The sequence below is a fragment of the Natrix helvetica genome (genome assembly GCF_964273705.1).
Source record: "Natrix helvetica genome assembly, chromosome: 4".
NCBI classification, from domain to species: Eukaryota; Metazoa; Chordata; class Lepidosauria; order Squamata; family Natricidae; genus Natrix; species Natrix helvetica.
This window is the reverse complement of record NC_138550.1, coordinates 32,456,779-32,528,867: the sequence shown is the minus strand read 5'-3', so window position 1 is coordinate 32,528,867 and position 72,089 is coordinate 32,456,779. Positions and strand designations below refer to the sequence as shown.

Genomic DNA, 72,089 nt, shown 5'->3' with positions numbered 1-72,089 from the left:
TCCCCAGGAAATCCATATGGTGCTTCTCATGATCCCCTTCATGGGGGCTCTAAAAACCTGGGTTTCCTCCTAGAACTTGAACCTGCATGTTTTAGCCCCCTTCACCCTTTTAGTTGGAGGGGGTGATGTTGGGGTACATGATATCTTCATACATCTGTTGTGTTTTACAGGATGTAGTGTTGTATACTCCTTTTTAATATAGCATCGTTGGCTTTTAAAAGCTACTCATTTTAGAGGTGGCTGGCCTAGAAATTTAACAAATAAATAAATGAATCATGAACCCAACCTATGAACCCAATCTTGTTTTGGATTGGAAACCTCCCCCCCCCAAAGAATAAAGGGTTTTGCAGTCCTTCCTGTCACTTAGACAAAAAGGGAAACCTTTTACCCAGTTAAAAAGGAAGGAAAGGAAACAAAACAAAGAACCAGCCAGAATCTTCACCAAGTGTTTGCTATTGTGAGTCAACTCATTAATTTTTTGAAAGAATTTTCTGTTACTCAAATGAGTTCTGAAGTATAATCGATTACTGCCAACAGTTGCTCAAGTGTCTGGGGGGGGGGGGGAGATGAATTTCCTTATCTTAGTTCGGCCAAGGCATTTCTACTTTAGAATGATCAGAAAGCGAATAAGAAAAGTTATTTGTAATTCTTCTTCTTCTTCTTCTTCTTCTTCTTCTTCTTCTTCTTCTTCTTCTTCTTCTTCTTCTTCTTCCTCCTCCTCCTCCTCCTCCTCCTCCTCCTCCTCCTCCTCCACCACCACCACCACCACTACTACTACTACTACTATTACTACTACTACTACTACCACCTTTTATTCACCAAACATGAAACTCAGTCAACTGAACATTCAAAAATGCATCACATTGACTGGTATTTATGATGCATTTTTACTATTACTACTACTACTACTACTACTACTACTACTACTACTAATAATAATAATAATAATAATAATACTAGTAGTAGTAGTACGTTTTTCTGGGCTGACTTTTTATATATGCATGAAAAATTCTAAAACCAGCATTCATATATACCTTATTATGGTTGCAAGCTTGTATACTGTTACAAAACGTGTCTATTATAATTTCCATGCAATGATACATTATCATTGGGAAAATGGTCTTTAGAACGAGAGGCAGAGACTGAGAAAACTACTGCAGATATGAGTTGTAACTCCTACTCTCCCTCCTAACCACTTGATTGGACTTTCTATTGCAGAACTTCCAGTCCTTGCCTCAGATTTTCCACTCATTCATCTGCCTTCCGCCAGACTTTTTAGTCTTTATGAAGTGGGTTATAAATATTATTACCAATCAGAAACACTTCACTGGCACTATGGGCGCTGTTTTTAGTCACCCACTTTGCATAAGTAGGTGACTGTATTGTGTACAAGGCACCGCCAAGACTCTGCAAACACCACAAAAGATTCTGCTTGCTGCCTCTTGCTTTCTTCTGAGAGAGACAAATAAGCTGCTATATCGGGAGGGAAACAACTGAAAAGATAAGGGTATCATGCACTTTCCATGGATGTTCATCAAAAGAATAACAAAGGATAGTAGCTATGAAACTAACCACTCTGATCACAATATACCAAAACATTTTTACTTCACTCTTTGGTTAACAGTGATCACTAAAATATTTTAAAAAGCTGCAAGGAATTGGGGAAAAGATCAAAACATTTCTTTAAAAAAGCAAGATGACAACAAGAAAAAAATGAATATAATTGGACAGGGTAAAATGTAGGATTTACATAGAAAGTCATTTTGGAGGATATCAAATGATATGTCAGTCCACACAATGGGTGAATTGATGTTCAGGTCAATAAATCATAGCAAAAATCTAAACTGGATCTTAAGGGGGCAGTAAGATATAGGTGTTTGACAAGGGTGCAACATTTTGTCCACATTATGATAACTGTTCTAGGCCCTCCACCTATTAGTTGCCCTGACTGGATAGATCCCATTTAATGAGAAGTCGCTGAAAGGCAAAGCTCCCATTCCTAATGCCCACAGCTAACCACAAATATCCTTCCAATGTGCTCTATTCTCTCCATATCTCCTCTGGCTAATAAGATTGACAGGCCATTTGGAGCTTCGCCTGTGTGATAGTTAAGGTTTTCAAGTTGCTGCACACACAGCTTTCTTTTTAAGGCAGGGACCCATAGATCAAGAAAAGACAAAGTGCCCTGGGCAGAAATATCAACCAATTTGTGATGAAACCAGCTATTCTTGTCCCAGCAGATTTTCAACCCTGGGCCACTAACAGAATACCATCTGACGTATATTACATTTCTTTATTTGCGCAGAACAGTTTGACTGCAACAACTATTAGTAGCTGCTGTGGCAGGAAGAAGTGGGTGGAGGGAAAGAAGTCTCAGTTACCTCCCTCCTGTGGTTATTACACAAACTGCTTTCATCTGAACAGTTCACAATCTGAGTGTTGACATAGAGAGAAGCTCCTCACAGCACTGAGCAGCTTGTCTTTGAGTACTGGTCCTCAGACTGACCTTCTTCTACGCCCATCTTTCACCAGAAAGAGGAAAGAACAAGCCATGAGTCATCACGGGGGTGCTGGTGCTGACTTATATTTTCACTTAAGTGAAAGACTGCAGAGATGAAAGTGATTTCTTTTTCTACTTTTCCTCCTGGTATAAACACCGTTTCTTTCTCTCGTATTACTTTGCTCTCACCCTGTCCCTTCACACCCTTTGAAGCAGTCTTTTATTGATTCTGTTCATTATACCACCAGCCACCCAGTCCTTCCTCTTTGAACCACCATAACCCCAGCACAGTTATATGATATATAGATTTTGCAAAGATTTCTTTCCCCTTTAGGGAGTCTAGTAATGTGACCTTCACAGCCTTGGTTGTTGGTTGGTAAATATTTTCATCCAGGTAACACAGACACAAAGGGTCTGTAGTTTAGGAAGGAGGACAGAATAGGCATGCTGCCAGCTTTTTATCCACCTCAAAGTAGTCATCGGATCACCAGGCAGACAAGACCGTTGTTAGTCATAAAACTCCTTGCACAGAGACAAAAAAGAATTAGGACAATCTAGTGTTATGCCATCAGAACATTATGTCATCCTAGCAAGGACTGGGTTCTGCTAATATTCGCCCTAGCAGACAGAGACAGCTGCTATGCAAGATAAAAGCAAAGTGATTTTCCATTTTTATTGGCTGAATACAGAGTCTTTTAGTGCAAGCTCTGTGCCTTGCTGCTTAGGCCAAATTCATGTTTCAAATGAAGGCCATGAATGGCTTTTCAAGGCTAGTTTGAGACAATTGCCTTTCAGACAACTAAGAAAAAAAATCTCTAGTGTATTCCATATATAGAAGACAACCTGCTAATTTAACTGGGCCATGTAACTAGGATTGAACCTCAAGCTACAATCAAAGAGACTACTTCCTAGTTAGGGGTGCAAAGGCAAATGATCAGGAAATAGGAAATAATGAGTGGATTAGAAACATGCTCTATGTTCAACCAGCACCAGGAAAATAATAACCCAGTCCAGTTTCATGCTGGAAAAGCATGGACAGACCAAGGCAATGCTGGTCAGAGCAGCATTCTTTCTTTGTATGTTTGAACACATCTTACAGTTGGGAGTTGGCTTACTAGACTTTCCTGAGGGGAAAAAAAGTATTTCTGGGCCATAAACTTCTTTTCACTGAAAGAATGATGAAAAATGATGAAAATAGTGGTAGTTGAATCTGGATCAACCTGCATATATATCCCAAAATATAAAGTAAAGCAAAACCGTGGAATCTTTTACCCTCATAGTCAAAGGTATAAGCAGAATTGTGCCATCCCAAAATTAAAATCTCATGAGTGAAAAGTGGTAGAAATGGGAGCTGTGAAGGATTTTCCTAGCTTCAGGCCAAACAAAGTTCTTAAGAAAACCAAAATGCAAAGGACTAGCTCCAAGCAAAACAAGGAGGGCAATTACTCTGAACTTAATCAACTAGAAGTGGAAAATTGTTCAAGGTAGGAATGAGTGATCCTATCATCTTTGTGTTTTTTCTCAGGGCTCTTCCTTGCAAAACTTTCTGTAGTTTCTTGAGATGGCAAGAAAGTATTTCTGCCCCAATTAATGACTGCTTTCCTGCCAAAGGCACAATGCTGGCAAATGATGGTGTTCTTTTATGGTGTACAATGTTACGTTGAGACCAGTGACGTGCGGTGAGGTTTATGGCTGGTGAGGCTGGTGACATCATCAGGAAGGCGGGGAATGGGACCACATGTGCTGGAGGCTGAGGCTGCCTCAGCCTCCAGCACATGTGATCCCATTCCCCGCCTTCCTGAGCACGCTCCGCCGGCTCGCACTCCGCGGTCCCCAACAGCAGCTGCTTTTCAGTGCTTTTCTGTGTGTCTGGCGTTTAGGATCCGGCTATCTACCTAAACGCCAGACGCACAGAAAAGCACTGAAAAGCACTTCGCCTCCAAGTCACTTCGTCTTGATGATGTCGCCGCAGCTGCTGGGCGCGGCTGGACCTCCAGAGCAGCGCTGAGGCGGTCCGGGCAGACGAAAGAGCGAGCGAGTAATGGAGGATCAGACAGCCTGATCCTCGGTCGCTCGCCCGCCGGACTGCCTTGGCACCACTCTGGCTACCTCCGTCCGTCCGCACCTGGCAGCTGCGGCGACGTCATCAAGACGAAGTCCAGCAGAGGCAGAAATGTTGTCGGCGCTCCCGGACTGATGAAGCCACGAAAGGAAGAGAAGAGCCTTTGGGGAATGAAGAGGAAGAGGAGGGAGGAGGAGGAGGAGCAGGTGCGCGCATGGGGCGGTGCCAACTGAGCAACTGGCAGAGGCAGGAGGGTTCTGGGAAGCGCCAATAACCTTCCTGCCTTTGCTGGACTTCGTGCACTCCTCACGACTGCAATATATGTCCAGAAGCGGCTTTTGTGGCTAATTGGGTTTGGGCTTCCAGGCCAACAGCCCCTGCCACATCTGGACGTCTATTGCAGTCGCGAGGAGCACACAAAGTATAGCGGAGGCAGGAAGGTTATTGGCACTTCCCAGAACCCTCCTGTCTCCGCCGGTTGCCCAGCTGGCACCGCCCCACGCGCGCACCTCCTCCTCCTCCCTCCTCTTCATTCCCCAAAGGCTCTTCTCCTTACTGGAGCTTAGCGGGAGCCGTGTAAAAGAGATGGGAGGAAATATATATTATTATTATATATTATATATTATTTCATGATGAGAGGTGAGGCTCTGCCTCCCCTGCCTCCCCTGACCGCACGTCCCTGGTTGAGACCTGAGATTGCTGGATTTCTCTAGTTTTGCTTTTCCTTCTCTTCTACTAAATAGTGGGAGGGCATCTCCCAATCAGTCTTCATAAGATGTGATGCGGATTGAGAAATGCTCTGGTGTGTTCAAAGGGTTTATTGGCTGATAGTCTCTTTTGGGACAATAAACCTATTTTCAAAAGTAGCCCCATACTACAAACAATAAGTGCAAGGAGAGTTGTGCTTGAAGCAGATGAAAGATGGATGGCTCTTCTCTCCTGCTCCAGTATGCTGCTCCTACCACCACCACTACCACCACTGATGTTCAGCTGTGATTAGATTAGATTGATCTGGCCTTTGAACTGATAATTGGCTTGGAAATCTGGATACTACTGTGGAAGAGTCCTGCTGGAACGTATCCCATTGGCCAAAGCAGGATGGCCTGAAGGACAGTGCCCAGAGGTCCTTACCAGCCTTAAGTCTTCAATAAACACCCCCCCCCATTCTTAGAATCCCCTGACTGCAACACCAACAGAGTTATAGAAATTCTTAAGGAATAGAGTTGACATTTGGATATGCTTGCGCATGGAATCCTAAAACAAAATCCTTGGAAATGCTTGTTTGGTCTGTCTGTCTATCATCTATTTAACAACTAATTATTTATTTAATTTTTATGCCACCCATCTCTGCTACAAAGTGATTCTGGGTCAAGGTGATTCACGATACATTTTATTCGGCAGTTGATAAGAAGTTGATATTGGCAGTCTACCTGATGGGCAAGAATTATAGAAAGGTTGGAACTCTCTCTTGCAGCCTACCCCAAATCTATAAATAGATATTAAGAACATCAGATATGATTCACAGTATTTTTAATTCTGCCTAATCTAGTGACTGAACATGGAAATTCTTTACTTTACAGCTTTAATTGTTCTTCACATTTCTAGTGAAGAAATTAAAGAAATATAGGGAAGAAATAATAACAGTGAGGTTAAGCAAGTTTACATCAGTATTATTTTCCTCCTTCAGCTGTACAATTTAAACTTTTGTAATATGAGTGCAGCACATGGTGCCTAGTTTGAGCAGCTGTCATGCCAAGGAATAACTGTTCTCCAACACGTATTTTTAAAGTTGAAGGATCAGAAAGAAGGCCAGGTGGAAAAGGAGCCAAACAACCGATGTTGTAATGTAAGGCCAGAGTTACTATGTCAGGAAAGAAATAAATGTTTTGCTTCAGGGAAGACTGGATTTAACCCTTTTGTAGTGCAATCATATTGATGCAGCACTAGGTAAAAAGGATCTTTCAAATTCTGCAGTAAGGAAATGGCAAAGGTGTATAATGGAAGCTAAAATGGCTAGGTAAGTGCATAAAAGTAAAGGTAAAGGTTCCCCTCATACATATCTGTTAGTTGTTCCTGACTCTAGGGGGCGGTGCTCATCTCTGTTTCAAAGCCGAAGAGCCAGTGCTGTCCAAAGACGTCTCCATGGTCATATCACCAGCATGATTAAATTCCGAAGGTGCACAGAGCACTGTTACCTTCTCACCAAAGGTGGTTCCTATTTTTCTACCTGCATTTTTAATGTGCTTTTCAACTGCTAGGTTGGCAGAAGCTGGGACAGGTAACGGGAGCTCACTCCATTATGCTGCACTAGGGATTCGAACTGCCGAACTGCTGACCTTCTGATCGACTTGCTCAGCCTCTTAGCCACTGAGCCACCACGTTCCCATTGCATAAAAGTAGGAGGTCCTGAATTCAAACAGATTTGTGTTTCTCAGCAGCTTTAAGAGGCTGCCTTCTAGGAGCTGTAGTCTACAGATCTTAAAGTTGTGAACTTAAGAAATACCAGAGTGCATAATTCTGGGGAAAGCTATTCCTTAAGATAACTCAAAAGTATTAAATATTATTTGCCATAGTAATTAGAATAATGCTATGGACTATTATTTGCCTATTAACCCAGCTTTATAAAAAGCAGAAATTAGTGATCAGATAATGGTTTAGATTTTTCCATATAGATAAATATGGAGATATACTATGGCAAAAGCAAGCAAGCAAACTAACAAAAAACAAATAAGTCCCACCCACATTTAACAATTCTATCTAATAGCCAATTCAGATCAGGTTTTATTACATAGTACACGGGTGTCAAACTCACGACATTACATTGTCATCACATGATATATCATGACTTTTCCCCCCTTCACTCAACCAGGGGTGGGTGTGGCCAGCATGTGATGCATCCAGCCCGCAGGTCACGAGTTTGACACCCCTGATGTAATATAATAGCTTGCACTGTTATTATTATTCCTACTATTGTATCTTCATCGCTTGGTTTGTAATTTTCTCCTACTTACGTAAAAGCATGTTGTATAGATATACTGTAGGTTGGAATATTTCCATGTTGATGCAGTGCCTTAAGTTTGTTTACTAGATACTAATTCCTGGGGAAATGTATAATCTATAAAAGATGGTAGGAAGTGATTTCAGATATCCGCAGATCAATGAAGAAAAATAAACAGAAGTGTTTATTTATACAAAATGGAAATATTAGAATAGAATAGAATAGAATAGAATAATAGAGTTGGAAGGGACCTTGGAGGTCTTCTAGTCTAACCCCTGCTTAGGCAGGAAATCCTACACCACTTCAGATAAATGGTTATCCAACATCTTCTTAAAAACTTCCAGTGTTGGCGCATTTACAACTGGAGGGAAGTTGTGCCTCTATTGTGGCTGAGAAATCCATTAACTGGACAATAAGATTCATTTGATATTAGATAGAGGCTGTACAGGTCCCAAAGGGTCAACTTTGTAATTTTAGAGTACTTCTTTATTCAGCAGGAGAAAGTAGTTGTCACTGACTGCTCCCTTTTAGATCTTTGATTATCACATAATCAACTGAAACCTCTGTAGGAAAAGCTAACCTACATTCTGCAGAACCATGTTCTATTAAGGTTGAGAGTAATGGCTTCTCAAATATGGAATATTTTCATTTATTTGGAGATGAATTCCTTTCAACTTCAAATATTTAAATATGCATTCTCATTCTGCTAATTGTTATTAAAATCATGATTGTGCGATTTTCCTATATAGGCATAGAACTGTATTAAGGATACCTTGGAAAGATTGCGTTCATAAAAAGGCATTAAGAACTGTATCAAAGAAATAAATACATTGCGGAGATGTCAAGGTGATTGTTCGTTGCCAACATTATCAACACTAAAGGCCCTCCAGAAGATGCTTGTTCCCGAATGCTTAAGAGGCTGCCAAAAGCCTTGCATTTCCTGGCATATCTGCAATAGATCAAAATAGCACAGGACCTTTCTGTAACCAAAAGCATGCAAGACGAAGAGAGATCCGGTTTCTATATTTGGAGGGAATTTTGTAAACAATAGGCACACTGTCTACAAAAATGAAAGGGGGATACCATACTGTATGTGTCCCCTTTGATCCATATGGTGTAAGAAATCAGGACGTCACTGTTTTTGAATTAGCCTAAATGCCTCCAGTTGGGAATTTATATTATGATTAATTGAAATCACCTCCAAAGAAAGTTATTGCCATGTTGTCTACTATTTTAAAAAGAATCAAATGAAATAATGTAAATATGGTAATGTAGTAATTGGATTGCCTATTTTATTTTATTCTAGTCCATTTATAAATATGCTATTTAATTGTAATGATTATGTTTCTCCTTTTTCCATTTCCTGTGAACAAATGATATTCTTAAGTGAAAACAATTTTATGTTAAACCAATGTAGCACCAAATGTCTCTCAGCTTCTTTTATGCCTCCAGGACAACTCTCACCCTGGATTTCTATATATTAAATTTTTGAGTACACTACTGTCATCCTTCTCAGGCAGAGGTGGTATTCAGCAGTTTCTGACCAGTTCTGGAGAACCGGTAGTGGAAATTTTGAGTAGTTCAGAGAACTGGTAAATACCACCTCTGACTGACTCTGCCCCATCTATTCTCTGCCTCCCGAGTCCCAGCTGATCAGGAGGGAATGGGGATTTTGCAGTAACCTTCCTCTGGAGTGCAGAGGGAATGGAGATTTTACAGTATTCTTCCCCTGCCATGCCCACCAAGCCACGCTCACCAAGCCATACCAGACCCACCAAGCAACACCCACAGAACCGGTTGTAAAATATTTTGAATCCCACCACTGTTCTCAGGTATTCTAGATACAAAACTGGTGGAAGAAATATACACCATTGGTTCAGTTCCAAGCTGGGAGAAAGACACTGGAAACATGGAGGCTGATTGGAAAGATGGTTTAATGATGAAGCCGAAGCACATGGGTGGTTCTGGCAGCTGACCACATGTAGTTGAAAATGAAGGGTATTTATACCTTCTCCTGGGCTTTGCACTTGAGCTTCCTGTTCCTGTGCAAGAACATGTATTCTATTGGCTGTTGTCAAACTCCCATGAGGCCATGTACAAATCCTAGGAGTTTGTCTGAGCTAAGTTTGGTTGAAGTTTGCTGGGGGTGATGCAATGAGGGGGTGTTGGGCAATTCCTATTGTGGCTGAGGGCTAATCCTACCTTTGTTGGTTATTGGGTGAGGGTATTTGCTTATGAGTAATCTCTTAAGTGCTGACACCTGCTGAGGGCTACTAAGAAAGGTAGGGGCTGCTTTCCAAGAGCATGTTTCTCCATTTCTCATTCAGGGAAATATAATATTCTGCCTTTTTAATATTTCTCAAAATATTCTTTCTTCAAGGAGAAGGGTGGGTGCTAACTTTCTATAAAACGAATCAGATGAGCTCCTCCTACTTTATTATAAAGCGACATTAACAGAATCTTGGAAGACAGAAAGTACAAATCTCCCACCATTTTGTTTACAGCCTGAGAAGTTAGGGAGAATCTTTTCTGAGCTTCTCTTTTCACTCATATTGTAACTGCAGGCTGTACCTCTCTTATCTGATTGTTCCCTAGGCTGCATCTCTTCACCCTGTTGCTCAAGGACTTTCTCACTCACCCTTACAATTAGTCAAGTAATTGCACAATATACTTCTGGATTTTTCCTACCATCATGTAAGACGAAGTTTTTTTTTTCTAATTTTCTATTGTCAAAGATCTTTTAAAAAGAAATATTGTTTATTGTTGATCAGATTTATTGATATTGATTGACAGTTTAGGTTTATAGCGCTGTATATATTCCTTACTTGATTATTCAGACTGCCAAAGTATAGATAAATACTGACTATAGCCAGTGAAGGCTAAGTATAGTAGAACCTCTGGTCACGACTCTAATTCGTTCCATAACTTTGGTTGCAAACTGATTTGGTTGTGACCTAAACTAATTTTGGAAATTTGACACTTAAAAAAATGGCACGGAAGGGGAAATTGGCTGTGGGGGAAAAATGTGAATTTTTTGGTTGGAACCCGATTTGGTTATGGTCACAAGCGTTCATGACCAGAGAGTCTACTGCATCTGGTTGGCAAGACGGAGCTGTAGAGAGGCCTCCAAAGGCTGTGCTTTTGAGTAATACTGATGCTGCTTTAAAAATTATTACTGGTACTTACTTTCCCCTCTACTTAAATTGTGGATTTGAAAACAGATATCACAAAGCATAATGTAAATCTTCAGTTATTGTTTCTTTCAAAAGAATTGCTGAAAGTTGTCTTGAGATTTCTATTGTTCTTAGAAGTGAAGAACCTGAAATACTGTGATGAAAAACTAGAAAACAGGTTGCCTTTAAACCTCAATAAACCAGTTAAACCTTTGTGGGTTTTTTTTTCTCTTCTCCTCATTCCACTTTTGGTACATTATACCTCAATCTCACAGTAGATCAGCGATGGCGAACCTTTTAGACACCGAGTTCCTCAACTGTATGTGCATGACTAAACTGAAAGGTGCATGCGCATGCACAACAGAGACCCAAAGGCCAGCTGGCTGGTGGGAGGCAGGGCATCCCAACACTGGCAGCGTGGCAAGAGGTAAGATCTTTTTCTTTCGTGAGCTTCTGTTTCATTGTTTGCAGGGAAACAGAAGCTCATGAAAGAAACACCACAGAGATCTGATTCTGGGGCAACAGCGCATGTGCCAACAGAGAGGGCTCTGTGTGACACCTCTGGCAACGTGTGACATAGATTCACCATCACGGCAGTAGATAGTTTCTCAGAGCTTTATTTTTTTTAAAAAAAAGTTCCTTTAGACCAGTGGTTCTCAACCTTCCCAATGCCGCGACCCTTTAATACAGTTCCTCATGTTGTGGTGACCCCCAACCATAAAAATGGTGTCTCGGTTCCTAAGACCATCAAAACTTTGTGTTTTCCGATGGTCTTAGGCGACCCCTGTGAAAGGGTCGTTCGACCCCCAAAGGGGTCCCGACCCACAGGTTGAGAACCACTGCTTTAGAATATAAAAAGGCAGTAGTCCTGCAAAAAAACAAGATTTTTTAAAAATAAAATAAAATATCTCCCTTATGCTATACAATTCTTGAAACTGAATTTCTGAATTTCATAGCACGAACAGCTGAAATGGGAAGCATTTAAAGGGAAGAGGAAACCAAAAAATAAGTACACTTGTAGAATGTTTCTTTTTTCATCTTTTTTTAATCTAGTTCTATTTCATTTCAATAAATTATTCATGGCTGTGTCTTCTAAAACCCAGACAAACCTTCCAACTTTTTTCTGGCAGCATCAAAGGAGGTGGAGTACACTAGTCCAAAGGTCAATGCAGCTTACTTTTTCATGCTAAATTATGGTGCACAGTGGTATATGAGCGAGACTACAATCACAGTGAAAGTAGTCTATTTTTTAAAAAATTACAGAAAGTTCTTCAAAGGTATTTGTGCATGTAGAGCTGTAAGTATACATAAATTACAAATAAAAGAACATAATGTTCTTCAGCAATATCAGATGTGATTCTTGTACCAATTCAAGCTTAACAAACCTGTGCAGCATTTACGAATGCGCAATAGCTTTTAAAATAAGATAAAGTACTTTGGCTATTTTTTTTTTAACAGTAAAAGTGCTTATCAGCCGGGTAAAATCATGCAATGCTGGAGAAAGCTAATCACAACGGCCTCTGAATGTATTTTATATTTGTATGTGTGTGGTGGGGAGGGTGTTTCAAGTCAGTGTTGACTCACAGTGACAGCTTGGACAGCTTGCAATTTTCTTGGTAAGGTTTTTGGAAATAGTTTACTGTTACCTCCTTCCTAGGGCTGAAATAAAGTGATTGGCCCATAGCCACCTAATGGGCTTTAACAAATGACAAATTTATGATTTCTCAATTTCTAATCTAGTATCTTAATCCTTACACGAATCCAGCTTTCTGGGATAATTGTTTAGTTATATTTTCCACATTAAAAAGCAAGACTCAGCATTGTTCAAAGATAAGGTAGACCTGCTGCTAGCTCCTTCAAGTTGCATTCAACTCTTGATGTCTTCATGCCCATGACCACGCAGACTTTGTGACAGCGATATGGTTTGTCACTACCTTCTTCAAGGATATGTAGCCCACTACCTCTTCATTTTCTGGTGACCATCCAGCCAATGCTAACTAGATTCAGCCATGCTCAGTTTCTGAGATTAGATAGATGGCACCACCTGATGAAGTGAAGTACCAAACAATACATGTTCTTTCTTCCACATATATATCAACACAGCTGACAACTTGCAAGATAACTAATGCTTGCCTATGACTTCCCTGTACAGCTACTAAGTTAAGGTCTAATTAGAGATGGCTGTGAGCTTGGTTATAAATGACTGGCTGTCAGTGATCTCATTCATTCACTCACTCACTCACTCACTCATTCAATTTCTATAGCTGCCCAACTCAACCTTTGTGTCTTTCTTGCTACATCTCTCTGAATAGATATAGCAAAAGATGTTCAAAATGTGCAGTTTTGTATGATCTCAGCATTTCTACACTGCTTAGCAGCCATAACCACCCATAAACTATAATAGGATATGTAAATTCAATGGCAATGTATTGCCTGGACAGGTTTTTTTTTTAATGGATAGCTATATTAATCTTTTGCAGGAAAAACTGAAGGAATATTGCAACAGATTAACAAATTGCTTATCATTTTTAGGTAACATTAGCTGGTGTATGCACAGAGGAATAGTGATCAGTTGCATCCCTATTGGTGATCCAATTTTGCCTGCAGATCCAAGACCTTCCACGCAATCAATAAAACCTAGATCAAATTTGAATTAAGAAATTCCATTATAAGGGTTCTAAGATTGGTTAGTTGATTGTTTATGAAATATATAATCAGACTAATCTTAACATACTTGCAATTTATAGTATGTCATGATGTTCATTTCTTATGCTATATAATCACTTCATGTCATTTCCATTTCTAGCTAAAATATCACCAGCCATTGGCAAGATTATATCTATTTAATTAGATGACAATATTGATATCAAGCCTATCGCGTTCCAGGGTCTTATATCTATATTCATTATGTTACCTCCGAACTGAATCATGTTCTTTCTTGAACTGTATATTTATTAAAAGGTCCTAGCTTGTTCATGAATTTCCTTTTGGAACTTTAACTAAGAGATAATAGCATGATACATAACTCAATGTGTTCTACAATGAGTTGCATAAACTTCAGATTCAGAAAATTGGCTTATTTGCTATGTTTCAGCAGTGTTTCCCAGATCAGATCCGAAGGCCATCTTGGAAACTTTACATTAGCCAAGAATTTCATTTGCTCTTTCATACCCTGGTCACCTCCTAATAGATTACTGCAATGTAGTCTGCATGAAGTTGTCCTTGAACAACATCTGGAAGCTGTAATAAGTCCACACTATAGTGGTGAGTACAGTTATCCTCACCTCTGGTTTCCCTCTTTGCTCTATGTGCTTTGCTGGCTACCAGTAGGCTTGCAGGTACAATTCAAATAGTTGGTTATCACCTTTAAAACCTTCATGGCATGAAGTAAAGTTATATGGAGGGCCACCTTTGTCCAATTGTTTAATGGTATGTGAGAATTACTTGGGAAAAAAGAAATATTGCCTAGGGGATGGTGAGATAAGACGGAGCATAGTCCACAACTGCATAGTGGGCAGACCAAGAGGTTATCGAGTTGTAAAGGTGACAGTGAGAGAATTGTACTATCAGACCAGGGGTGGGTTCCTGAACCGGTTAGTACTGGTTTGCTGCACGCACAAATTTAACTTAATCCTAAATTAGGATTAATTTTATGTAAAATCTTAGTTTTGAATCATCCTCATTAATGCCGTAGTCCATTTTAAGACATTTTCACTGTGGGATGCTCTTGTGTACATCCACATGCATTGCATTTTAAGATTGATTTAAACTACATTGTAATTAATTGTTATTTTAGGGTTAGAGCAGTAAGATCAGTTAAAAAATTTGCAGCCCAACATTGCCTTCAAGTGCAGCTACACAAAAGATATAAACCAGACACCGTTCTGATAGATGGCCTAAACTTGCAAATCTGGCTATCTGTCAAAACTCACTTCCTTCCTACATTAAGGTGAAAGATTGGTGAATGTTTTTCTGCCAGCCAGTGGTATTTAATGGGAGGGGGAAAAGAGTAGGGAATCTACCAATGATCATCTTTACTTCCTCCTCCATCAAATCTACAAGGCCCAGCTGTCTTCCTTAGTGAGGCAGAATAGGGAACAACAACTGAAGTAGACAATTTTAGGTCAGGATACTTTTCTCAAGCTCAAGTTCTGGAGGAATGCATATTAACAAGTGGAATGGATGATGTAACAGGATCCTGTTCCATACTGTCTGAATATCCAATATGTTATTAGTTGATACCAAAGTAGCTTTTTCAGGACATATAATTCAGTTGTTTAGATGCCAGAGGAGAAGATTGATGAGCTCATCCTTTTTATAAAGTTGTTTTGCTTCAACGTGAACCTCTTGGATATTTTAAAAGAAACCCTATACCACCTCCATGCCCTTTCAAGTTTCCTGTGATTTTTATTCCACTTGGAAGCTGGTGCCTCTGGGACAGGAAATCTGAAAAGTCCTTCTGGATCAAGGACAACACATATATCCACTCCCATGTTTTGGATTTTGCAGCTGTTGTTTCTCATAATCACAAAGGTGCCAAAATCTTTATAGGTCACACTGAATAAAAACGAGACTCCCTCAACTTTTCTGATTTCTAGCAAGGTGAAAGAACAGGGAGACGATTGCCAAGGGTGGAAGGGAGCAAGAAGAATGTGAGCATGGAACGGAGCCCAAGATTTTCAGTGGAAACTGCTTGAAGGGAAGAGAGTTGAGGTCAGTATAGGAGGACTGAGGTTAAATGGGTTTAGGAAAATGCAGAGAAAAAGAAGCAGCATTAGCATGAGGAATTGGAAGAAAAAGTTCTGAGGTAAACCACTTCTAAAGGCAGGCAATATCACTGGAGTGATATTGGTAACAAAACTCATAATATTTATTTATGTATTTATTATTTTTAATTTGTTTATTTGCCAGCTTCATTATTTTTTAAATAACCCAAGGCAGCAAGCATAATCATTCCTTCTTCTATTTTCCTTACATCAAAAGCCCCATAAGATGTAGGCTGAGAGACAGTGTGAATGATCTAAAGCCACTTAGCCAGTTTTCATACCTAAGGTGGGTCTAGAATTCACACTCTCTTGGTTTCTAGTGTGGAGTCTTAACCACTGTACCAAACTCACTTCCTTTCCTTTCTTTTCTTTTCATTTCATTTCATTTCCTTCTTTCCAACCAACAGCTCTCACACAAAAGTTCCTTCCTTGAAAACAGAAGTACTATCAGTAAAAAGATTTTTTTCTCCATTATTATATATAATATCTATAAACTTTTTTTCTCAGACAAAAAAGATGCTATCTCATCTGCTTCCTATTGCTGGAGTTTCCTTTCCTATTCTTCTTGCACCATTTTCTTGCCAGCATCCCTCCCCCCCCTTTTTTTTTCTTTTTTAAATTTTGAGGCAGTGTCTTTTCCTTTTCTGGCACAACTGCTACCTGCTGGCAGACCTAAAAATCAGTCCTCTGTGTCTGCCAAACATAATTTTACTTGGAAGGACCTCACCAGAGCAGAAAAAGAAGAACATAACAAATCAGATGCTATTTTGAAGGATGTGTGGTCAGTGAGAGCACTAAAACAGTGAATATGTGTCAGAAAGAAAATATGACTAATTCAGTAATAATGCAATCAAAACCATGCCGCCTGCAATAATAAAGCAACTATTAGGCCCATTTCAAAAATTGGATGATACTTACATTTCCTTTACTGTCCGAAGGATTATTTATGTGTTAGCTTATTAGCTAAGCTTTGAGTCAATTATAACTGAAATTATCAGTTGATTTTCAAGTTTAGATGGGTTGATTTATAAAACCATTTCATCTTATTTAATTTTAAACTTTATATTTCAAAACTATTCAAAATTAAATAGGGAATTCAAACATAGTTTTCCTTAGTTTTGAATATATTTTCTCACTAAATATGCATTTGTAAATGTATTTATTGTAAAATAAACTGCATATATTGCAAAAGAACTTTACTTACCATTATCAAATAATTATCTTACCTTAAAGTATCCCACAACCTTATGCCTAATGCCAACAGGCAATAGCAGTTATGCAATAAATCAATGTAGGTATGCTTAGTGAGAAATTTGTCTGAGAATTTTTTCTTAGCAGTTGAATGAATAAAACAGGATACAAGATTAAACAAAAATTTCAATTCAGCCAATAAGTGATATCTGCATTGCTGTTCTAACTGTAATTCAAATACAGGGCATACCTGTCTTCCAAGATGAATGGAAATTTGCAGTCATGATTGACTCTCCTGGAACTGTTGTGATTCATGGGAAGCCAACCAACTGAAATAAAATTTGGATGTATATAGTAACTAATACCATTGGACAAAGTAGAAATATTGCCTGCTCTTTGAATGCTCCCTGATTGGATTTCATGTTTTGAAACCCTTGTTGGTGAGAGGTTTTATGAGATAGTTTTTGGCTGGCTAGCTGGAAGAAGAGACCTTAAACAAATGTTATTTCCACTATGCATAACAATAGCTATTTGAATAGCTGCTAAATAAGTTGGGGGAAGGAGGAAAAAAGAAAACACGAGAGAGAGGAATAAGAAAAGGAAAAAGAGAAAAGATATATGAAATCATTCATAAATAGAAAAGGTACTTTGGTCTTAATTTTATTTTTTTATTTTTATTTTTGAATAATTTTTTTAATTAGTTTTACAGAGTTTTTAGGAAAAGGGTGATGGATATGGTTACAAATTTTGACAGCTACATTATGCAGGAAATGGTACTCCCCCCGGTTCTCATAACTTTCACGTGTTAATACACCAGATAATTATTAATTAGAAATATTTTGACAGCTTATTTTTACCTTATATCTTCCAATAATTTCAATCTATTTTATATCAAACAGAAAAAATTCCCTGTATCAGAAATTGCATTATTTTTCTAACTCACTTTTGTGATCTAAGTTTTCTCAGTGTTGCCTCTTCCCCCCCCCCCCCCCACCAGCAAAGTCTCGGCACCTCCCGTGTCTTGTGTGTCTCGTGTGGTATCATCAGCTTTATCTAGGAGAGCTTTATTTTTTCCATGAAGGCCTCCGCCTCCGTAGTTGTATTAATTCTAACTCTACTGCCCTCCCAGAATATCAGCATACCTTCTGGCAAAAGCCACCGGAACCATACCCCTTTTTCGAATAGTTTTTTTGCTAAACCCATATTTTTTTTCTTTTATCTCTGACTTTCTTTGGGATTTGTTTCAGGATGACTATCTCTCTATCCTTGTATTTTAACATTTGCCCCCTTTGTGCACTCAGAATCTCATCTCTTGTAGTCTTTCTAAGAAATTTAATGTGAACCTCTCTTGGAACATTGTGTGTTCTAGCATAAGCTGAATTAACTCTATAGACCAGGTCAATATCCCAACCCAACCCAACTGCTGTCTGTCTTTTTTAATATATTCAGCCAGTAATTTTGTCATGATCTCCCTCAAATCTTCATCATCAGCCTCAATTACATTTTGAAATCTAAGGAAAAAAGACATCCTTTTAAATTCCATTTTTATCTGATGGTTCTCAAGTTCTTGGTTTCCTCTCTGGACCCCCCTCACCTCCCCCCTCATCTCAGCCGTCCCCTCCTCCAAAACTTCCAGTCTCTGTTTATTTTGAGCCATTTGGTTTTGGTTCTCTCTGAGCTGTTCGTTCATTTCTTTCAGTTGATTTTTCAAGTCCTCCTGCCCCTTTAAAAGCTTTTGAAGCAATTGGTGGGTTAGGTCCTCCTCAGGGGCTTTGGGTTGTAATAGAGATGTTAATGTCTGTTGTCCACTAGGGCTGGATGTGAAGATGTTGGAGCAGAACCAGCAAAGCCTGGTTTCCCAGGTGGTGGTCTCTTCAGTGTCATTTTAATAAAAGGAACTCAGAGGTGTCTGTGTCCATACGATGAAATGGCAGCTATAAAAGGGGATAGCCAAGAGAGATCACGAGGCAGGCAGTCCAGACAGTAATAGGGACCTTTTCTATAGTTCAAATCCAGACAATAAAATCCATTATTCCAAATTCAGGATACAGTGTATCAAGAGATATTTCTGAGTGTCACGGAGACAAAGACAAAATGCCAGCAATTTCCATGGGTGGAGTCAAATTTCAAAGTGCATAAAGACAACGGAAGTGTGCCATCTTGCCTTGCCAGCACCGGGATCAAATGGCAACAAACCAAAAGTTTTCAAAGTTTTTATAAAAGTCAGATCATCACTTCTCTTTCACAATTGCAGCAGGGTATTCATCTGCTTGCTTGCTATGAGTGTGATTTCTTTTTAGAGCTCTCCTCCTCCGAGAGCAGAGAGCAGTCCAAAGCCGCTTTTCCGAGGGGAGGGGAATCCCCCTCCCTCCAATCACACTTCCCAGGAACAGATTGAAGAACTTAAAAAAGCTGGCAATCCTTCCTTTAACAGTCAAAAAGGGAATCGGGGAGGGGTTCCATCTCACCACATTGTAGCTGTAGCCTTCAGATTGTCAGGTTCGTCCAGCAGCCTCGATGCGAAAGCGCGCGGAAGCATGGAAGCTCCTCGCGCACCCCCTTTCGCCTCCTGGCTCCTAGGGCAATACCAGGAGCCCCCCGCAGCACCGCCGATGCAGGGGACCCCCAGCTAGCCGCCCCTTCGGCAGGTCGCCCCTTCAAGGCTCCCTGTGCCCACCCGATCAAGGGGAGCCCACCAAGAGCGCGCAGGGCTAGCGAAACACGCCCATCGCTCTCAACAGCCGGAACCAATTGTTGATATAATTCTTTCTTTTCATTGTTGGGAAAACACTAAACTATTGTACTCATCACAATATTTAATGCTATACATCAATTAAAACATTGAGTAGCAGAAATAAATTCTCCCAATTGGGTTCTTCTTCTGTTTTACTAGTAGATTTTATGCCTGGTTTTAAAAAAAACATAACAATGATTGAACTTTCATGTTATCAATGACATTTTAAAATATGTTGCCAAGTATTCAGTTCCAGATTTCTAGGCTTCTTCTTAATAATGATTAGATAGAGTGCTTTCCATCACACAGACTTCCTGTCCCAAATAAGGCTTTATTCAAAATGCATATGAATAGATGCAAGATGGCAGCTGTGGTATTAAACCAGCTAAAAGTTCCTTTTCTACACATTTATTAAAGCTAACAGGGGCAATGTTCTATGTAGCATCTAGTTCTAATTTAGAACCACACAAATCATATAAAAATCTGATTAAAAGTATACTACATCAATTTACATACAGAGTAGATAAATCCAGAGAACAGCCAAACCGTCAGCTAATACGGAGGTTTATGCAGATCAGCTTATGCGATGCTCTATCTCATACTCCCCCCCCCAAAAAAAACTTCTGACAATATTTACAGATGAGAAACACTTGTGCTGAGATCAGGTTCATATTAGAAAATTCCAAATACACGCAGAGCAGATAACAGAGCTGTCAATTGCTTAAAGAATGAATCATATAATAAACAAAATTCCCCTTTAGTGTAGCTTTGTTTAGTCTGGTTTAAAATTGGGTGTTTATTCTTCTGGTTGGCTATCTACTTTTTTGAATGTGTTTTTCCGCCTTTTATTTGTAAACTGCCCAGAATCATCACAAAATTAGCTGTCTTCCAAAGGAAAACAAACAAACTAACTAAGAATACATTCAGGAGACTAGGTGCTAAGAAGGTTTGTGAGTCATTTGTGTTAGCATTAACCTGTCAGTAGATTCCACAATCATATTTTTTTATATATTAGAAAAGAAGAAATCTTTCAGAATTTCTGTACAGAGGAGATCAGTGCATATTTATTATTAAATTAATAAGGACACTCCACTGATACACTTTCAGTGAGGATTTTCTTTTTTTAAAAAACAAAATTTTATTGGTTTTTTAGAAAATAAAAAGGAAATGGGTATTGGAATGGGTTACAAATTTTGGCTGTTACAATATGTAGAAGGTGTCCCCGCCCCCCGTACTCATAGTATTCATTTAAACAAATAATTCAATACTAAATAATGATAATTTGTCAGCATGTAAATTCAGATAATAATTTCAATCAATTTATATCAAACCGATTTCCTTATTCATTTTTGTGATCTGAGTTTTCTTGGTATTGCCCCTTCTCCCCCCGGCAGCAGGGCTCCGGCCCCTCCCATGTCTTGTATGTCTGGTGTAGGATCATCAGGTTTATCTAGGAGTGCTTTATTTTTTTCCATAAAGGCCTGAGCCTCTATGGTTGTATTAATTCTAACTCTTGTGTCCTCCCAGAATATTAACATACCTTCAGGCATCAGGCATCTGAACCACACCCCCTTCTGGTATAACTTCTTCGCTAATTGCGAATAGTTTTTTCTTTTCTCAGTGAGGATTTTCTTAGGGTTAAAATACAATTTAAAAATATAAAGTTATGTTTATGCATGAGGGAGTATCAAATTTTGAATGATTATGTGCAATCATGTTGGTATCAAATTTTAAAACTCTCACAGATAAACAATCTCTCAGATGATTTCTCTCCTGGCCCTTCTTTCCAAGAGTGTACACATGGGCATTGTAATCCACTTACTCACCTTCCTTTCTTATCAATTTATATGGCCACCTTGTTGCTGGTCTTCTCTTTCCTTCCCAGCATGATGGGTTTCTCAAGAGAGTGGGTTCTTCACATGATGTAACTCAGGGGTGGGTTCCAACAGCCACTACTGCCGGTTCTCTCGTGGGCGCATCATGCGTGCATGTGCTTGATGCGTGCTGTGGGCGCATGCTCAGTACAATAAAAATTGTTCTGCGCAAACACAGAACCGAAAACAACATGGTGGTGCCTATGGTGCCTCCTGGAGAACCAATTCAGGAGCGTGGCAGGCTTGGGTCGCTGCTGGTTCCAGAGACCCAGGCCGCCAAACCACCACTGATCCGAACTGGTAGGAACCCACCACCGATGTAACTGAAATGTAACAATTTGAGGCTAGTCATTTCTGCCTTGAATGATAATTCTGGATTGGTTTGTTCTATGATCCATTCTGTGTAAACTAAACTTACATTCCACTGAAGTTAAGTACAAGGGGTACAAGTTGTTGGAATTTTGGATTAAAAAATAATATTGCTGAAGGAAATTTCAGCAACGTTGCTGAAATTTACTGTGGTTGCTTCCCCCCATCCCCCATATATGCACTATCATAAACTTAATAAAACATGTTGGAGAAAAAAAGACAGAAATCTTGGATTTCTTCTTCAGCCATCTGCTCTTTCCCTACTTTAAGAGTGTAAAAATGAGAAAGTGGCCAGCAAAACAGCTGCTGAGTGTCATATCACATTGTTGCAGCACAGATATCTTATAAACAGTCTGACATCTGCCGCTGCTCCCTCCCAGTTGTACAAGGGAAGCTGAAACACCCACTAGTTCAGTAAGACAGTCACCAAGAATCTTTCCAAATATTTGTTTATAGCCTGAAAAGAAAAGAAGGTGGAAAAAAACCTCTACATTTTTCTAATTTGTAGCACAGCATCCAGATTTCTTCTTCTAAGGCTCTGCTTTCCTGAAAGGGATTCTTGGTATTTTGTTTGACTGGAAAGAAAATGCATGTCCCAAATTATTTCAAGAATTGTGCTATCCTAACACAAAGTAGCATCCCGCAAATGAAGGCTGACCAGATAGATGAGTGAATTTTAATTCAAAACTAGAGACAGGAATGCATGCTCCATTGCTCCCAACAGCAACAGTCTGCCTGTAATAGCAAATACAGAGAACTCAGGCTTCCAACATGTGCCCACATTTTCCTGAGTCATAACATTTTCTCCCTTGATAGTCACTGCCTAACTTTGCCTAGTGTGTCTTGGGTGGAGGGATGTAGCGGAGTGGACAATCACAGTCATTACTGATTGGTAATATTTGTTTGGTAAATTGTCTTCATTTCTTCAGTTGAAGCTGAGAAGGTTGGTTGAAAGAGAAAACAGAATTTATGAAATTCAGCGTCTTTGCTTAGAGCTTGCTGTGGAACTGAATGTTGAGAGTACCAACAAGAATATTAACAGTGATGGATGTAATCGTAAAATTTAGATGTTGGTATGTTATAATCATGCAATATATTTGCATGATGTTAAAGTATGTCAATCTTATATAGACAACCAATGGATCACCACATGGACTTACTTGCTACAGGCTTCCAGCAAAACCTACCACAACAATTATCATTTACAGCCAAGACTTAAAGACACATGCATTTGTTCAAATTGCATATCAAAGAGACTGAATTTAAATCCAAAATTTCTCAAACTGTGATGTCCCGCTGAAATTGAACACAGAGCCATACTGGTTACCAGGAATAATCAACTGGAGATCAAGGTTGCACGCTTAATGTTTTCTCCTCCCAATTTCCTCACAAAAACTCTGTGAAATAGGGCAGGCCCAAAGTCACTCACTGAACTTCCACAATTGGGGATAGGCTTGAACTTGGGTCTCCCCACCATTACCCTGATGTTGAGTCATCCAGTTCTTTCTGACTATTAGCAATCTAGCAGACATTAGTTCATCAGGGGTTATCTGCTAGTAACTCCTTCAGTTTAGTGATCATTCTTGATCATTTCCCCTACCTTCACTTCCCAATAACACATTCATCTTTTTCACCAACATTGTATGTAGAGAGCACTCTATTTTATATTCCTATTTATGCTTCTATTGCATATCCCATGCATCTGATAAACACAGTGGTCTAAGGAGTTGGGCAATGCGGGATAAATGAAAAACATGTACATCATATCCTGTTTCCCTGAAAATAAGACCTCCCCGGATAATAAGCCCAATCGGGCTTTTGAGCGCATGCGCTAAAATAAGCCGTCCCCCAAAAATAAGCCCTCCCATAAAATATGTAAACACATGCACAGTCAGTCCCTGCCATTTCCTGGGCAGAAGGGGGGAACATGCCCCACATGCCCCATATACACTTGCCATCCACAAGGAGGCCATTCCCACAAACCCTAGCTACCATGGGCCTTCTCTTCGCATAAAGAGCAGCAGGCCCAGCAACGCTAGGACTGACAAAAGTGTGCCAGAAACAGAGACATAACTTCTGGCCCTCTCTGGATCAGCTGATCCATGGGCCATGGTTAAGGGGCCTCCTGTACCTCAAAAATAATAAGACCTCCCTGAAAATAAGGCTAAGCGCTTATTTCAGGGGTCAAAATAAAATAAGATGGTAATAATACCAGGCAGACTCAGCTCCTTACCTACATATGTATAACACAAGCATGAAAGAATGGAGGTATCACCATGATATCATGATGCAATTGGTATTATGGTTATGAATTGACAAATTGATCTGATTAATCCTAAACTGATGAACTGGCCTCTGAGTAATGAAAACCTATATGATCAGCAAGTCTTTAAGGTGCCACCAGATGCTTCTTTGCTTTAGTCCAAAGACAGGAATCCAGATTTCAGAATAAACCTGATTAGGATTTGACAGCTGGCAACTAATGGAATATTTTCTATAAATTTCTCCCCCCCCCAACATTTCATTTTAATATAAATTTACCCTTTATATTGACAGAAAGGGTGAAGTCTTGAAATGGAATCCTCCAGTATGATTCCCCATCTCCTGCTGAATTTAATTAAAGTGCCTTCTGGTTTCTTTACTTGACTCATGCACTGAAATTAAAAAGTAGGCGAAAGTAAGATCAACTAGTTTTGACTCTGATTTAATGTGTACATGGGGGATTGTGAAAATGATGGGAACTGTACATTTTTCTAGAAGCTTCTCAGTAAGCATCCTTTATATCTGCATTTAGTTTTTCTGAGCTGTATAATTATGTGTCAAAGTGCTGTTTAACCAATTAGTCATAGTCATCTATTCCCAGTATTATCTCAGCTCCCAGACTGATGCCCTTCTGGATTGATTCATGAGTCTACAGAGTATCAATATAATATGCAGGATGGGCTTTATCTGTATCACCTACTACTAATAATAAAAAGCATTGCTCTTGTAATAGATATGGCCACCAACATGTCCTAGAGAAGAATAATGCCATTTAGACTACAAGGAATGCTTGAATATTTAACACTGCACCCTGAAGAGACCCAATTTCACTATGAATTAAAGAGGTAATCATGCCTTTAAAGATGATTCAGAAGCAGAGTCTGCTATTTAAAAAAGTTACTATGTATTTGGATCACATTACTACTATTGTACTACTAAGGTAAAGGTAAAAGTTGCCCTCGCACATCTGTCCTAGTCATTCCAGATTCTAGGGGGCAGTGCTCATCTCCATTTCAAAGCCAGCGCTGTCCGAAGATGTCTCTGTGGTCATTTGGCTGACATGACTCAATACGGAAGGCGCACGGAACACTGTTACCTTCCCACCAAAGTGGTCCCTATTTTACTAGTTGCATTTTTTACATGCTTTCGAACTGCTGGGTTGGTCGAAGCTGGGACAAATAATGGGAGCTTATTCCATTATGCGGTGCTAGAGATTCGAACCACTGAACTGCTGACCTTCTGATCTACAAGCTCAGTGTCTTAGCCACTGAGCCACCACGTCCCCTTGTACTAGTACTAATAACTAATACTATGTTTCTCAATCTTTTCTTCATGGACCCCCTTTAAATACCTTTTGTGGCCACGACTATGGCCGTGGACTTCCAAAACTTAAGTCAAGATTTAAATCATAACATTTAGTCTACTTTCACAGACCCCCTATGATGACATCACTGCCCCTAGGGATATGCAAACCACAGGTTGAGAACCACTGGCATACTAGATGAACTATTTGCTATTAATTTTCAGACTCTATTGAAAGGGCTAGGCTTGACCTTTAAAATCCAAAATAGTTTATTATCAATTTACCCCCCCCCAAAAAAGTTATCCAAACTATGCTGGCTGGAGAATTCTGGGAGTTGAAGTCCACAAGTCTTAAAGTTGCCAAGTTTGGGGACCTCTAGTGTAATCTGCTAAAGCAAACAAGTTGACATATACATGCAGTATCCTCAATGAAGCACAATTAGGATATAGGAAATTACAGTAAAGATATGTTAAACTTAGCTTCAGAATGGATTACTAACCTTTAAATAGAATTATTCTATAAAAGAGAATTAATTGCTTTAGATATAGAGCTGGAAATTTGCATCAGTTCAGTGAAGCTCAGAGACTTCCCATTTCAGCCCTAAGCTACAGTAGAAACATTTTCCTTTATCAGTACTACTTTTGTTTATTGACAAGATAAGAGCCCTGGTGGTACAGTGGTTAGAATGCAGTAATAATTCTAATTCTGCTGACTGCCAGCAATTCAAATCTCACTGGATCAAAGTTGACTCAGCCTTCCATCCTTCCAAGGTAAAATAAGGACCCAGATTGTTGGGGGCAATATGCTGACTCTGTAAGCCACTTAGAGAGGGCTATAAAGCACTGTGAAATGGTATATACGCTTAAGTGCTATTGCATTCCCTGTTTCTCTGAAAATAAGTTCTCCCTGGATAATAAACCCAATTGGGCTTTTTAGTGCATTCGCTAAAATAAGCCGTCCCCCGAAAATAAACTCTCCTCAAAAATATTGCAACCCAGCAGTAGCCATGAGGTGACCATGCCCTCCGCCTCCTGCACCTCAAAAATAATAAGACCTCCCCCAAAATAAGGCCACGTGCTTATTGCGGGGGTCAAAAGAAAATAAGGCCTTGTCTTATTTTCGGGGAAACATGGATATATCTTCAGTTTTCATTCAGATTCTTCCAAAGCATAAAAAGAACTGAAATTATTTAAAAGAAGCCAGCTGAAACCTCCCATTGATATGATCCATAGTAGAAATAGGTTTGTTGTTTACTTAGAGCCAACAGAGAGCTGAGGGCCAGGGCCTTGCAATCAAGTCTTCTCCTGAGAGCCAGCTGATGATCTGCCAAAGGCCTCCTAGTGCCATGTACTCTCTTTTTTTACAGCTAGTTGAGAATCTTACTATAGTGACTTCTTGGCAGGCTTATCTCCAAATGCTGAACTGGAGGAGGCCCCAAGCCAAATCTCTCCAAGACTTATTGGTGAAAAATGTAAATCAAAGCCTCCTCTCTATCTTGATAGAAGAAAGCATTGTGATCATTTTGTTTCATGTATGCTGTCATTATCTACAATTTGGGGGAAAATATCATTCCATGAGATCTGACTGAAGAGAAGGCCAGCAGCACTGATGGATGAAATAATATTGAAATGTGGCCTCTCAAAGGGACGTGTGGGCTCAATGGCTAGGACGCTGAGCTTGTCAATCAGAAAGGTTGCAGTTTTGTGGTTCAAATCCCTAGCATGGCATAATGGAGTGAGCTCCCATTACTTGTCCCAGCTTCTGCCAACCTAACAGTTTGAAAGCATGTAAAGATAAAAGTAGAAACATAGGGACCACCTTTAGTGGGAAGGTAACAGCGTTCTGTATGCTTTCGGCATTTAGTCATGCCGACTACATGACCATGGAGATGTCTTTGGACAGAGCTGGCTCTTCAGCTTTGAAACGGAGATGAGCACCGCCCCATAGAGTCAGGAACGACTAGCACATTTGTGCAAAGGGAACCTTTATCTTTAGCTATGGCCTCTCAATCTCTTCCAGTTATTGACATCATTTAGACCATTGAGCTTCCTGGAAAGTTGAGAATGAAGGTTACTTTTTTATCCTCTGACGAAAGAGACATCTAATCTGTTTGACTTACTGAGACAAAGAAACCATTTAACACAATAATTAAAACCTTAAAATTGCCTATGAACAGTTAACAATTGTTAGACAACATATGGGATAATTTTGGGGCAGCTATTGATATTTTTGCCAACTTTCTTTCTCCTTCCACTCAACATTATCTGCTAGTAATTACCAATTATATATCATGTGGTAGGACTGGGGTACTTCAGATGTGTGTTTGAGATAGAAATTGTAGTGTCATCTTCCATCCCATAGTTCTAAAAAGGATTTAAAAAGACATTCCAGATGGTGGGGCAGAGGAATACAGCGCTCTGTATGTGTGTGTGCACGCACGTGCGTATGGTTGAGTAAACTCCCAGGCATATTAACAGAGTTCCTTCTTATTCTGTCACATGTCCTTTGTATGATCCATTGAACTATTAACTGGGATATTGTGATTGGAATCCTGATTTTCCTGAAAATCAGTAGAACCATGTTCAGGAAAAGTCCAAGATGAAAGAAGGGAAACAAGCAAAAGAATTTCATCCCACTTTCATACATCCCAAATCAATAAGTACTACTTGGGGAATACAACACTGGCAGTGAATGGCCACTACTGGTAGTCCTCCCCAACTATTCTTGCAAAATGGTATTAGCTACTTCCCAAAGTTTTAAAATTAAGTGTACACAAAGATGGACGGCTACGGGTTTGCCCAGGTTTGGGGGAACCCACAGCTAATGTTATGGCTGGTTAGGAGAACCTCCAAATCCCACCTTAGCTGGTCCCACCCACCAGGCCCCACCCTGCCACCCCACCATGCTCCTTCCAGGAGTCTCCACATGGCTGGTTTTGGATACAAGGTAAGTGCAGGGCCCGTGCAGAGACTTGAAGAGGGGGAAAACGGGCCTCCCAGAAGGCCTCCAGTTGGCCTTCTGCACCATGCCGGGGAGGCAGTTTTTGCCTTCTCAGAGGCTTGAGGAAAGCCTCTGGACCCGGGAAAGGCAAAAATACCCACCACCACCCCTCCAGGCATGGTGCAGGAGGCCAACTAGGCCACACCTATCATGGCCATGCCTACTCAGCAACCGAGCAGAGAACCCATTGCTGAAATTTTTGAAGCTCACCTCTGAGTGTACAACTCTGTGAAACTCCTTATGAATAGAAGCAGATGAAAATTTATAGAAGACAGAAGCATTAAGAACCCACTGGCAGAATCCTGATCTTTTTTACTTTCAGGTTCAATCAACAAAGCTCCAAATTTTTAAAAGACAAATCTGCTGCTGTTCTACAAGACTGCTAAGTTCACACAATGCCTAATTAGCATTTTTAAAAGGTAGGTGAGGTCGTAACTAGGCAGATCCCTGTGCACAAACCACCTGGTTGCAGACCAAACTAAAATGGCCATGGACAAGAATGCCCTGTGGTTGAGATGTACCTGTGGAAGCCTCAAGTGCTCAACTATGAACTGGGCAGATCACAGTTCCTGATGACGACATTGCTATCGCTATCATAAAAAGTTAGAGATTGCTCTAGATTGTTTTCAGGAGAAGACAAAAAACGCAGTCACAGTATTTACATATAAGTATTATTTTAGGCCAACTTTGAAGGCAGGTTGAAGGTAAGATGGAAGCAAAGTTATGAAGACTGGTTTCTTTAAAAATATTTTGTAAGGCATTTTAATGTCATGGCTAGAGGGATGTGGGAATGAATCTTTAAGAGGCATTTGGCCATAATTTCATAAATATTTCTTCTGAGGATATAAGATTGCAGTTTAAGAGATAGCTATGGGTTAGAACTAAAGTTTAGCCCAGTTTTTCTACAACTGATTGCTGAAAGTTTGTAGGAATCAAAGATTCTAGAGAAGGCAAGTTTATACCCATTTATATTAAACATACCATTATACCAATTTACATTAGATAAACAAAACTGAAAATAAATTACATGCTATTGATTTAAATTAATTGTGGGCCATTCAGTGAGACCCTGATTTTCATTTATATTCATATTAACAGGAGATTGACTTCTTACAAATGTTATATAAGAGTAGGCATATCAATTTAGGCTCAGTCATATCTTTCTGTCTCCTATTATGTATCTCCCTGGCTACAAAGGAATCCTGATCCACTCATCCAGCTATTTTTAAAAAACGGTTTGCATGTTACCATGTCCTTTCAACTGTCAGGCAGTTCTGGGTCTGCCTATAATCTCTCTAGGGAGAAGAGGCTCATCATGAGCTATTTCCAGCCATGGAAGTAAAAGATGCCAAAGTTCAGATAAGATGTCTTCAAGCATCAGTCACTTATCTTGCCAATCTCTCTGATCCCTTTCCAGCTTGTTATCTGCAAGGCTTCTATCACAGCATCTGGATTTTCTAAGCAGTGCCTTTTGTCACTTGACTGCAGTCTTGCACACTGGAGACATATCAAGCTAGGAAAGTTCCCATAATTGGGTGCAGTGTAGTTGGCTTTGGTTGAACTAAGAGTGCAAACTGTAACTGCTGGTGTTTGAGGCATTCTGAAATAAAGTTACCATGGAAGCTATTGGTCTTCTGCACATAGGAGGAAGAAGGAGTATTAGAAATATATAATGTAAAAATAATAAAGGCAAGATAAATAAAGAAATGAGGATAAGGTGGACCAGCTTAACATCTTATTTTGTCTTTTCTCAAAAGAGCGAAAGTGCCTTTCCTAATATGATTCAGCAGACAAGGAAAAACTTTGGCCACCTAATGAGAAGGAAGGACTCACTGGAGAAGAGCCTAATGCTGGGAAAGATTGAGGGCAAAAGAAGAAGGGGGCGACAGAGAATGAGGTGGCTTGCTGGAGTCACCGAAGCAGTAGGTGTGAGCTTAAATGGACTCCAGAGGATGGTAGAAGACAGGAAGGCTTGGAGGAACATTGACCATGGAGTCACGATGGGTCGGATACGACTTCACAACTAACAATAGAAGAATCCACTTTGCAATCTTAAATGATCTCTTTTCTCCAGAGCCAATGTAATTATATCACAAGATGTTGAACAAATGATCAAAGTTTCTTCTCAGAAGTGCTGTATGCAACTTTTGAGGGAAATTGAGTTGGAGAGAAACAAGAATATTGGAGAAGAGACTAGTCTCATTATTCAAAAAGGGAAGTGAAAGGATTCAGACAGATCAGTTTACCTTGCATTGTACTAAGCAAGGTATGAGAAAAGATGTCATTTTGCAAGCACTGTTGCTATTGTTACCAGGGTGTGTTGTTGAGAACACATCATATTACATGATACCTCTTCTTATGACAGAACGAGTTCCCTGTAAGGCTAGGAGAATATTCTAGTAGTGACTTTCATCTCAGTCAGAGTCTTGATAAAATGTATCATGCATTTCTAAACAAGAGGCACATTGACAGATGGTACTGCAATCCAGAGAATTTGCAATGGGTTGAACAATTCATAAATAGTTCTGCCTTGCTCTGGAAGGGGCAGTATCAAGTGGGAGCCCATCAGATTCTAGGTTTGGCCATATGCTAATTGTTCTGCCTAGGATGTTATAGGCTTGCTCGGGGCATGCAGTTAACTCCACTCTTAGGAATCTCTTTCAGACCAAGTTTATTATCAGGCATTCTTAATAGCAAAACTTACAGTTCACTGTTAAGATACTTCTGACTTTCCATGATCTTTTTACACCCATCACGTGGTGTAAAAAGTGCAGGGCCCCACTCACGAAGGGGGCCACACACTGGACCTCATTTTTGTATCTGAACAGTGGACGAGTGATCTGGGAATAGGGGATTTAGTTATCACGCCCCTGTCATGGTCAGACCACTCATCCCTCCGGCTGGACTTCCCTGGCGCTATCCCCCACCGCGAGGAGGCGGAACCAGACTCTATAAACTGGTACCGCCCCAGGCACCTGATGGAATCTGATAGATTCCTGACGGAGCTTGGGCCAATACCTGTAGCCTTGTCCCGCTCCCGTTCCGAGGACCTAGTGACTGCCTGGAATAGGGCGACGACTGGGGCCTTGGACCGGGTTGCGCCGTTGCGACCTCTCCTGCGGCATCGACCCACCCGGGCTCCTTGGTTCACTGAGGAGCTCAGGGTGATGAAGCGCCACAGGAGACGTCTAGAGAGCAGGTGGAGATCCTCGCGCTCCGAATCTGACCGAACACAGGTAAGAGCCTATTTGCGGACTTACCTTGTGGCAATAAGAGCGGCCAAACGTAGACATTGTGCTGCTCTTATTGCGTCCGCGGATAACCGCCCTGCCGCCCTGTTTAGGGTGACTCGCTCCCTCTTATCGCAGGGGGCGCGGGAGACACCCTTACAGGGTAGAGCAGAGGAGTTTGGGGAATATCTTCAGGACAAAATCGATCAGATCCGGAGCGGGTGGACCTCCGTCAGTGGACCAGACGAGCCGCCAACAGCGAGTCTTGAGGGACCATTCTGGGAGGAGTTTGACTCTGTTGCCCCCGAGGATTTGGACAGGCTGCGTGGACGGCTGCGACCCACCACTTGTTTAACGGACCCGTGCCCCTCCTGGCTGGTACTGGCAGCCTGGGAGGTGACACGAGGCTGGCTCCTGGGCCTGGTGAGCGCCTCACTGAGTGAGGGATACTTACCAACCGCCTTGAAAGAGGCGGTGGTGAGACCCTTGCTCAAGAGGCCTGCGCTCGACCCAATGGAGCTAGCTAACTATCGTCCAGTCTCCAACCTCCCCTTTCTGGCGAAGGTTGTCGAGAATGTGGTGGCGCAGCAGCTCCCGCGACACCTAGACGAATCCGACTATCTAGACCCACGCCAGTCCGGCTTCCGACCCGGGCACAGCACTGAGACAGCCTTGGTCGCGTTGGTCGATGATCTCTGGAGGGCCAGAGATAGGGGTTGCTCCTCTATCCTGGTCCTATTAGACCTCTCGGCGGCTTTTGATACCATCGACCATGGTATCCTATTGCGCCGGTTGGAGGGGATGGGAGTCGGAGGCACCGTTTTGCGGTGGTTCGGCTCCTACCTCTCCGACCGGAAGCAATGTGTGTTGACAGGGGGGCAGAGATCGTCCCTGAGGCCACTCACTTGTGGGGTGCCACAGGGGTCGGTCCTCTCGCCTCTCCTGTTCAACGCATATGTGAAGCCGCTGGGTGAGATCATCCGTGGTTTTGGGGTTGAGTACCATCTTTACGCTGATGATACTCAGCTGTATATTTCAACCCCAAACCACCCCAACGAGGCTGTCGAAGTGATGTCCCGGTGTTTGGAAGCCGTCGGGGTCTGGATGGGGGACAACAGACTTAAACTCAACCCCTCCAAGACCGAGTGGCTGTGGTTACCGGCGCCTCGGTTCAGCCAGCTGACTCCATCGCTGGCCATAGGGGGCGAACAATTGTCCCCTGTGGAGCGGGCGCGCAATTTGGGCGTCCTCCTTGATGCCCGGCTGTCAATGGAGGACCATGTGGCAGCCGTGGCAAGGGGGGCGTTCCACCAGGTTCGCCTGGTGCGCCAATTGCGCCCCCTACTGGACCGGAGTGCCCTGCGCACGGTCACTCATGCGCTGGTGACGTCTCGCCTGGACTACTGCAATGCTCTCTACATGGGGCTTCCCTTGGGACGCGTCCGGAGACTGCAGCTAGTTCAGAACGCAGCCGCGCGGGTTATTATGGGAAGTACACGTTACTCCCACGTAACACCTCTCCTGCGCGAGCTGCACTGGCTACCTGTGGCCTTTCGGGTGCGTTTCAAGGTATTGATCACCATCTTTAAAGCGCTCCATGGCAGTGGACCTAGTTACCTGCAGGATCGCATCCTACCACACACGTCCCTGCGACCTATCCGCTCACACAGAGAGGGGCTCCTCCTGGTGCCGTCTGCTAGTCAATGCCAGCGGGCGACACCTAGGAGTAGATCCTTCTCTGTGATGGGCCCAACCCTCTGGAATGACCTCCCCCCTGACATTCGAACTACCACCGACCTCCGTTCCTTCCGGCAAAAGTTAAAGACTCACCTATTTCAATCAGCTGGCCTGGCACTTTCTTAGTTCTACCTCCCGGGGATTTATTCATTTTAATTGGGTTTGGGGTTTTAAAAAGTTTTTAATACACTATATACTATATTTAATATTTATTATTCTATGTACAGTCTTGCAACCTCCTCCACCTACGTATTTAATTATTTAACTGTTTTGTATGTATTTTATAACGTATTTTAGTGACTGTACACCGCCCCGAGTCCCTTTCGGGAGAGGGGGCGGTCTATAAATATGAATAATAAATAAATAAATAAAATAAATAAAAAGATGATTTTACTCCCATGCTGAGCGGAGATACACACTACTATTCCGGTTCACAAAGGTATTCAAACTGACCGGCTATAAACATTGCATGGGGGCAAAATGTCCCAGTGACCAATCAGGAAGGTAGATGTGATCACATCTTATGGAACTACATTTCCCATGAGGTAGTTTCTTAAAGGAGACAGTTCTTAATTCCTACACTAGCTATATACTGCTGGGGCAGCACACTAATAGACAATTTTTAAAATGATCTCGGGAATGGTATTGAATTGCTGTTCATTAAATTTTTAGCTGACATTAAACTCGAGTAGGGGTGGGTGACCAATACTTTTAAAGGACAAAATCCTTTTAAAAATAAAATACAATGGAGAAACTGTTAGATTCGGGCAACCGAGAGAACAGACTCCGGACACAAGTGACTTAACAGCTCTTTATTTAGTAGTAGTAGTGATCCAGCTTAGCTTGGGGTCTGAACGTTCCCCTTTTATAGGGATCGGGTACACCTCCCGTCCAATCAGAGTGCTCCCAATTTCCCGCCCTAGCGGCGGACCTGAGTGAAGACTTATCACGATATATGCTAATATCTAACACCCCTCCCCTCTTAGACGGAGTGTTCTTGTTCGTGACAAAGTCCTTTAAGTATGTAGGTTTCTGCCTGACGCGGGTGGATCGTCGGAGTTCAGGTTGAGTTGGAGTGGGCGTGAGATCGGCTTGTTCTGCTTGCTCTGTTTCGTTGTTGGGGGGGTGGAAGGCTTTCCTCGCTCGGATGTTGTTCCGTTCTGTCGTTGATCTCCGGTTCCGCTCCAGGCTCCGGGATGCTGTAGTCCTCTGCGTGTGGAATCTCCGGCTGCTGACTTTCCGCCGGAAGATAGTCCTCGTTAGCAGATCGCAGGTTGGATTGCGTGATGCGACCCCGTAGTTGGTCTATGTGCCTTTTCCAATTTCGACCGTACTCTAGTTCCAACAAGTATGACCTAGGACCCGTGATCCCAATTACCCTTGCCGGCATCCACAGTGTTCCCCCTGCATAGTTGTGGGCGTATACTGAATCCCCTATGCTAAATTTCCGTATTTTGCTTGTAGAGTCTGGGGGCAATGTAGCAGAGTAATTTGGGTGAAGTCGGTCCAGGTGAGACCATAGACGGCGGCCCAAGAGGAGTTCAGCGGGGCTCCTACCCGTCGTGGCGCTGGGGGTAATGTGCTGTATTAGAAGGTAATGATCAATGCGTGTTTGCCAATCACCTGGGCCCATCCTAGCGAGGGCCTCTTTTGCAGATCGCACCATTCTCTCCGCCTGTCCGTTCGAGGCCGGATGGAATGGCGCGACAAGGGCGTGCCGAATTCCCTGACTTGCTAGATACGTTTCAAATTGCATGGCCGTGAATTGGGGCCCGTTGTCGGAGACCAGGAGGTCGGGCAGGCCGTGAGTGGCGAAAAGTCGCCGTAGCACCTTAATGACTGCCTCTGCTGTGATTGAAGTCATTAGGACTACTTCTAACCATTTGGAGTATGCATCCACAACTATTAGGAACGTTTGCCCCTGGACTGGTCCTGCGAAATCAACGTGTACTCGCGACCAAGGTGCTTTTGGTTTGTCCCATTCTGTGGCGGGCGCTTCAGGGGGTGCTGGTCTAGACTCTTGGCACGGATCACAAGTGGCTACCCATTCCTCTATCTCTTTGTCCATGTTTGGCCACCAAACGTAACTCCTAGCTAACGCCTTCATTCTAACGATCCCCGGATGCCCAACATGTAATGCTTCTAAAACATTTCTCTGCAAAGCATAAGGAATAACAACTCGATCCCCCCCACAATAAACAACCTTGTAAAACTGACAGTTCATCGCGTTTCGACCAAAACAGTTTGAATTCGGGTCCCACATTTCCCTTTGGCCACCCCCTCCATACCCAAGTTTGTACTTGTCTGATCACATTGTCCTTGGCAGAAAACCTAGCAACGTCCACAGAAGAAACTGGTCCTGAGTCCAAACAGTCAATCAACAATACTGGTATCTCGGGAGTGGGGTCTGTTAATAGTTCTGGAAGTGGGCAACGGCTGAGTGCGTCTGCGTGCCCAAGTGTGGAACCCGGTCGATGTATCAGTTTGTAGGAATACGCAACCAGGAAAACTGTCCACCTGGTCATGCGCGGGGAGAGTGAGACCGGTGTGGGGTGGTTTCCCGCCAAGAGACCAAGCAGTGGTTTGTGATCTGTGATGAGTTCGAAGTCACGGCCATAGAGATACTCATGGAAACGTTTGACTCCAGCCACAGCGGCTAACACTTCTCTGTCCATTTGGCTGTAGTTCCGTTCAGCTGATGATAAAGTCCTTGAGTAGAACGCGATGGGCGCTTTGTTCCCATTTGGCATCCGATGGCTGAGGACTGCGCCGACGCCGAAAGGTGATGCATCGCAGGTCAATACCAGCGTTAGAGTTTGGCTGTATTGGATGAGCAGCGAGTCGGTCGTGAGCAGGCGCTTGACTGCGGCGAACGCGGCCGCCTCGGAACGTCCCCATGTCCCTTTCGTGTTCTTGGCGAGGAGTCGATGTAGCGGCTCAGCAACGGTAGCTTTCTGTCTTAGAAAAACGCTGTAGAAGTTAAGAAGTCCGAGGAAAGCCTGCAACTCGGTCTGATTTCGTGGTGTGGGGGCGTCCTGGATCGCCTTAATTTTCTTCGATGTGGGATGTATGCCCAAACCATCGATTCTATATCCCAGGAATTCTACGCTAGGCACGTTAATTTGGCATTTTTCTTTTTTGAGGCGGAGGCCCTTTTCTCTGATTCTGGCCAAAACAGTTCTAACACGTTTTAATAATTGCTCCTCATTTGCAGCCGACACCAAGATGTCGTTAAAATAAGGGACAACTCCTGGTATCCCCTGTAAAAGCCGTTCCATGATGCTTTGGAATAGGCCTGGAGCGATGCTTACGCCGAATTGTAACCGGTTACACTTAAAGGCACCCCTGTGCATCACTATAGTTTGAGCCTCCGCCGTTGCGCTATCCACAGGCAACTGTTGATACGCTTGTGCCATGTCTAATTTAGCAAATATTTTTCCTGGCCCCAATGAGTGCAATAGGTGCTGGACTACAGGTACAGGATACGCGCTCTGTTGTAGGGCGACATTAATTGTGCATTTATAGTCCACGCAGATGCGGACTGACCTATCTGGTTTAACTGGGGTCACGATGGGGGTTTCCCAGCGCGCGTGATCCACCGGTTCAAGGATCCCTTGCTCTACGAGCTTATCGATTTCTTTATCAATTTTGGGACGGAGCGCGAAAGGCACTCGTCTTGGTTTGAGTTGGATTGGCGCCACGTTTGGGTCTAAATTGAATGATATTGGTGTACCCACATACTTACCAAGACCAGGGCTGAATACATCCTCGAACTCCTTAAAGATCTGTTCAGCGCTGCTGTTCTCTACGGCGTTGATTCCGGTGACTTCTAGCCCCAGGGCATCAAACCAATCCAATCCCAGGAGGCTCTGTAATGGCGCGCTGGCGACGGTCACAGGCAGCTGGGCTACGATGTCCTTGAACTGCACCCGAAATGTGCCTTGACCCACGATGGGGACCCTGTTCCCCTGGTAGTCTCGTAGCAGTATGTCTGGTGTTCTCAGTTGGCGCTTCTTAAGGCTAGGGATTGCTTTTTTCATGGCAGACCATGAAATGATCGTCAGGGACGATCCTGTGTCAACTTCAAGCTCACAAGGGGAGTCCTCCAGGAGGACAGTGATTTTCAGCTTTTTAGGCCGCTTGGTGCGGACCTGACCTATCGTTGTGAGATAGGTTCGCATTGGTTCTATCTGGGTCAACTCTCTCTCGGCATCGGTATCCTGGGAATACTCTCTCTCGGCTCTCTGGTAATACGCCCTTTCAGCTCTTTGTGTGTATTCTCTCTCGGCTAACTCCCTCGGTTCTCTCTCCGGGCGCCCTTTGTTTTTCCGCCAAGCCCCTGGGTTGGGCTTCTGTTGGCGGTACATTGTAGGCTGCCTTCGTGAGGCAGGGACTTCGCTCCGGCACACTCGTGCGATGTGCCCAAATTTGTCGCAATGCGAACAAACAACGTTTCTGAACCGACAGGTAGACCGGGGGTGGTTCCCTCCGCAACTTGCACATGGTGGCAAACGGTATTCGGGTTTCCCCACCGGTCCTGTGTGACTGCTCCGCATTCGATGGCTGTCCTCGAACTCGCTGTCCTCGACCTCTTGATCGGCGGCTTCATAATGAACTCTGGCGTGTCTGGCTCCGGTCTGGGTCGCGCTGTATCCGCGTTGAATGGTCTCGGAGGATCTGTCCGCTGATTCGGAAGCTCTCGCCTCATCGAGTGCAATCTGTAGGCTTAAGTTGGGTTTGGCCAACAAACGTTTCTGTAGAGAAATGTCTCTTAACCCGCATATGAGGCGCGCCTGGATTTGCTTGTCCAGATCCCTGAATTCGCAATGTGTTGCCGCTTTCCGAAGTGCTGCAACATATTGGTTGATTGATTCTCCCGCCTTCTGGTTCCTCGTGTTGAATTCCTGGCGGCGAACATGGCGGGAAGGTTTTGGCGCGTAATGTGTTTGCAATGTCTGTTGTAGCGCCGCCCATGATACCGCCTGTATGGGTGTTGGCTCAGAGAGGTCTCTGGCCGTTTCGAAAACTTCTCGGCCGCAGTAGCTCAGGAATATGTTCTTTTTTCGAGAGTCTGGTACTCCTGTGTAATTGTTTGCCTCGAGAAAACACTCAAACCTGAGCATGTAGGATTCTCAATGATCGGCAATTGGGTCGAATGGAGCTGGAGGAGTGTGCATCGCCATCTTGTCCGCGTTTGAATTTGCCGTGCTGAGATGGCTGCCGGAATTTCCGCCGAATTCCTAGGCTGGATCGAATCCTTGGATTCTGGAGGTAGCTTCTTCGTCCTATCTATCTCTCGATCCCACCTTCGTCGCCAGTGTTAGATTCGGGCAACCGAGAGAACAGACTCCGGACACAAGTGACTTAACAGCTCTTTATTTAATAGTAGTAGTGATCCAGCTTAGCTTGGGGTCTGAACGTTCCCCTTTTATAGGGATCGGGTACACCTCCCGTCCAATCAGAGTGCTCCCAATTTCCCACCCTAGCGGCGGACCTGAGTGAAGACTTATCACGATATATGCTAATATCTAACAGAAACATCTTTTTAAATTAAAGGTAACACTCAGAAAATAAGATGTTCACGTCCCTGTACATGGTTGAAGATCATTTTTTCTCTTCCTTTGACATCATCTAAGCTATCTTCTCTTGTTACAGCATAACCATTTTCAGTAGAATGCCATCAATAAAAATTACATTATAGCTTTTTGCAGAAGCATTAAGAGTATCTAATATTTATGGCAGGTCACAGTAGGAAGCCTCTTGGTAAACAGCTGCTATAGACATTGTAAAAGTAATTTCCATTGGGCTTCAATTTTCAGTTTTAAAGTCTGGGACAGGGAGAATCTATGTGCATTAAAATGAAAGAAAGAAAGTGCATTGCCTATAAATAGGCACAAAAGCAATGATTTATTCAAGCTTACATTTGTCAAACCTTAGCACATACTGGATCAGTGAATCACAAGACATCTTTTCTTTAAATCATTCCTCCATCTCTTTGTTTTCCCCCAGCTCTTCCTTCAGCTGAGTTAAAGTTGTGGAAAGTTATCACCTAGCCCTCTCCCAGAAAAATGAAATATCCTAGGAAATATTGAAAAGGCAGAATATTACATTTCCCTGGATGTGAAAAGGAAGAAACAAGAGAGAATAGCTCCCTGTAGCTTCCTGCCTCCACCCACTTTGTCAATGGGCCATTAAGGTGGCCAAGCCAGTCCCTTTACATAATAAAGAGTTCTCCCCTTCAGCTCCAGGGGGATGGGATTAAGGCATGATAATATTGGCCCTTTACCCAACTCACCACATGGCATCTGAGAACTCAACCAAACCTGGATTCGAAACGCAGCCTAGAGAGTTGCCCCTGCATGGCCCCATGGGAGTCTGACAACCAATCAGAATACAAGCTCAAGATCAAAGGCCAGAGAGGGCATAAAACCAGGGACTCAGCAACTCGGCCCTTCCTTCTCTTCTTCTCCACCAACATTGAAGCATGTGATCACCTTTTCTGTTCAGGACTCAAGCCATGTGGTCCTGTACACCATTAAACCATCTTTCCAAGCAGCCTCCATGTCTCCAGTGTCTTTTTCCTCACTTGGAGCCGAACCCAGAAGGACATTTCTTTCAACAAAGTAATACAGGTAATCTTTGATTTATGACTTGTCATTTAGCTACCATTTGCAATCTGGATTCCCCAAAACTATTCATTATTTTCCAAGTTATAAGGATAGGCTTTTATAGACACATGATTTTATTTTGGGCACTTGACAACAAGCTCATCTTTATGGTCATCTGTATGGTCTTGTTAGTCACATGACCACAATTTGCAAGATGTTTTTTTCTGGTTTCAGGTAGTTGCCTCTAATTTTTTTGGGGGGAAATGCCCTGTGGGGAAAATTAATTCACTTAATGATCAACATCCTCTCTTAATGACCACTTGCAAAAATGTTGAAAAATCAGGTGCAATCACATGATGCTTTGACTTACAATCGCAATGACTTGTGGGCATAATTCAGGCTTGATTTTAGTCATAAACTGAGGATTAAGTGTATACACATGGAACTGGTAAAAAGCTATATCAGCATAAAACATGTTGCCTTCACTAGTCATCCCTATCCTCTCATAGACACAATGACAACAAATATAGTTGTCCTTGATTACAATGTACAGGAAATGTCAAAGCCAAGGACTGGTATATTTCCCATCCCTTCCATCAAACATAATCAGCAGGAAAGTCTACGCCAATCACTCTTGCTAATGTGGATTGGATTTGAAGCTTGTGGAGGAGGCAAATTTTGACATAAGCCTAGACGAATGAATTTGACTTTCCGCTAGGATGCCCTCCCCCCCCCCTCAAATGCTTTATGCAGATTCATGCAAAGGGAATCTGACTTTCAGCTGATGTCAACTGATAGTCAACTTCCTTTTGGAGCCAGGTTTAATACTATTTCAGAAGAATACTAAAACTTTGTTCAAAAGCAGACTGAATGGCAGGGACGGTTGCACCATGAAACAGTAGGAAACTGTGCATCCCACCCCCTGCTACCATTGCTGCTCAGCTGCTGTTCAATCTGTTCCAGGCCAGGAATAACTTCAGAGAATAATAGGTACAGGGCAGTGGTGGTTTTCAAAATTTTTTAGAACCTCTTCTGTAGGTGTGGCCTGCTTTGTGGGAGTGGCTTGCTGGCTATGTGATAGGGTGGGAGTGGCTTGCCAGCCATGTGACTGAGTGGGAGTGGCTTGGCAGTCATGTGACTGGGTGGGCATGGCCAACTTGTAAAATGTGATGAAACTCACTTAACAATGCTCTTGCTTAGCAATCAAAATGGCTCAGAAACTCTGGCATTTAAAGCGCCCAAGTCTTAAAGGTGTCAAGTTACAAGACCCTTTCACCCCTAACGCTTTAGAAAAAAAATTAACCCCCAGGGGTGTTCAAACGTGACAGCTTTAAGACTTGTGGACTTCAACTCCCAGAATTTCTCCTCCAGTCATGTTGGCTCAAGAACTCTGGCATTGAAGTGTGCAAGTCTTAAAGCTGTCAAGTTATAAGACCCTTGCACCCTCCTAACCCTTTAGAAAAAAAACCCCAGGGATGTTCAAAATTGACAGCTTTAAGACTGTAAGGTCTAGATAGGACTCTTAGAGGTGGGCGGGGCGATTGGTGAACCAGCCAATCAGTGAGCGGTGGGCGGGGCAAGCGTGGTGCGGATGGGCAGGGGGAGGGAGCTGGAACTGGTTCTAAATGGCACAGTGGATTTGTATTTCTATAGAAGAGGTTAGAACTGGCAGGAACCCACCCCTAGTACAGGGGAACTGCACTTTTCTGCTACCTAAAACAGAATGACAGACAACAGTGCATATAGACCTGTGATGGCGAACCTATGGCACACGTGCCATAGGTGGCATGCTAGATCCCTCTCTGCAGGCATGTGAGCTATCACCCCAGCTCAGTTCCACTGGCTAGCTGATTTTTGGGTCTCTGCCGCACATGCGTGGGGAAAGGTGCATGCAGGAGACACATATGCATATGCATGGGGGGTGGGTTGTGCACGGGGAGTCACATGTGCATGCGTGGGGGGGGGTCTCACACATACACACATGTGCAGGGGCAGGGTGCATGCGGATGTGGGATACCCATGCATGCACAGGGGGCATGGGGCATGCACACATTGCATTGTGGATGTGCACACATGCACTTTCAGCACTTGGCACCAAAAAGGTTAGCTAACATTGATATAGACTAAAGGAATGAGATTCTAAAGTGGCAATAATAAATGGCAAGCTTATTATTATATCCCTTCAAGAATCACCTGAGTCACAACAATGGAAATGGAGAGTCCCTCGGAGGAGAATGTAATGAAGAAAATACTAGAATGCGCAGAAATGAATAGATTAATGCGTATTATTAAGGATAAAGAAGAAACTGAATATTTTTTTGATATGGGATGTATTTTATCAATGGCCAGACAACAGAAACAGAAGTTAAGGAAGGAGGAGATGTAAAAAAAGGAAATGTTAAAGTGGAGAGTTGTTAAAGAAGGTAATTTTAAGTATTATTGTTATTATATTATCACATTAATATATTAACAACATTATTGTGATGAATTCTATAATAAATATGTGGATTAGGACTGCTTAAAAACAACTGTACCTAGATCCCACACTGTTTGATGGAAATTAAATTTTTCTATGTTATATACATAAAATAAATACCATGGGTGTGGGGGAAAGAGTCACCTGAGTGAATGAACTTCCTTTTTATGAACCCGCTGCTGCCAACCAGGAATGGAGACTCCCAACCTTCTGAGTAGGAAGCGGACATCTTCACCCCTAGGCCACCACACCCACCACTCAGTGAATCACCTATAAAGTGGCTACTTAAAAGTGTCAGAATATCCATGGTGAAATCTATGTCATAGTAATACAGCTGATACCATTTCAGCTAAGGGTGATTTTAAGACTGATTCATTTAAGAGATAGTGATCAGATGAGGGCAACATCATGACAACACAGCAAAAAAAATGTAGCTGAGGATATGTATGTCGTATTTAGATGAAAATGAGTTCTGAATCACTCTCTCTTTCACCCACCATTTCACCATTATTAAATGTTTGCACGCACACAGTTTCAAGATAGATTGGGAAAAAATCCCTAATAAGAATTAGCGGGACCTATATCTCTATTGCATATTTACATTGAGAAATTCCCAAGCTCAGTCTTTGCCATTTCGGGTCAAAGAAATCACAGATAATAAGAAAAAGTCTTATCTAACTTCTTGCATAGCAATGACTACAGAAGCTAAAATTAGGCACATTGGCGAGATACCTTTCCAGGGAATGATATTATTTCTGCAAATATACACTCTATGAGTTCTATTTCTGTCTGTTTTGGTTCTTTCAGAAAAACATGGCCTAGGAAATATTTTTCTTAGTGGTAATTTCTCTGGCAAATTCCAGAATTTCAGCTTTTGTAGATAAATACTAAAAGGCATTCTGAACATTCCTAGCATTTTCCAGTTAAGGAGAATTCTGATAAAGATTAGATCATAGTACTATTGTAAAAAACTTGGCACAAAACAGTATCCTTTCTTGTTTCATAAATATATCTTAAATGAAGGTGTCTGTGTGTGTGTGTGTGTGTTTATGTGAACAATATACAGTATATGTTTGCTCTGCAAAGATCATAAACTTCTATATAGGTCGCCCATCCCTGCATATAATTAATACACTGTTAATATTCAATCTTCTGCTTATTTCCAAGAAATTGTTCTTGTGATTTACAATAGCACGTTCCTCACAAAAGATTCCACTTCAGAGGAAGATCTGGACTTCTACTGGTTCAGCCAAGTTAATCTTGATTCCTCAGGAGAGATATTACTAAAGCTGCTGTTAGATACTTGTTCTAACTACAGTGGTTTCCACCAAGGTCCTCTGTTCCAGCAGGAACATAGGTTTAATCCTATTGGTCGAAGGGTCTGACAGCTCCCTATAAAAGGGCTGCAGTCAGAATCAACCTTCGTTGGATTGTTCTCACTTGTTGTACTTAATAAACAGCTGTTGTTACCATTAAACCTGTGTGTGCCTATCCATTACCCAATCTAACAGCTGCCTTTTGAAATGCAAAGATTCTCAGAAAGGGAACAAGATTCCAGTTTCGAAAGTTTTCTTTCTCTTGTTTTGACATGAAAAATGAAACATTGTTCAAGTGTTAATGGGAGTATGCTTTTTAGGCTGCATTAGTTAATGGATGGGTTGATCCATTAACAATTTAAAATTATGCCCTTCCCTGAATTTCTATTTTTGCTAGATATAACATATTTTACTTTCATTCTTTCTTGAAAGGATGGAATTCATTTTAATTGCCTTTTATGCAACTTATTCGTATTTTAAAAATTTTCTAATCCTTCTCAAAGGCATGCAGTTTTAATACTTTCTTAATGAAGTGAGACCAAATCCACAAACAATATCTGCATCTATTATTTTTGAATATAGCAGAACTTTGCTAATTTATATTAAGCATTTAGTAACAGAAACTCTACAGTTAATTTGTTCGCAATTATTAAATGCACAAATAATTGCTGCAAACTGTTTAGAAGCTACTGAACTGCCACATTATTTTATTTATTTTATTCATTTTAATTATAATAATTCATAATATACTTGAATAATAGATACCGGTATTTAGAATAAATTGCATAGCATTTTTTTATATGATTCTTAAGTAACTCCCTTTTACCATTATTCCTCAGTGACTGCCTTCATAGTTAAGCTTTAAACAATGTTCAACAAAATTATATTCACATTTGAGCTACAATGCAAAAGCCACTGGAATAGAATCAGTTTTTGTACAAATTAGAGAATTGCTATTGTTCTTTTCCATGAGTCTTTAATATTCTAGTATTCATTATAGTCCCCAATTACAAGAGAAACAACACAGATACATAACAGTTAACAAAAATAATCTGATACTATTCAAAATGGAGATGCTATGGTCCTCAGAATGTACTTTATTTCACTTGAAGTGTAAACACTCAAAGCATTAAAAATGTAAGTGAACAATCTTTAAAACTGACTGCTACCAACCAGCCTTGCTATTAACATGGATACAATATAATAATAATATGGCTTGCCATTTTTTTTTTTGCTAATCTCAGCAGTGTGAACAAATATGAATAAAGAGATCTTTTGAAGAAAGCAGATGCAGTGGATATAAAATTGCTATGCCAAACCAAGCTGTATTTGTACAGAGTAGCTAAATAATAAAGGAAGTCACTTTATCCAAGTTTAAACAAATAAGCATTTACCTGTAACTGTTTAAAAAAAATCAGGAGAATGAACTGCAGTTTTTTCAAAGACTGCCCTCTGCCCAGCAGCTACACATATGCCCAGTTAATAGTAGTGATACATGTGAGAATTGACATCAGCATAAGGGTAAAAGTTCCACTATTATGGCAAGAGTGACTGGCCATGCATACTCCCAAATTAACATTGATTCTGCAACTGACCAGGCATGTGAATGGAAAGCAATGGAAATTCAAGTACTTTGCACAAAGGCTCTGCAGAGATTATGAGACCAAAGGCAGGAAATCTATTCTCTAATTAAGAATTCACCATTCACCTACAGAAAGAAAAGGTGAACTCAATATTGTACTTACTAGGCTTTTTGGAATACAAGAGTCAAACCTCTGTAAGAGGTTAATGCATTTATTACTAAATTGACTTTTCTGTCTTTTTTTTCCCTTTTACCCTTTTATTTACTTCCCCACCCAAACTCTGAAGTGTAGCATATATTCAGAATTTTTAAGCATTTTGAAATTGACAATCAAAATTTGTCATCCTGCAGACAATAAATTTCCATTGACGATCTCTGCAAAGGAAAAGAAATGAAAAATAAGGTTTAATACATTGAAAATAGGAAGACAATACCAAATATGTTAAGATTCTGATTTAGATTTATTTATATTAGATTTTTTAAAATGAACTATGGTTTTCTAGCAAAAGAAAAACAACCATCAATAAATATTTATTCTTTCCTTCCTTTAACAAGGTCTGAAGTGTGATTTTGAAATACTTGGGTCTTGAGCCTAAAGAAAATTGCTATACTTTATTTTTTTGTTTTGTTTTGGATGATCTTATAGAATTTTCCCAAAATGTAATTTTATCCATGAGCAATGCTGCTTAGAAACAGATTAAAGCAAAACATGTTGCATTGAAAAAGAGAGAGAAACAAATTTTACATCATTAAAAACGAGCAGATTTTATAGCTATATTCTTTTAGCTCAGATGCAATGATTAAGTGGAGCCAGTTTGGTGAATGGTTAAAGCCACCAGGCTACAACCTGGGAAAATATGAATTTGAATCTAGGCACAAAGTCAGCCAAGTGGCTTTGGACCATTCACTATCTCTCAACCCTAGGAAAGAGACAATGACAAACCACTTCAGAAAATATTTCCAAGACCACTGCAGGGACTCATCCAGGCAGTTGCCAGGGGGTAATCATCTCTTGAAGGCACACCCCAAAAAGAATGATTTATCACGGTATTGATTGTCTATCAATCTGAATTGCTTTTTATGTCAAGAATGTTCAAACTACTCTGAAAGCAAATGTACAGTTTGCTTTGCTTGATGTTGTTTCCTTTTGCTCTCAGATGTAAAGTATGGTCATGAACAAGCCCTGTCATAAATTGATTCTTTCATTATAACATAAATGAAATAAGCAAGGTCATCCTCTCTAAAAATTTACAGCAAAATATCCGGAATTAATTTCTTTTGATCTTACAACTTCAAACTGTTACATTAAATTGCTTCAGTTTTTAAGGAATCTTCCTTTAATTCTGCCAAAGGTTAGAAGCCAATTCAGTCAAATGAGTACAGTATTGTAGATCTAGATTTTAAAAATATTGAAATTAATATCTTGAATTACTACACAATATCAGTATTTAATACATAATAAAATCTCCTCTTCCTGTTAATGTTCCTAAGCACTTTCTACACTTAAAGTATTTGTTTTAGATTTGCCATTACTGAAAGAGAGTCTGTTAAGACAGTATTGTGAAGTAAAAAGAGGTAGATATTAAGTCTGGCTCCTAGCTAATTGTAAACAGTTAAAGGTTCATCATCATTCTGCCTCTCAGGAAAGTCATCATGCTTTCCATTATGTCCATTGCTCCTACTACTAGGCAATTATTCATCTTCATCTTTTTAAAAAACGTTTCACAGTGCAATCATCCATTTGTGCTAAGGCAAAGATTCAGCTTTCAACAGCATTTGTGAACCTGACCTTTCTACACCAGAGAATGTTGTAGTTGCTCCGCGGATATAATGATCATAGGTGTACAACATCATGTCCATATCTTCTCCATAGTGCTCTGGATGTTCTGAGGTCATCCTTATAAGTCAGGAAAAAGAAAATAACAATCATTTCTCTATTTTGTACAGTAATAATAGTCCATTGCAAACTCCATTGATAGTTAAGACTCAATTCAGATGGTTGAGCACATGTTTGATAAATCTCAGAAGACCTGAAAAACAATTAAGTCATCTTCAGCAAATAGGAGTAGAGGGTTCTTTCTCTCTTTTTTCAAAGAAGTTTCAATTTTATTTTTAAAAATTCTAATTACAGAATGCGACTATCCTTGGTCAGAATATTAATTCTTTTTAAAATCATGAATTACCAATGCTTCTCCAAAGAAAAGTCAGGGTATCCTAGGAATCCATTCTTCTCCTGTTGATACCAATTCCTGTGGATCTGGGAAGGGACTCAGGAAACAGAAAAGGCTATGAGTTTTACAGTTTAATTTTCTATTATGTATCTTAAAATGTGATAGGGTCCAATTTGAGTCAGTCATGGGGACCAGAGGCCTCGTCTTCCAAGCTTTCATACTCGTGCTGGAACCCATCCTCAGGGAACTTCTTTCTCTCTCTCTCCAGAATGTGATCTTTAATCTTAACATGTGATCTTTAAAGTGGTATTTGAAGGTCACTAGTCATAGCTAGCTAAAGGAATGAGTTTTTCATTAAAACTAGAATAAGGAGTTTTAAGTTCTTGGTGAATGCAATGATATATATTATATACAATACTCTTCAAAACTAATATATGAATACAACGTCCATCTTGATTATGGAGAAATTTGATCTGTCAATCCATATAGGTTTGTCCTTTTCCCTTATACTGTATATGAGTCAGACTTTGGAATGAGCCTCAGGCAGTTGTTTTCAGAGCAATTGGCTTTTAACCCAAATTGGTCAGAAATGTATGCAAGTCCAGAGCAAAGTAGATACTATTCAAGAAAGAGCAGATGTGTTCAGAATGATCCAAATCAGACATGGTTTAAAATTCAAAGGAATAGGGAGAATCAGAGGCTAGATTTATAGACCAAAATTGACATGAGTTTACCAATGATAGTTAAATACTCAAATATTTATTCCTATTAATTCCTATTCTTATGGAATTCTAGATGACTGATATTTGCATTGCTTCATGCTCCTGATTCAACAATTAAAATACAATTGGGATTGTATAGATCAGTGATGGCTAACCTTTTTGTTGTTGGGTGCCAAAAATACGAGCATGCACATGCGACAGCGCATGTGTGTGCCAGAACCCATAATGCAACGTGCCCCCAAAGCTTGGTATTTTCTCCGGGGAGGCCTGGGGAAGGCCATTTTCACCTTCCCCAGGCTGCAGGAAAGCTTCTAGAGCCTGGGGAGGGCATAAAATGGGCCTACCAGAAACTTTTCACCCTCCCCAGGCACCGGAGGCTTTCATAAAGCCTTAGAGAGCAAAAACAGCCTCCCCTAGGCCCCTGGAGGCACCCTGGAAGCAGGAAACAGATCATTTCTGAACTTCCGGTAGGCCCGTTGGACCCATTTTTCACCCTCCCTAGGCTCTGGAGGCTTTCCTGAAGGCTGAGGAGGGAGAAAATGGCATCCCCTGGTCCTCCAGAAGGCTGAAAATCAGCTGACGACTTATGTGTTAGCAGATATGGCTCCGCGTGCCACCTACAGCATGCATGCCATAGGTTCGCCATCAAGGGTATAGATTATTCTATTTCCATATTTATTAGCATGTTTGGATACTTCAGGAAAAACTGAGAGTTAATCAACATTTGCTCTTCAAAAATAATAATGGAGGACTGAGAGCTATCAGCCAATCAGGGCTTCTAGAGAGGAGTGAATGCCCCAATACTTCCCTCAAACATTTTACCCTTCCCTCTCATTTTTTAAAAAAATAACAGAGATTAAATTTGATGTTGTAATACAGTAATTAGGGAGCAAGTTTCTTTCTTACGCTGGCTTGATGACAATCTGTGTTTTAACCTTCCATGTTTTAACCTATTCCCCAAAGATACGACGGTTATATAGTTATAGTTTAAACCTATGAAAGGTGTGTTTTAACCTATTACCCAAAGATATGATGGGGAGATATAGTTTAAACCTATGACAATCTGTGTTTTAACCTATAACACAAAGATATGATGGGGAGATATAGTAAAAACTCTTTTCTGCAGTAGGTCAGTTTCATTCTTCTACTTCATGAATAGACAACATGATGCCTACTAGGATATTTATTTTATCTGACTGTAATTTTTTTAAGTTAAAAATAACGAGACTGGAAATATCTACATTGTATTATCTTTGAGCATATCTTCATTTTGTGGACTGCTTCATCTACATTATTAGAAAATAATAACTGTGGGTAGATAGCACTAGCACTAGCAACGGCAGTTAGATTTATATACTGCTTCATAGTGCTTTACAGTACTCTCTATGTAGTTTACAGAGTTAGCATATTGCCCTCAACAATCTGGGTCCTCATTTTACCAACCTTAGAAGGACAGAAGGCTGAATCAACCTGGAGTCAGTCAGGATCAAACTCCTGACAGTGAGCAGAGCCAGCCTGCAACATTACATTCTAACCACTGTGCCACCATGGCTCCTTACTGTCGATACAGTCATTACTTCTTACTTGTTGAGAAATAAACAAATTAAGGGTAGCGGGGGTATAGCAAGATATTTAAAAGTTAGAGGAGTCAGCAGGGTATAACATTACCAGCTTGCCTGTGGAACAGTGGTCAATTTTTGGACAGTTCCCATGGCACATATGTTGTTAAAAAAAAATCTACAAAATTCCACATAAACCAATCACCCCAGAGAGTTGTACATCCTTATACTGTTCAATAAGATGACATAGGAAAAACCTGTAAGTTATGGTGCCCAAAGTGTTAACAAACAGAAATTAAGAATGTGAAATTTCATTTTGTTAGCACAGTGCAGTGGCGTCTATCTGTCTATGCCTTCCTAACAATTACAGAGAATAGAATTACTCTATATTTCTCTATAATGAAGCATATAAGCAACAACTTTGTTGGGTAAGTTTACTTTTTCATAAACCCAGTGTATGTGATTTAATTACAGGTTGTTCTGCTTTTTTCCTTGTTTTTCAAAAGACCCTTCAATGCATTAGTTAAGTATTAGTTATAACAGAATAACATTGGGGGGGCGGCGAAGAGATTTTAAAAAGCACCATACAATGAACTATAACTATTTACAATTCAGACTGATTACACTATGTCAGGAATTTTCAGCTTGCCTATGCAACACACATAGGAGCAATAAAATCTAGGCAAACCTTTGTTCCTTATTTGATTAAAATTTCACACTGCTCCTGTCACCTTATCCAGGTCTCCAGATACAAAGAATAGAACAGAATAGATTAGAATAACAGAGTTGGAAGGGACCTTGGAGGTCTTCTAGTTCAACCACTGCTCAGGCAGGAAACCGTATACCATTTCAGACAAATGGTTGCCCAATCTCTTCTTAAGAACTTCCAGTGTTTTGGAGAATTCACAACATCTGGATGCAAGTTGTTCCACTGGTTAATTGTTGTAATTGTCAGGAAATTTCTTCTTAGTTCTAGGCTGCTTCTCTCCTTGATTAGTTTCCATCCATTGTTTCTTGTCCTGCCCTTGGGTGCTTTGGAGAATAGCTTGAATCCAGGGGTGGGTTGCTGCCAATGTTATTGCCAGTTCACAGCGCATGTGCACATGCACAGTTGACTGTAAATTGTTCTGTGCATGCGCAGAACATGAAAAAAATTACTAAAAACTATGCCGGGAATGGCAGCAGCAACCAGGGAAATGGTTCGGGGGTGTAGCCAGCCTGGGTCGCTGCTGGTTCTGCGACCAAGACCAAAATACCACTACTGATTCGCCCTAACCAGTGCAAACCAGTAGCATCCGCCTCTGCTTGACTCCCCCTTCTTTGTGACAACCCCTGAGGTGCTGCTTTGCAGTGGCTTGTCCTTTGTCAAGGCAGACTCAGGCATGTGGTAGTGGGAATGCATCTTATGAACACATTTGTAGCTTTTCATCATTTGGCATAAGCCATTATTTCAAATTACATCCAGTGACACACCAACTGCAATCCTGAACAAAGTTTTTCCACCTTTCCAACAACAACAACAACAACAACAACAAAAGATGGGAATCCGAATCTGCAAACTGACACAATAATTTGCCTGAAGGAACCTTGAAGCTGAACTTGAGAGGAACAGAAACAAAGGTAATGCTGTATGACAATTAGTTTCCCGTTTCATCCTCCTGCTTTTTTCAAAATCTGCCGATTTTGTTTCTTCGATTAAGTGTCAAGCTATATAGCAACAGCAAGATTTTCATAGGCAGTTATGGATGGATGGATGGATGGATGGATATGTATGTATGTATGTATGTATGTATGTATGTATGTATGTATGTATGTATTACAAATAGTCTAATTATATAAGAAAGGCTAGTAATAATAAAATGTAAAGCTAATATAAATTATGATAAAAGAATAAACGCAGTGCCCACAAAGCTGGGCATTTCTACAAAGCCAAAGAATATTGTGCATAAACTTTTCTCATATTATGTGCATAAAAAATTCTCATATTTTCTCAATAAACAATGGGCTAAATCAGAGTTGAGTGAGAACTCCATAAAATAGACCACCACATCACCATGATGCCAATTTTTTTGGGACAAAATGCTAGTATAAATCGGTACAACGCAGTGGTTAGTTTTGCCCTTGGGGGTTTTTTGGGGCACATCTTAACTCAATCCATAAATTACTTGGTGAACAATTCAGTTATGTCATGGATCTAATAGTCACTTGGATTTACAAGGATTTAATGTAAAATATATCATTATTGAAAATTTCCAGAAAAGTAGCTGCTAGATAGTGGATGGCAATGACACACATGTTACATGCCATGTCGTATTTGGTGGCATGCCACCATGTCCCATTCTTGCTTAATTTTTTGAGATTTTCTGAAGCTGCAGAAGCTGCACAAGAATGTGGGGTGTTCCTATGAGGCCTCTGGAACCTCCAACAATCATGTGAGAATGAGGTGTCCTTTCCCACTCATTTTAGAAGTTGCAAGGGAATTTTTTCAAGTTTCAAGACCTCATGAAACCTGGAGCTGCCTCCAATAGGCATTTTTTTTTTCTGAGGGACAAAGACAAATTGAAAAATATTTTCAATTCTGTATGTTATGTATTGTTTCTCTTGTGTCTTGGGAAGGAAGAAGATGGTATTTGGCATCACTGAGCTAGATTGTCCTGAATATGCATCCTAGCAGAGATCTTCTAAAAGTACAGTGTTTAAAATGTGATAAGCATCAAAGAACCCAAACACCTGTTTCATAATAAGCAGAGATCTTCATGATAGGCTTCAGCAATAATATTAACAAACTACTTTTCATAAGGCACAATTGTTACCTTAAATGAATACCATATTTTTCATAGTATAAGATGCACCTTTTTCCCTCAAAAAAAAAGGGGTGAAAATCTGGGTGCATCTTATACACTGAATAGAACATTTTTGACCTCCTGAAACCTCACCCTCTTTGCAAAAATGGTCATGCATAGCCTTTAGGATGCTTCCAGAGTGCTCCTGGGACTGGGGAGGGCAAAAATGAGCAACAAACGGGCCATTTTTTTGCTTGTTTTTGCCCCCCCCCCAAGCTCCCAGGAGCACCCTATAAGTCTCCTAAAGGCTATCCATGCCCTTTTTTTTTTTACAACAAACGGGCCCGTTTTTGTGAAAAATGGGCCACTTTTGGGAATCTGCAGAGTGCAAAAACTTTTTTAAAAATTTTGCTTCTTCAAAATCTTGGTGCATCTTATACTCCAGTGCGTCTTTTATTCCGAAAAATACGGGTATATATCATCTGACCCTTGAAGAATGTTCAGAGGGTTAGTTTGTTTCAAGATGCAATGTCCTCGACTTGAGACCGGCCGCAAGTCCTTGACATACGAATGACAGCCCGACTGTCAGCCCAGCAACCAGAGGCTTGCGCCTATTGGTTAAGACGCACCAGGCTAGCAACTTCCGCTTGAGGCAGTCGTTGCAGACCCCACAGACAAACTGTTTTATCAGTGAGTCATCAAGGTCGTGGTACTCGTTGTGCTCGCTTTGGCAGCACATATACTAAAATTGGAATGATACAAGGTCGTGGTACTCGCATTGGATTGCCACAGTGCGTAGTGATTGTAGGAATTAGCTAACCGTTTCTGTGTTCTTTTGGACGCACTGATGAAACGCATAGCAGCGGACAATGTGCGGTGGTGTTGGCCCGTAGTGGTTTTTTAGTTTTGAAATCAAGGTGTCCCACGACAAGGTGTGGACAGCCAACAGTGAAGCAAGAACTCTTGCGGTGTTAAACATCTCCGGCCGGCAACAGCTGAGGAAAAAACTGCATTTCCTATCCTCTGGAAGCTGGTGGTAGTTATTAGCAATCAGGAAACATCCGAAGCATTTTAGGAAGCTGGCCCATGATTCCGTAGTGAAACCGAACGATGCGAAGTGAGGCAATGAAGCCATAGTCACTACCAGCTGAAGACATTTTAAAGGGAAGAGAGAGGGAAAAAAACTTTCTTCTTCCTCTTCACCTAGATGCTGTGAGAGTGAATCATCTTTCAGGATCCCATCCTCATCGCCAGTGTTAGATTCTGTGGCGAACGACAAGACTCGTACAGCTGAGGTAACTGGAACAAACAATTTATTAACAGGAACGGAACAGAGCACAACTATTTACAATTCAGCACCATGCCCTGCTTGACAGTTATTTATACTCAAGCTGTCAAGCAGGGGAGCCAATAGGAAGACATCAGAAAGCCCACTCTCAGCCCTGTGCATCTTAACCAATAGGCGCAAGCCTCTGGTTGCTGGGCTGACAGTTGGGCTGTCATTCGTATGTCGAGGTCTTGCAGCCAGTCGCAAGTCGAGGACTTAGGACCGGTCGCAAGTTGAGGACATAACACAAGATTCCTTGATCTTCCAGCTCTAGGCTTATTCAAATTCATACACGCTACAGCTTCATGAAGATTAACAGATGGTTGGATAAAGGCTTCAGATCAACTACAGCCTAAGTCTACCATTGACACTTCATGTATGATTTAAGGGCACCTCTTCTCTGCTGTCTTAACTGCTCCAGTCCTCTGATGATGCCAGATGGACTCTAAGTCCCTGTAAGAACATTCTGTCCAGATTGGGATGCTTTAGTATGGTTGCCAGGTGTTCAGTTTGGACTGCCAGCAATCATCACTCCCATTGGGCAATTCACCTGCTACTGCAGTTTCCTAATTTTCCATGCCAGGAAAGTGATTGCCAACCTCTTACCTTTCTGTCGGCAAATCCTCCTAAACACACTTACTTTTCAGAAAAGTATGCTGCTTCCAAATTAAAAGCATAAAATGCACACACACAACAACCAGCTTTCTTGCATTCGCCAGGTGTGGCTTCCTAATTTATGGTATAGCTATTGTTGTAGAAATGTCACAGCAATACAGTGCTTATAATGTTTATCAAATATGCAGAATTCTGCTGGTTTGGAGTATGGTTAAAACATGTTTGTAATCAGTAGTTTTTTTTCTGGAGTGCCTACATTATTGCTTGTTTTTAGACTGGGAGAATGAAAGTTTCTACCCAGCTCCTGAATGGCTGAAACAAAATAAGTACCACAAAAGATGTTTTACTGCATTTACTACAGTGGTGGGATTCAGCCAGTTGGCACCTATTCAGGAGAACCGGTTGTTAACTTTCTAAGCAGTTCGGAGAACCGGTTGTTGGAAGAAATCTCCTTTTGTTTTTTTCCACTTTACAGAGCTAATCCTGTAAGGAAGGCAGGAAGGAAACATTCTGGTGTTGTTTCTAGCCTAATCTTTATTGCCCTGTTTACAGAAACTGCCTCTCCGGTTGACCCTTACATTGTAACAGCTAAAGCGAAGCGCCCATCATCCTGAGTAACATTGAGTTGAACATGCCCACACGGTCACATGACTACTGAGTCCCGCTTACCCAGCTGGTCATTAGGACAGAGAATCGGTTGTTAAATTATTTGAATCCTACCACTGATTTACTATCTTTAAAAAACAGGGGTGGGGTGGAACAGGACTCCAGTTTTTAACAGTGTAACTGAAATAGTTCTATTTGTCTAAGTAACTTGAATGGGCTTTGTTCAATCGGTTTAAGAACAATTTGTCAATGTTCCTCTTAACAGCACAGATAAAATTTGGATCATAGATTCTCTTTTGCGCAGCTGCATTAACAATCAAACTGCAAATTTATGTTGTGAGTGATTTGCTGCAGGTTTCAGAAAGTGGTGACTAATTGGCAGAGTTGTCTGTGTATAATTATTTTAGAATACCCTTTCCTCAATTCATTGGAACTATTTCTGAGTAGACATAACTACCTACAAAGGAGCAACCTCTCCCACTAACATCAAAAGTAATTTAGTACAAAATAAATGCTTTCATTTACCTGGGATGAGTAGAGTGATCTTGAGACAGATAATGAAATAAAGGAATTCAAAACAGATTTTTGTAATAATGAGTGATTTCAGTCAGCTTTACAATAAAATGGATAAATGTACCCATGTACAAATGTACCCAGAAAGAGAGAAAACATTTCTGGGTTCCACAAATGATTATACTATGAAACCAACCAAAGAAGAGATCAAATTGATTTATTATATGTTATGAAATGTGAACTTACTTGAACAGTTTGGAAACAATGAGCTATAAGTGTAATTTTTGTGTATATAATTTAACATTAACTTTAACTTTTATTTAATTTATAAACCGCGCCCTCTCCCAGAAGGGACTCGGGGCGGTGTACAATCATATTAAAACACAATATAAATACATACAGATATAGATAAATATAGATAAATATAGATGGAGAAGATAACATATAAACTGTACAATAGTAGTTAAAATTAAAATTGGAGATGCATTAAAAACTACCCCTAAAAAACTACCCCAGAATAATATGTTTGCCAGGAGGTTTAAAAATGGGACTATAAATGGGCCAGGCCAGCTAATTGGAACAGGTGGGTCTTGAGTTTCTGTCGGAAGGAGCGGAGGTCGGTAGTGGTTCTGATAATAAATTAGCAAGTCAAAAATTATTAATAATTTTATAACTGGATCTTATATTTCTTGTATTTTTATCTTGCTATCAGATCTTGGAGAATTTTTTTATTATCTGAACACTTGCTAGGATCCATCTTGCATAGAAAAGCCTACACTTATCTTTCCTATAAGACAGAAAAGTAAAATATTTGTAAAAGGCTTCCGTTGAAGCTGCATTTTCCTAGAGGCACAAGGTAATCTGATCTGCACCCTAGTCCTTCCAAGCCCATCCGTCTGCTTACGCAGGTATTCTTAATAACAAATTTGGATTATTTAAAAGACATTATTTAAACCCCGTACTAATAAGGTAAAGGTAAAGGTTCCCCTTGCACATACATGCTAGTCGTTCCCGACTCTAGGGGGTAGTGCTCATCTCCATTTCAAAGCCAAAGAGTCAGCGCTGTTGGAAGATGTCTCTGTGGCCATGTGGCCAGCATGATTAAATGCTGAAAGCGCAAGGAACGCTGTTACCCTCTCACCAAAGGTGGTTCCTATTTTTCTACTTGCATTTTTACGTGCTTTCGAACTGCTAGGTTGGCAGAAGCTGGGATAAGTAATGGGAGCCTACTCTGTTATGCGGTGCTAGGGAATCAAACCGCTGAACTGCCGACCTTTCTGATCAACAAGCTCAACTGTATTAATAGGAAATGATTTTTTATAAGAAAAGATGGTCAGATTTATAATTTTACTTAGGATGGAAACTCCTTTGTGGGAACCATGATGCAAAATGAATCAGACTATGACCAACATTGGCAAAATTAGAATTTTCAGGTTTTTTTAAGGCTTAGAGTAGGTAGCATGGAGAACATTTGTTTATAAAGTCACCAAGAGTCAGACACAACCGAACAGTTAAAACAACCACAACATGTATGTGTACATGTACACACATACAATATACCAAGCCTAACTTAACATTTATATTGTAATTTTAATCATATCAATGACAAAATTCTACAAAATAATGTCATTGATTTGAGCATATTCTCTGGAATTGTCCATCTCTGCCAATTTTCCCCTCCTTTTGCGTTTTTGCCATTTTGTCTGCTGAAGATGTAATGACTTGGACAATCATTTTCTAGAGCTAGTTTATGATCTTGAATTGCAATAATATGGATTAATATGGATAGACAGTTCAGTTTTGTGAACTCACCAACATGAGTATGGACATCTCCGGCTGTAGCGGCAACAATAAAACTGCCACTCTCGATCAAGCACAGATGGAAAATATTGACTCTGGAATCCTGCCACTAGCCCATTATTTGAACATGTTTGATACCTTGAGGGGGAGAAAACCCATATTTTAAAACAGATAAACATTAGGAATATAAAAATCATAACTACAAGCTCTTCCTTGCAGATTATTAGAAACTAGTTGAAAATGATACAGATTAAGAGAGTTGACAGGGATCTTGTACATCATATAGTCTAATCCCCTGTCCAAGCAGACCCTACACCATTATTGTCAGATGGCAGTCCAGTCTCTTCTTGAAAGCTTCCAGTGATGAAGCCCCCCCAACTTCTGAACGCAAGCTGTTCCATTGGTTGATTGCTCTTGCTGTCAGAAAATTTCTCCTTATTTCCAGGTTGAATCTCTCCTTGTTCAGTTTCCATCCATTATTCCTTATCTGGCCTTCAGGTGCTTTGGAAATTAGCTTGATCCCTTTTTCTCTGTGGCAGCCCCTCAAATATTGGAACACTGCTATCATGTCTCCCCTGGTCCTTCTCTTCACTAGACTAGCCATGCCCAGTTCCTGCAACTGTTCATCATATGAGAATTACTAATGACCATATTCTCATAAATATTTTTTCTCTTAAAGAAGCATAAGAAAGGAGATAAAATTGTGACTGTTGAACCTGTCCATCCATCTGGTAATTTTTTTTCTGAGCTACAAATTAGTATGTGCATTTCTTTTTGTTTTGAGAAAATGGAAGTGACCACCCTAAGGCCAGTATAAAGAAACTCTGTACAGGTTTTTCTTCCTGCTCCCTTCCTCCATTTCATTTTTCACAAGTCTACTAAGTCAAACTTCTAACCATGTGAAATATTTCCTCATATTTCCCCTCATATTTTCTGAAAAGCTATAGCCTCTTTTGTTTTTTGGGAAATAGACGCCAAACCATGTTCTTCTTACATTTGTTTTTTTTTAAATGCAATGCATGAAAATCTTGGCTTCATCCTCTGCACTGTTTGACTTGGAAGAACAAAAATAGATATGCAGATACATATCTGCATATTCTCCAGGCACTTAAAGTCCTGTTTTCACTCTTTGGAATCATTTTGAAAATGGCTTGTGGTTATCCTCACCACAGCTATCTTTCAGATGTAGAGAACTCAGGAGGAATCAATCAGCATTCCCTACCATTAGGCAATAAGGAGTGCAGAAATCAACATTTACCACCCTAGTTTATTGTTCTTATGTTGTACTTTTTTCTCCTTAACAATTAAAAACAACCAGGATTGCTTTGAAGATAAGCAGTTAAGCCATCTTTAAGACCACATCAATTTAATAAAATCATTGTGAAGATATTATAGTGCACTGGTAGCTAATTTTGCCACGTGGAAGAGGAGGAGAAATCAAGATAAGATGGAAATTTCCACAAAGTAGAAAATGTCCACTCGGAAAATCCAGTTTTCTGCTAAAATGAAAACAAAACTTTCTTCTTCTTATTGCCCTCTGATTATCTCCAATAATGAGAAAGGAACTGTAGAACATACTTTCAGTTCTGAAAGCTCCAGATCCACTCCTTGAGATTGCCAAGAAGTCAGGAAGAATCCCAGCCTGAAATCCTAGTCTAGACAGCTGTTGCCCTTCAAGGTTGATAGGTTCGAATAGTTGGATTAAAGATCTGACTCAGCGTAAGGCAGTTTCTGAGTTTTCTATGATTTTCTTAAACAAAATTTAAGGCGACACAATAGAAATACTTGTGTTCCACTATCATATCTAATTAAGCAGATTTTCAGGGCAAAAATGAACTTCTTTGCTGTGACTCAACCATAGGGGAAAGGATGACATAATGGAGACAGAACAGGCCTCTGAAATAATCAATCCCTTATTAACCATTGGAAGTTCTGGGTACTTCCTTAGCTTACAAGGTTTTTATGAGGATAAATTGCTCAAAAATATCTTTTGGAGGGATAAACCTCTTGGTTTCCTAACTATAATGATACAAGTGAATATTTATTGCATATATTTAATTTGTTTGTATTTTTTTTTCATTTTAAATAACCCTCATCCAGCTTTTCCTTAACCAAAGAAACTGTCACTCTGATTTCTTAGCAGTCTTGGCACGAAATCAATATAAGTTTCAGTAAACAACCCCAAGACATATGCAAACATAAATACTATTGTTTTTATAGTAATTTTATTAAGAATTATAATTTCAGAATAAAAAAATTAAACAAAAGCAAAAAAAGCAAAAATAATATTTTTATGTTTTCTCTCCTTTTTTTTTTACTCTTTTCTGCATTTTCTGCATATAACATAAATACTATTGTTAACAGACGGGAAAATGTTTTGTACTCAGATACTGTAAAGGTTTTCATTTAGCCTGAAATGTTAAGCAATGGTGAGATTGTTTCTTACAGCATTTTACATTTCAACATTTTGATAATCAGAAATGTAGAAAAGTATGACTGAACAGGATTCCACGCAAATAACTTCCTCATATAACTATGGCAAGAATGTAATGAAGAACTTAACTTTGGGACTCTGAGGTAGGTGGAACAGGTAGACTACAAGACTATGACGTGTGGTGTTCTTTGCCAAAGTGAACTAGAACTTCCTTAGTCTGATAAGTACTAGGCATGATAACAAGATTTTCAGATTTTACTATGACAAATGACAGATTTTCATAGATGTCAAAGAATCAGGGGAATTAGTGAGTTCAGCAGATGTAGAAAACTTCCATCAGGCAGAAATCCACACTGGTCTGTATTATTTCCAAAGTGGCTCCAATTAGAAACTCAAATGTTGATATTTCTAAGTATTTTTAAGGACTAAAATAGCCTCTAAATTATGTCCCCCACTAAATGAAATACGTCAAAAAATGCTGTTGCAGAAACTCTATGAGCTGTTCTTTTTGTGAATTGGCATAGTAGAGACTAGCTGTTTCTTTTCTTTGTTGGAGTTCCTATTTCATGCTATACCCCAGGCAAGATAGTTAGCACTTAAAGCTATGCATTGCATTTCAGTTGGCTGAAAAGCCTGTGAGGACTATCCCACATCAGTTCTTGGGGGGTGAGGGGTATTCCATATTATACTGGTAAGGAAGAGTCTAGGGAGGATCTCCTTTCCCTTGAAGCACACTGTCAAATTTACTCCAATGGAAGGATATATTTGCTTCAGAAGCACTGAAGTAGCCATAGGTAAAGGTTTCCCTCACACATATGTGCTAGTTATTCCTGACTCTAGGGGGCAGTGCTCATCTCCGTTTCAAAGCCAATGAGCCAGCCTTGTCCGAAGATGTCTCAGTGGTCATGTGGCCGGCATGACTAAATGCTGAAAGTGCACAGAATGCTGTTATCTTTCCTCAAAGGTGGTTCCTATTTTTCTACTTGCATTTTTACATGTTTTCAAACTGCTAGGTTGGCAGAAGCTGAGACCAGTAACAAGAGCTCATTCCATTACATGGCGCTAGGGATTCGAACCACTGACCTGCCGACCTTTCTGATTGACAAGCTCAGCATCTTAGCCACTGAGTCGCTTCAAAGTAGCCATAACTTCCCCAAATTTCATTCCTTTGGGAGTAAGGGATCCCAGATTTTGGACATATTCTGTAAGTTAGCCCTTTTGAGGTACCTTGTTTCAAAGACTGTTGTCCTATGTTTCACCAGTTAAAGGTCATGACAATGAACGTTTCATTAGTATATAAATTTAAAATGTCATATCAGATCATGGTTAAAGTGCTTTCCAAGAAACCAGGAAATCTTGAGCTTTATCACAGAGGTGATCTGGGTGAATCTGGGCCAGCCACTCTCTTTCTCAGCCCCAATCTACCTCACAGGATTGTTGTGATGGGGAGATAGGAAGAGAGAACATTACATACATTGCCTTAAATTATTCAACACAAAGGCAGGATATTAACCAAATAAACATATAAATAATCCCATTGTGCAAAGCCAGCAGTTTTCACTCAGTTTCTTTTTAAAACAGATAGCTGATTCCTGCAGTGTTCTCTTAAATCAGGGGTGTCCAAACTTGGGAACTTTAAGACTTGTGGACTTCAACTCCCAGAATTCCTCAGCCAGTCTTAAAGTTCCCAAGTTTGGACACCCCTGTCTTAAATGTTTTGCACATTAATAATTTATAATTTAATTCCATATAAATAAATTTATAAATATATAATTACATTATATACATAATAAATAATAATTAAATAAATAATAAATATATAATGTAATTCTAAATCCTTGGGATCCAAACTTTGCAAGTATACACATTTTTAAAAAATGTAATTACTTTTTGTTTTCAAAAATTAAAGGAAACAAAAAACCTGATAACATTCGGGAATAAGAGAGGTATTTAATAATGACACATACATGATTGTTCACATACAGACATCTTTGCTCAGAAGATTTTCTTGGAATGTACAATTTTTCATGGTTTTCAAATCCGAATGGTTACTTAAAACTTCAGACTGAAGTTTATTAAACGTCAATTAAATAAGTATTTGTTATCCTGTGATGTCACAACCAGACATGAACCAGATCTATGATTTAACCCCAGGACTACCAGCTATCCCCATGGTTTAAAATTCAGTTTGTCAGTTCTTAAAATGCCTGAAAAACAATATTTGTTGCAGATAATTAACTGTGATATAATTAAAGCTATAATTTATTATATATATTTATACAGAATTATTTTTATTCTGCCATTATGTTTTTGTCTGGCTATAAAAAAAAAAAGTTTCGCATGTACTACTGGTTCTTCCAGAAATATGTTTGGCTAGAGCCAATAATGGAACAAAACAAGGGAATAATTACGTGACAAGCATTTTCTTCTTCTCTCCACAAAAAACAATAACAAAAATAATTCAACTTTCTGTCATTGACGTAATTTCTTAGAAAGATGAAGAACTTTTAGAACAAATTCAATAAATTTAGGAACTAACAATTAGTTAATTTAATTAGAAATTCATGCAATAAGTACACTCCATTTACCTCAGAAGACAAAGAAAATGTTACAACTGCTTCATATATAGAAATGAATAGCTGTATCACCACTACAGTACACAAAGCTGATGATGCTAACTTAACACATTATTATGGTTTTAACATGCAGTTTTGTATCCCTCACCTGAAACATTGCATCAGCCTAAGCACACACAACAAGGAATCTAAGTTTAAACTTGGTTTCCTACCATTGCAGTCCAGCTCTGTTGATTTCTTCCCACCAACATTCAGTAGGCTCTCCAAGTGTATCTGGGGTGGGCATACAGGCATAATTCCACAATCTATCAGACCCTTCTTTCTTGCTGAACATGCTCCTCACAGCTACAATCACTTGCCCATGAGGGCATTGGAAGTTGAAACCTTGCCGGTACAAATTAACCCAGTCATCATTAGCCCTATAATCATCATAGGAATGGTAATAGTTCCCATATTGGCCCCATGCCACTGTGAATAGTGGCAGGGACATGCAGAGAAGAATAAGGTCCATGTTGCTCCAGCTTCTGGCTGCAAAAACGCTTAAGTGATGTGGTTGTGCTGACTTTTTTTATAACCCTCTGTAACATTTGGATTCCAGATGTGGGATAACTAGCTCCAAATGCTATGTGTCACTGTTTAGATAAGATTTCTGAGCAAAAGAATTGGCTGCAGATACATTTAATTAGTTTTAAGGTGGAATTTTATAAGCACGCTATCCTTTGCATAATAAGGACTGGAATAACCTGGGACTATAAATCATTTATAATCCCAGATGTCAGGAATTTAATAACATATGTTTGTACAGTAGCTAAAGTGGGAGAAGAAAGAAGCCATTTCAGTTACTGTAAGTAGTGGAGTGATGGAATTCTTGAAATCACAAGGAAATGTCAGGTTGCAATTTTTTGTGATGTGATAAAAGCTCTTTTGACACAATCCCTGATTCTATTTATGATTATATGAGCTGGACACATGACCTCTGTCAGAATACTAACAATTTAGTGGGAAAGAATAAATAAACAAGAATAAATAAATAAACAGGAATAATGGACTAAGTCCAGGTAACTTGCACAAACAGCTGATAAATGCACTTTCTAGATCACAGGAGGATTTCCCCTTCCCAGGAATGTTTCAAGACGTTCCTCATTGACTGAAGAACAAATATGTGGAAATCTGTATTTGGTTGAGTAGAGAACCAATAGATGGGAGTGCAGAAAGATTATTTGATCTGACTCTCCAGCACAAAAGGGAAACCAAAGCCCCCTTCTTTTTCTTCTACTCTACTATACCAATTCAAATGAATTGGTGCTTGTGAATAATTCAAGTGCTTATTTTTTAAATATTTTCCCTGAGGTACTTAAATCCCTAATTGTTACTTCACTGGAATGATTTTAACTATATTAAACATGCTTTTGTGTTTAAATATTAAATATTAAATATGTTTATACGTACTTTCATATATGTACTTTAAAATGACTTTCAGAAGTAAATGTACACACAATTTCTACTGTACACTATACTTGATTAATTAAATGATTACCAAACTACAGCAGACTTATTTTACATGCTGTCAGGGCCAGAAAATTAGAAAGAGTCTAGTAACATCTTTTCCAATTAACACATTTTATTAAAAAGCATAAGCTTTTAAGTTGTTACTAGACTCCTTATTTTTAATACCAGAGGTTAACACTTCTATAAAGCCTCAAGAATTGGCAGTCCATGGAAGAAATAAACAATACCTTAGATATGGTATTTTATAAGATGCCTGCCATATTCAAAGAAACAAGCTGATATGATTTAAATATAGAAAAATTGAACTCAGTGCACTTCAATAATGAAAGAAATGTATGAGTAAGTTACAGAATCTATGTCTTATTTTAGAGGAATAAGAAACTTGAAATTAATTAACATAGTTCTTAGGACTGGAGACACACGTCTTTTTAATTGTAATGTTATGAATTATGGCACATTGTATTATTTAAATGCAAATTTCCATGCAGTGATGTTTATTCAATATGCTTGAAAATTATTAACATTCTATTATTTACAAAGCTTAAAGTATTGAAAAATAAAAAGAGAAAAGTAAGAATTATATCAGTATTAATTGCCATGAAAGATGGCTTGAAACCATGGAAACACCTGAGCTAGTTCAATAGGGGGGGAAAAATCTTTTGGAATATACACTATATTGCCAAAAGTATTCACTCACCCATCCAAATAATCAGAATCAGGTGTTCCAATCACTTCCATGGCCACAGGTGTAAAAAATCAAGTACCTAGGCATGCAGACTGTTTTTACAAACATTTGTGAAAGAATGGGTCGGTCTCAGAAGCTCAGTGAATTCCAGCGTGGAACTGTGATAGGATGCCACCTGTGCAACAAATCCAGTCGTGAAATTTCCTCGCTCCTAAATATTCCACAGTCAACTGTTAGTTGTATTATAAGAACGTGGAAGTGTTTGGGAATGACAGCAACTCAGCCACGAAGTGGTAGGCCATGTAAACTCATCCAAGATCAGTGTGTGACCTCACAAATGCGCTTCTGGAAGAATGGTCAAAAATTCCCATAAACACACTCCTGAACCTTGTGGACAGCCTTCCCAGAACAGTTGAAGCTGTTATAGCTGCAAAGGGTGGACCGACGTCATATTGAACCCTCTGGATTAGGAATGGGATGTCACTGACAGTAAGTTCATATGCGAGTAAAGGCAGGTGAGCGAATACTTTTGGCAATATAGTGTATCTAGCATACTGACTAGCATGCCTTGTGTATTTGTATTTGTAGAACTGGCAATAGCTATAAAATATGAACATGCATTACAATAACATATCATATAACTGCTGCATAATTGTACTGAAACAATCATACTGAAAAGTTCCTCCGCCCCCCCCCCCCAATATTTTTTTATAAAACTGCTTATCATTTTTTTCAGTCAATTATCACAAAGAATACATTATGCACCCTGTGCCTAATTTATCCCTAATGTGGCTTTTGGGAATGTAATGTACATTTTGAAAGACAAAATACTTTGGAAGAGACATAAGCATGAGCATTAAAATAGAGCTACCCATTTCACTCTGTTTATGTGTACATTTTCCTTCTGTTTATGAGCTGAGTGCCCTACGTTTCAGGCTGAATAAAGATATTGGGCAGGGATATTGATGTATTTCCCTGCCATGGAAATGTTTTTTCTTTGTGTAGAATTGCATTTTCATCAACAAGAATGTTTTGCAGTTTGACTGAAATGAAGAGAAAGGATGCATGGGCTGAGAGGGAATGCCTGCCATTGGCACCCAGCTGGCTTTCATGCCTAGGACGGGACTCTAACCTGGTTTCTAGGGCAGTAGCTTAATCTACACCTCATCTCTCTAAAAGAAAAATGGCTTAAACCAGGGGTGTCAAACTCATGTCATCACGGCAGCATCACGTGACGTATCGGGAGTTTTCCCCCCTTCACTAAACTGGCGTGGATGTGACCAGCACGTGACACATCTGGCCCAAGGGCTGGGAGTTTGACAGCCCTGGCTTAAACGGAATTCTGAATGAATACATGCAAAATTTGACACAACCTGCAATAGAATCAGAAAGGACTCATCCATCCACATTCATTCATGTTGTCTCCTGGGACTTCTTCACTTTTTTCTTACAACAATCCCATGAAGTAGGCTAAGAAAATGTCACTGATTTGCTCACTGTCAAACAGTGTGTTTTCGTAGTTAAAACGGAAATACTCTTGATCAGAGTGCAGGAAAAGGCAAAATTTACACAATAAAATTAATCATTATGAAATTGGTTACAGAAAGAGGAAAATGGGACAGAACAAAACGAGGCACGTTTACATTTACTCTAAAAAAAAGAAAGGGAACACATTATTTAGGCAGGAGATGCAAGCAAATCCATTTTGTAAGCACTAATTTTATGAAGTGGATAGATCCTTAGTTCTTAGCACACAGACAAGTTTACCCCCTTATCTGCTCAATTGGAAGACTAGACTGTTTGCTTCTTGAATCAAATAATTTCTGAAGCCTTTTTCTTGTTCCACCTTAAAGTTTCAAAGCATTTGACTCCGTAGCATTCAGCTGGAGTGCTGCCTGTCTCGACTTTGCCTTACTTGATTCTCTGGGTTTCTGCCAACCCGAAATGTTCACTACTTCAGTTACTGCATTAGAGACAAGGAAAATGTGGCTCATGTATGATCACGGCCATGACTTTAGCACTGCATCAAATGTCCATTCAGGGAGAGAGTTTTCAACACAGATAAAAGTTATTGTTAATAATTGATTTGGCCACCCAACTCCAGTGGACCCCGGGCAGCATGCAAAACTATTTTTAAAAACTCCACATAAAAACAGCTACAAATATTAAATCAAACAGATAGCTCATACCAAAATGCTCTAATAAACAATGAAGCCAACAAAACAAAACAGAAGATATTAAATAAGTATTAAATATCAACCCAGGCTTGGTTTTCAAACTTTTTCCAGAACCCTAGAAGAGAATGTATCATCCTAGTGGCCACAATAGAGAAGGCATGTTTCTTAAGTCCCACAAATATTTAAAGATAGGGACCTGAAGCTTACCTTCTTTATTGGAGCACACCAGTCAGGCCTAAAAGTTGCTTCCCATGTATTAGATTTCAAAATCAGTTTGCTAATATTCAAGATGGCAAGGAAGTAGCTCCAGACAGTGAGAAATACTTTCGCATGATTCTGTGTAGCTGGTCCTGTTCTATTATCTATTGATGTGACCGTCAACACAGCATGGCATTTCTTTCCATTTATATGCAAAAAGTTGGGGATGGATTGGCCCAGCCTGAATAAATGAAGTCAAATCTCCTTGTAGAAGAACTTGACATCTAGTGACATCATAGACCTGTCTATAATTTTCTTGGCAACAATATCAAAGTTGTTCCCCTGACTTTTTTTCTAAGATGTTTTTGATTTTCAGTCTAGCCTACATTGCTGGGATGTTCTGATTGTCTCACAATGAAGAATTTAATAAGTCCAACTCTGTTTACTTTGTTGGGATTAACCATAGCTGTGTAGGCCCTGGGCAATCTTTTTTGAGAACTGTGGGTCAAATCTCACATAGATACATTTATTACTCCTCCTACCCTCGATACACCTCCAGGTAACAGGATGTAAGCTTTTTCTACTGTTTGCAGTAGCAGTTTGATGCTCCTGGCTATATCGCCTTATCTATAGAACAATAAGGTCCTGGGGACAAAACTGTATATTTAATTGTTAAAAGGATTTATTCTATATTCTGTGCCAGAATGTTTTAAGCAAAATAATTTTACAACTATGTTATTACCTCCTTGGAAAAAACACATTCCCTTTTTGCAAGGAGCCTACCATTTCCCGTACTAATTCTACATTGTGAGAGGTAGTTGGTCCCAAGAGGGCATTCTGACCCAACATAAATGCAGTTTCCTAATTCAATAGGAAGGCTTGTTAAAGAGAGGGAAAACTGAGACACAACCCATTATTCTACCATTTGTATTTTAGAAGAATGAATAAGAAGATGCTTTAAGATGACTCAATTTTTCTAGCTTAATCATGTCAGTAGTATTTAAGCAGCAGCATGGACACCTGTACTGAGCCATATGGGAAATTTCTGAAGCGTATATAGCTCCTGAGTTACCCATCTGGATACTCCATTCAGGTCATTTGTTGTGCAAATTAATATGCATAATCTGCTGGCAAAAACCAGATAGTTGGCATAGGAAAAGGTGCTTAACTAGAATAATGTTGCATATGATATTGTACACTTTTCTTGGTATAGCACATGTCATAAAACTGTAGCAAATTATTTGAGAATAATTGCAGTATGGAATTCACTGTCAGCTGGTGGTGTGGTTCCACCAGCATAGATGGTTTCAAATAGGGATTGGACAATTCATAGAGGATTAGACTATATTTCTTAAACCATCGGTACTAATTTAAATAACATAACTGCTAGGCATTGTCCATGCTCTGTGACATAGGTATTGTGTAACAAATTATTCTAAAACAGATGTGCTTTAGGTCTCAGCAAGTAGGGTTCTTGGGATGTTCTTAAACTGCTTTAGGCTATACTAATAATATTAGCAGCAGTAATACTGCAATGGTTACAATATTGTTTTCTTGCTCATACATATTAATTACTATGGTACAAAACTGACAAGTGAATACCTAGGTCCATAGAACCTTATCTGCAAGAAAGAATTACTGGGTATGTTTTAGTTCAGTGGTATATCGTCACCATTGTGATGGGAAAAAACCTTTTAAACAAATAGAGTTGGAAATCTTTGAAGAAGCTAATATTCTACAGGAACAACCCAAGCCTACTTGCTATATTTTATGATGATATACTCTGATGTAGAAGCAGAGATCTGGCACAACATTTGCTGTAAGAACGTCATGTGTTCCAGTACATTGTGTGAGCTGATGCAAAAGCAGTGATTAATGAACCGGTGAGTTATGAATCAGGAAGTCCTCACTACTTTAAATTTCTCCTTTTTCCCAATCTGATAGATCCCGTGGCTGGGTTCCCTTCTCCTCTTTTGCCCTGGAACCAACAGGAAATCATGACACCCTAAATCTTGGGGCATTAATTGCTTATAGTTCAGACTTAATGGGGTTGTTCTGTGCTGCTATTCATACAACACTATGACTACCAGTACAGTTGTAAGTCAACTATTGTTCATTTAGTGACGGTTCAAAGTTACAACTGAAAAATGTTACTTATGACTGTTTTTCACACTTACGACTTTCACAGTATCCCCATAGTCGCATGATCAAAATTTGGATGCTTGGCAACTGACTCATATTTGTGATGGTTGCAGTGTTCCGGGGACATGGGATCACTTTTGGTGAGCTTTGGTGACCTCGTGTAGTGATCTTCTAGATTTGTGCATCTACTGGAAAAATATTGTTGATCACCATTGTAACATTTAATGCTTAATTGTATTTGTTTATTTATAGCATCTCAGGTTTCAGCCAACTCTGGATGTCTCTCAATCAAAGATGGAAAGAGATACCAAATCATTTTAAATGCTGTGTAGCAGCATGTAAAGCCAGGAATATGCTGATGCCCACAACAAGTTAGCAAAATAATTCCTCTCCCCAGTTTCTATTCTTCCTTTCTGTATGTGTTTGCTTTCTTCTGATGTTGGCAACTCTTATGTACAGTATGTATTTACGATTAGATTTGTTTTCCATACTTTCATATCCACATACACATTTTATTGTAAATATATATAATGCCTATCATATTTTAATCTTCTTAGGGCTGGATTCCCAATCATGGATCGTATAACTCTTTAATGCTGATATTTGGTGCTAGTAACAACATTGAAAAACTGGGTTTTGAGAAAGTTATTAAGGTGAAGGAACCTGTGTGGAAGTTGTAAACTAACCTGGGGAGGGGAGGGGAGGGGAGAGGAGAGGAGGCTCCTACAAGCAGCATTCATTCAAATTAGATTTTCAATTTCATTCCTTAAGCCAGTTTCTTGGTTTCATACATCTAGATTGACCACTCAACTGTCTGTTTTAAAAAGAGATGCAGAAATTAAGGTGTATTTATATTTTTTATTTATTTATATTTCATATTTCCTAACTGCTCATCTCCCTTGGAGAGGGTTACAGTTTCTCTCACATCCAGGAGAGAATTGCAGGAGAAAAAGTTAAGAGACCAGATGGAACAAGATGGCCCCACTGAAGTCAGCAGAACAAATTGGAGCAAGGTGTTTACTGATATATAACGTATTTCCACTACACTGGTATTACATAACATCTATAATTGGGATATGAAGCTAAATTGAATTTCTAGAACACAGCATCTAAAGTTGTTCCTAGGCTGATTCAAATGTGGCTGATTCAATGGATATTGAAAAACAGGTGTGGGCATGTGGCCAGCTTTTCTGGAAAATGCTAGTGGACTATCATCAGATCAGGGTAAGAGGAGCATATGCATTTTGTCATTAGAGGTAGGGGAACTTGTAGTTTTCCAGATGTTGCTGAACAAAAGCTTCCAGCATCCTTCACCATTGCCCTTAACAACTGTAACTGTTGGAAGTATCTCAGCAATATTTAGAGAGCCACAGATAGACTACTTTTTCATAAAGGTGTCTTTTTAGCCAATCACTTTCAATTCTCTTCGCCCTCAATATGAAGGGTAAGAATGATTACACAATTTACTGAGAGGCAGCAAGATATAATGACTAAGGAATTGGATTGACCAAAGAAGTCAAAGTTCAAATCCCTATTTGATCATGAAGCTCACTGGATGATTTTCTGTAATCACTTTATCTTAGCTCTACCTAATCAGATGGTTGTGATGGTTGTGGTTCTAAAATTTCAAGGAGTACCATAGCTTCATGACTTTTGCTGAAATATAAAAGATGCAGTATAAATATAATCTATATAGAATGTAAAAATACAAAAAATCCAAATACATAAAATTGTATAATGAAGTATTTTGACATTCTAATGCAGTGGTTCTCAACCTGTGGGTTGGGACTCCTTTGGGGGTCGAATGACCCTTTCACAGGGGTTGCCTAAGACCATTGGAAAACACATATTTTTGAAAAAATACGGAAAACATAAAATAATCTTATGGTTGGGGGCAACTTAGAAGAGAAGCAACTTAGAACTGAGGAGAAATTTCCTGACAGTGAGAACAATTAATCAGTGGAACAGCTTGCCTCCAGAAGTTGTGAATGCCCCAACACTGGAAGTCTTTAAGAAGATGTTGGATAGCTATTTGTCTGAAACGGTATAGGGTTTCCTGCCTAGGCAGGGGGTTGGACTAGAAGACCTCCAAGGTCCCTTCCAACTCTACTATTGTATTGTATTGTAACAACATGAGGAACTGTATTAAAGGGTCGCAGCCTTAGGAAGGTTGAAACCCACTTTTCTAATGCCTTATTCCAGAAGTGCATAATCTTGTATGTTCCAAATCTTTGATGCAGTTTTGAAACTTCTTCAAAAGTTTCCATCAAACTGAATGATTTGATAGGATTGAAGAGTGAAATTATTAATACACATTTTTTAATAATGACCCTTCAAACTATACAAAATTTCAAAAAGATATGAATTGCTTCTGCGCAATTTTCAGTACTGTGCATGCGCATGGGGCGCATCCCTGAGCGAACCGACAGTAGCATCAGCCGGAACCCAGCACCCCTGGTTCAGACATTCTCCACAATGTTCCATTTTCTTAAGAACATTCATTTTGGATCCTTTTTTCAGGAATATTTTATTATCAAAACAAATAGTTTTGCAATCTCTGATTAGCTGTGTTAATCTGATTTTTAAAAGATATTGCTACCTACCGAGAAATGGATCATTCTGAGACAATAGTTCCCAGAATTCCTGTTCTTTGACCATGCTGGAGCTTCTGCATCCCAATAATGTAAAAACAAAAAGAACTATACCATATACGCGCTGGCCAGCTGACTTCAGCCTTCTTTTGAGGCCATTTCTCACCCTCCGGAGGCTTCAGGAGCTTCCCTGAAGCCTCTGGAGTGCGCAAAACCAGCCCTATGGGCAAACTGGAAGTTCAGGAACTTCCTTCCTGTTTGCTCATAGGGCTGGTTTTAGCCCTCCAGAGCTATCAGAAGGCTCCCCTGAAGGCTCCGGAGGGCAAAAAATGATCCTACGAGCAAAGCCACTTCCGGGTTGCTCGTAGGGCCAGTTTTAGCCTTTCGGAGCATTCAGGAGGCTTCTGGAGGCTTCTCTGAAGGCTCCGGAGGGCAAGAAATGACCTTACGAGTAAACTGGAAGTCACTCCAGAAGACCCCTGAAGGCTCTGGAGAATGAA

At 40.2% G+C, this 72,089-nt stretch overlaps 1 protein-coding gene across 1 annotated transcript; it reads right to left on the bottom strand.

Annotated features, from left to right (window-relative positions):
- Positions 1-44,681: 44,681 nt before the first annotated feature.
- On the bottom strand, positions 44,682-62,852 carry DPT (dermatopontin). Its single transcript, XM_081953057.1, has 4 exons — positions 62,500-62,852; positions 57,290-57,415; positions 46,971-47,078; positions 44,682-45,556 (listed from the first exon to the last, which is right to left on the bottom strand). Exons 1-4 carry the CDS (start codon positions 62,796-62,798, stop codon positions 45,490-45,492), a joined length of 600 nt encoding a protein of 199 aa, XP_081809183.1. The 5' UTR covers positions 62,799-62,852; the 3' UTR covers positions 44,682-45,489.
- Positions 62,853-72,089: the final 9,237 nt, after the last annotated feature.

Excerpts from the sequence above, each read along its gene's own strand:
- DPT (XM_081953057.1), bottom strand. The coding sequence starts at position 62,798 with ATGGACCTTATTCTTCTCTGCATGTCCCTGCCACTATTCACAGTGGCA. Across the intron at positions 57,416-62,499 it reads AACAGAGCTGGACTGCAATG|GTATCAAACATGTTCAAATA; the intron begins GTAGGAAACCAA and ends CTCCCCCTCAAG. Across the intron at positions 47,079-57,289 it reads AGATGTCCATACTCATGTTG|GATGACCTCAGAACATCCAG; the intron begins GTGAGTTCACAA and ends CTGACTTATAAG.